We start from the raw sequence: 72,089 nt of genomic DNA, 5'->3' as shown, positions 1-72,089 counted from the left end.
CTTTAGGAGCGCAGAGGAAATCCCAGCAGGCCCTAAATGATACAAAATGGTTGCATCCAAGCGAGTGCGGTTTTGACAATAGACGGTTTTAATGGCAAATCAATAGACGCGTCGCATTTTATATATAATATATTCCCAGCAATTCAACCTAAAAGCTGTTAGTGATGCAAAAAAGAAATAAAAAAATCTACAGAAGAAAAAAAAAAATACGTAAAAAAAGAAAAATACATTTAGCTGGGAGGGGCTCCGGCCGGCGCACAGATCGGAGATGGTGGAAGCCCCTCGATACGAAGGCTGCGGTCGGGGAGAGAGTGGTCCCGGATTCCTGCGCCGCGCTGCGGATGGCGTTTCCGTTACTAAATGGATGAAATGTACTTTCAGCTCTTCATCCCAATTTGATTACAGAGCAATTTAGACTTTGTTCTTCCACTCAGCGAGAGGGGGAGGGGGGGGGACACTGAGCCAAACACATTACAAATTAACCATCAGCCCATTAAGAGCAGACAGCGAGCGGGCCCCGCCCCTCCTCCGCGCCGATCTTCTACGCTGAGAGCCGCCTGGAGGACTGCGAAACTATTAACCCCGATCGGGAAAAAACCTTCCCATACAGCCTGAACCGTGAGAACCGCGACAGACCTCAACACTCCGACTCACCCCTTCACACAAATACCGCGCCTGGAAAAAGTATTCACACCCCTCTATATACAGCGCCTGGAAAAAGTATTCACACCCCTCTATATACCGTGCCTGGAAAAAGTATTCACACCCCTCTATATACAGTGGCCCAGATTCAGAAAGAATCTGCGCCTTTCTTACGCAGGCACAGGGCAGCGTTTTTGCCCTGCGCCCGCGCAAATTTTCTGCGCTGCCCGCGATTCACAAAGCAGAAGCTCCGTAAATTGCGGGGGCGCTGTGTTAACTTGCCCGGCGTAAGGGCGCCTAATGTAAATGATCCCGCCGGGGGCGGGAATAATTTAAATTAGGCGCGCACCCGCGCCGAGCGTAGAGCGCATGCTCCGTCGGGAAACTTTCCCGACGTGCATTGCGGCAAATGACGTCGCAAGGACGTCATTTGCTTCAAAGTGAACGTGAATGGCGTCCAGCGCCATTCACGATCCACTTACACAAACGACGTAAAATTTGAACGTCGCGACGCGGGAACGTGGCCATCCTATAGCATTGGCTGCGCCTGCTATTAGGATGTGTAACATTACGCGAAACCCGACGTACGCAAATTACGTAATTTGCGTACGCAGGGCCCGCGCAAGTTTGTGAATCGGTGTTAGTATGCAATTTGCATACTATACACAGATCACAATGGGAGCGCCCCCTAGCGGTCATCGCTAGAATGCAGCCTAAGATATGCGGGCATAAGAGCCTCATGGCGCGCAGATTTTAGGCTGCCGTCGGCGTAGCGATGTTCCTGAATCAGGAGCATTCGCTACGCCGGAGCAAGTCAGCAATTGCGCCGTATAACCTATGGTTACACGGGCGCAATTGCTTCTTGAATCTGGCCCAGCGTCTGGAAAAAGTATTCACACCCCTCTATATATACAGTGCCTGGAAAAAGTATTCACACCCCTCTATATACAGTGCCTGGAAAAAGTATTCACACCCCTCTATATACAGGGCCTGGAAAAAGTATTCACACCCCTCTATATACAGTGCCTGGAAAAAGTATTCACACCCCTCTATATACAGGGCCTGGAAAAAGTATTCACACCCCTCTATATACAGTGTCTGGAAAAAGTATTCATACCCCTCTATATACAGGTCCTGGAAAAAGTATTCACACCCCTCTATATACAGTGTCTGGAAAAAGTATTCACACCCCTCTATATACAGTGTCTGGAAAAAGTATTCACACCCCTCTACATACAGTGCCTGGATAAAGTATTCACACCCCTCTACATACAGTGCCTGGATAAAGTATTCACACCCCTCTACATACAGTGCCTGGATAAAGTATTCACACCCCTTGAAAATGTTTCCCCATTTTGTCATGTCACAACCTAAAACATAAAGCCTCATACACAAGATCGGATTTCCATCGGACAAAGCGTTATGCCACGTACACACGGTCAGAAATTCGGCCAGCAAAAGTCCGATGTGAGCGTTTGGTCGGGAAATTCCGAACCGCGTGTACGCTCCATCGGACTTTTGCTGTCGGAATTTCCCCCCCAGCAAAAGACTGAGAGCAGGTTCTCTGTTTTTCCCCGACGGGAAAAAAATCAGATCTGAAATTTCCGATCATCTGTAGCAATTCCGACGTGCGAAATTCCGACGCATGCTCAGAAACAATTCGACGCATTCTCGGAAGCATTGAACTTAATTTTCTGGGCTCGTCGTGGCGTTGTACGTCACCGGCGTTCGTGACGGTCGAGAACTTTTGTGTGACCGTGTGTATGCGAGACAAGCTTGGGTGGAATTCCGATGGAAAATTCGATCGCGTCTATGGGGCATAAGACTTTTATCCGAAGGGCGTTGGCCAGGAACTTGTATTGCATCCAAAACGGCAAAGAATTGTCGGCCAACAAACCCGGTGCCCCCCACCTCTGGCCACATGCGGTATTGCATGCCATAGAAATTCGGAACAAGTTATCTTTGTTTCCATTGACTTCTATAGGGAAACTCGCTTTGATATAAGAGCGCTTTGGATTACACGCGTTCTCGTAATCCGAGGTTCCGCTGTATACTGCTGGAGTGAAAAATCGATTATGTTATTCATGGTATTGAGGTATGAACATGCGCTACAGACCCGTGTTCATTTACATTTGAAACCCTCGTACACGCGATCGGATCTCCATCGCACAAAGCGTAGGACTTTCGTTGTCCCGAAGGGCGTTGGCCGTGAACTTGCACTGCATAGAAAAGAATTGTCGGCCAACAAACACAAAACGACGTGGTTTTCCAGCTCTTTAGCGCCACCCTTTTCCGCAACTTCTGCTAATGTTGTCTTATGGTGAGCTGAGCATGCGCGTTTGTACTTTGGATTTTTCTCCGGAAGGATTTGTGTACACACGATCGGATAATCCGAGCAACACACATTTGTTATGGGAACATTTTAAAGCGTCCCATCCAACATTTGTAGGCGGAAATTCCGACAACAATTGTCCGATGTCAGATTTTCCAGTGCTTCCTCATCAGTGTTGCCCATCAGTGCCCCCTCATCAGTGTTGCCCATCAGTGCCCCCTCATCAGTGTTGCCCATCAGTGCCCCCTCATCAGTGTTGCCCATCAGTGCCCCCTCATCAGTGTTGCCCATCAGTGCCCCCTCATCAGTGTTGCCCATCAGTGCCTCTTCATCAGTGTTGCCCATCAGTGCCTCCTCATTAGTGTTGCCCATCAGTGCCTCCTCATTAGTGTTGCCCATCAGTGCCTCCTCATCAGTGTTGCCCATCAGTGCCTCCTCATCAGTGTTGCCCATCAGTGCCTCCTCATTAGTGTTGCCCATCAGTGCCCCCTCATCAGTGTTGCCCATCAGTGCCTCCTCATCAGTGCCTCATCAGTTTTGCCCATCAGTGCCTCCTCATCAGTGCTTCCCATCAGTGCCTCATCAGTTTTGCCCATCAGTGCCTCCTCATCAGTGCCCCCTCATCAGTGTTACCCATCAGTGCCCCCTCATCAGTGTTACCCATCAGTGCCTCCTCAGAAGTGCCCCCTCATCAGTGTTACCCATCAGTGCCCCCTCATCAGTGCCTCCTCAGCAGTGCCCCCTCATCAGTGTTACCCATCAGTGCCCCCTAATCAGTGCCCCCTCATCAGTGTTGCCCATCAGTGCCTCCTCATCAGTGTTGCCCATCAGTGCCCCCCTCATCAGTGTTGCCCATCAGTGTTGCCCATCAGTGCCCCCTCATCAGTGTTGCCCATCAGTGCCTCCTCAACAGTGTTGCTCATCAGTGCCTCCTCATCAGTGTTGCCCACTAGTGCCTCCTTATCAGCGTTGCTTATCAGTGCCTCCTCTTCAGTGCCCCCTCATCAGTGTTGCCTATTATTGCCTCCTTATCAGTGTTGCCCATCAGTGCCTCCTCATCAGTGCTTCCCATCAGTGTTGCCCATCAGTGGCTCCTCATCAGTGTTGCCCATCAGTGCCTCCTCATCAGTGTTTCCCATCAGTGCCCCCTCATCAGTGTTACCCATCAGTGCCTCCTCATCAGTGCCTCCTTATCAGTGTTGCCCATCAGTGCCTCCTCATCAGTGCTTCCCATCAGTGCCCCCTCATCAGTGCCCCCTCATTAGTGCCTCCTCATCAGTGCCTCCTCATCAGTGTTGCCCATCAGTGCCTCCTCATCAGTGTTGCCCATCAGTGCCCCCTCATCAGTGTTGCCCATCAGTGCCCCCTCATCAGTGCCTCCTCATCAGTGCCTCCTCATCAGTGTTGCCCATCAGTGCCCCCTCATCAGTGTTGCCCATCAGTGTTGCCCATCAGTGCCCCCTCATCAGTGTTGTCCATCAGTGCCCCCTCATCAGTGTTGTCCATCAGTGCCCCCTCATCAGTGTTACCCATCAGTGCCTCCTCATCAGTAAAGGAGAAAAACTACCGGATTGTTCAAAATTTCATAACAAAATATAAAACCTTTTGTTTCCCCATAATGTTGGTAAAAAAAAAAATATTCTTTTGTTTATTTAGTAAAAAATAACCCCTCCCCCCCCCAGTGTAATTGTCATTCAAAGTGTAGCAGGTTTGGTTGCACTAACACACTGAAGCTCCGGCTCACGCAGCAGTCAGTCTTTTGGATAAATAAATAAATAAAAGCTGTCAGGGGTGAATGTACAAAGGGGGGAAAACACGCACATGCATAGATTGTTATCCAGTGAAACGCGTTCATTCTCTCTCTGGGTGAATGTGGGAAAATACCATGTTATGGCCACTAGATGGCGCTAGCAAGAAATAAAGATCGATCCTCGGCTCCCCCTAGTGGCTATAATGTAACATTTCTCCCCATAAAAGCCTCCCAGCCGCCTCTCACCCACCCTCTGAAAAGCGATTCATGGTCTGAATGAAAGGGATAGAAAGAGCTCCTCCCACAGGACTCCAGGACACGCCTTCCTATCTTCCGTCCTGATCCTCTGCCAAAAATCTTCCCCCACATACAGATAATTGCCAGTTACACTTCTTGTGTGCCAGCCGGCGGGGTCACACCGGGACACGGAGTTCCACCACTCAACTGGGGTGCAATACTCTGCAGAAAAAAAAACGCTAAGCAGAGGGTCACCGCTGAAGCAACGCTCTGCAGTCATTTCTCTTTCGATGCAATACTCTGCAGAAAAAAACGCTAAGCAGAGGGTCACCGCTGAAGCAACGCTCTGCAGTCATTTCTCTTTCGATGCAATGCTCTGCAGAAAAAAACGCTAAGCAGAGGGTCACCGCTGAAGCAACGCTCTGCAGTCATTTCTCTTTCGATGCAATACTCTGCAGAAAAAAAAACGCTAAGCAGAGGGTCACCGCTGAAGCAACGCTCTGCAGTCATTTCTCTTTCGATGCAATACTCTGCAGAAAAAAACGCTAAGCAGAGGGTCACCGCTGAAGCAACGCTCTGCAGTCATTTCTCTTTCGATGCAATGCTCTGCAGAAAAAAACGCTAAGCAGAGGGTCACCGCTGAAGCAACGCTCTGCAGTCATTTTTCTTTCGATGCAATGCTCTGCAGAAAAAAACGCTAAGCAGAGGGTCACCGCTGAAGCTACGCTCTGCAGTCATTTTTCTTTCTATGCAATACTCTGCAGAAAAAACGCTAATAACAGAGGGTCACCGCTGAAGCAACGCTCTGCAGTCATTTTTCTTTCGATGCAATGCTCTGCAGATGCATGCGGTTAGATATAACATTAGTGTGGGAGCGCCGTTCTCACCGCTGCGACTTTGGACACGATAAGCCTACGGAGGTCAATGGCCGCCGTCCCAATCGATGCGACTTGAGCGCCGGATCGTGTAAAGTCGCATCAGCGTCGCACTGGTGGGAACAGAGCCTTGGACGCGATGCCCTGCAGTGATTTTTTTTTCTTTGGCTGTAATGCTCTGCAGAGGCTTGGGGTTATATACACTATTAGCTGGATTCAGGTAGGCGGGCGCAACCTTGCGGCGGCGTCGCGTATCGTATTTACGCTACGCCGCCGTAAGTTTGCAAGGCAAGTACTGTACTCACAAAGTACTTGCCTGCTAAGTTACGGCGGCGTAGCGTAAAAGCGGCGGGCCTAAGCGCGCCTAATTCAAATTAGGCTGAGGGGGCGTGTTTTATGGTAATGGGGGGTGACCTGACGTGATTGACGTTTTTTAGGAACGGCGCATGCGCCGTCCGTGGACATATCCCAGTGTGCATTGCGGCAAAGTACGCCGCAAGGACCTATTGGTTTCAACGTGGACACAAATTACGTCCAGCCCTATTCACGGACGACTTACGCAAACGGCGTAACATTTTCGAATTTCGAAGCTGGAACGGCGGCCATACTTAACATTACTAGTCCAGCTATTTGATGGAATAACTTTACGCCTGATAATGCGTTACGTAAACGGCATATCTGTACTGCGTCGGCCGGGCGTACGTTCGTGAATAGGCGTATCTAGTGATTTACATATTCTAAGCCGACCGCAATGGAAGCGCCACCTAGCGGCCAGCCTAAAAATTACACTTTAAGATACGACGGTGTAGGAGACTTACGCCGCTCGTATCAGAGCCCAATTTAAGCGTATCTGGTTTCCAGAATACGCTTAAATTTGCGTCGGCGCAGATTCAGACTTAGGCTGGCGTATCTACTGATAATCTACTGATACGCCGGCCTAAATCTTTCTGAATCTGCCTATATGCAAACAAATGGATTATTTTTAGTCGCAATGCTCTGCAGAAATGTTCCTTTGGACAAAATGCTCTGCGCTTTTTAATATTCTCTAGCTGCAACACTCTGCAGCAGCTGGTTATATACAGTGCTAAGCCGCATAGAAACAATGCTCTGCAGAACTTTTTTCATTAGATGCAACGCTCTGCAGCGATTTCTCTTTAGATGCAACACTCTGCAGCAGCTGGTTATATACAGTGCTAAGCCGCATAGAAACAATGCTCTGCAGAACTTTTTTCATTAGATGCAATGCTCTGCAGCGATTTCTCTTTAGCAGCAGCTTGTACTATACAGTGCTGAGCCGCATATTACCTTTAGAAACAATGCTCTGCAGAATTTTCTTCTTTAGATGCAATGCTCTGCAGCGGCTTGTTATATGTTGTGCTAAGCAGCAGAATACTTCTAGATACAACGCTCTGCAATCATTTTTTAACTTGCATGTAATACTCTGCAGCAGCTTGTTTTTATACAATGCTAAACATTTTAACCTTAGACGCAATGCTCTGCAGAGATTTATCTTTACATAAAATGCGCTGCAATTATTTGTCCTGTAGATGCAATGCTCTGCAGCAGCTGATTATATTCAATGCTAAGAAGTGGATTACCTTCAGACGCAATGCTCTGTAGAAAATGTTTCTTTAGATGCAATGCTCTGCAGAGATTTTTTTATATATAAAATGCGCTGCAATTATTTGTCCTGTAGATGCAATGCTCTGCAGCAGCTGATTATATTCAATGCTAAGAAGTGGATTACCTTCAGATGCTCTGCAGAAAAGGTTTCTTTGGATGCGATGCTCTGCAGTGATTTCTCTTTAGATGCAATGCTCGGCAGCGATTTCTCTTTAGATGCGATGCTCTGCAGAGATTTCTCTTTAGATGCGATGCTCTGCAGTGATTTCTCTTTAGATGCGATGCTCTGCAGTGATTTCTCTTTAGATGCGATGCTCTGCAGAGATTTCTCTTTGGATGCGATGCTCTGCAGAGATTTCTCTTTGGATGCGATGCTCTGCAGAGATTTCTCTTTGGATGCGATGCTCTGTAGAGATTTCTCTTTGGATGCGATGCTCTGCAGAGATTTCTCTTTAGATGCGATGCTCTGCAGAGATTTCTCTTTAGGTGCGATGTTCTTCAGAGATTTCTCTTTGGATGCGATGCTCTGCAGTGATTTCTTTTTAGATGCGATGCTCTGCAGAGATTTCTCTTTAGATGCGATGCTCTGCAGAGATTTCTCTTTAGATGCGATGCTCTGCAGAGATTTCTCTTTGGATGCGATGCTCTGCAGAGATTTCTCTTTGGATGCGATGCTCTGCAGAGATTTCTCTTTGGATGCGATGCTCTGCAGAGATTTCTCTTTGGATGCGATGCTCTGCAGAGATTTCTCTTTAGATGCGATGCTCTGCAGAGATTTCTCTTTAGATGCGATGCTCTGCAGAGATTTCTCTTTAGATGCGATGCTCTGCAGTGATTTCTCTTTAGATGCGATGCTCTGCAGTGATTTCTCTTTAGATGCGATGCTCTGCAGAGATTTCTCTTTGGATGCGATGCTCTGCAGAGATTTCTCTTTGGATGCGATGCTCTGCAGAGATTTCTCTTTGGATGCGATGCTCTGTAGAGATTTCTCTTTGGATGCGATGCTCTGCAGTGATTTCTCTTTAGATGCGATGCTCTGCAGAGATTTCTCTTTAGGTGCGATGTTCTTCAGAGATTTCTCTTTGGATGCGATGCTCTGCAGTGATTTCTCTTTGGATGCGATGCTCTGCAGAGATTTCTCTTTAGATGCGATGCTCTGCAGAGATTTCTCTTTGGATGCGATGCTCTGCAGAGATTTCTCTTTGGATGCGATGCTCTGCAGAGATTTCTCTTTGGATGCGATGCTCTGCAGGGATTTCTCTTTAGATGCGATGCTCTGCAGGGATTTCTTTTTAGATGCGATGCTCTGCAGGGATTTCTCTTTAGATGCGATGCTCTGCAGGGATTTCTCTTTGGATGCAATGCTCTGCAGGGATTTCTTTTTAGATGCGATGCTCTGCGGGGATTTCTCTTTGGGTGCGATGCTCTGCAGAGACTTGTCTTTGGATGCGATGCTCTGCAGTGATTTCTCTTTGGATGCGATGCTCTGCAGAGACTTGTCTTTAGATGCAATGCTCTGCAGAGACTTGTCTTTGGATGCGATGCTCTGCAGAGATTTCTCTTTAGATGCGATGCTCTGCAGAGATTTCTCTTGGGATGCGATGCTCTGCAGAGATTTCTCTTTAGATACGATGCTCTGCAGAGATTTCTCTTGGGATGCGATGCTCTGCAGAGATTTCTCTTTGGATGCGATGCTCTGCAGAGATTTCTCTTTAGATGCGATGCTCTGCAGAGATTCCTCCTTAGATGCGATGCTCTGCAGAGATTTATTTTTAGTTGCGATGCTCTGCAGAGAATTCTCTTTAGTTGTGATGCTCTGCAGAGACTTGTCTTTGGATGCGATGCTCTGCAGAGATTTATTTTTGGATGCGATGCTCTGCAGAGACTTGTCTTTAGATGCGATGCTCTGCAGAGATTTCTCTTTAGTTGTGATGCTCTGCTGAGATTTATTTTTAGATGCGATGCTCTGCAGAGACGTGTCTTCGGACGCTCTGGGTTGAACGTTACGCCAGCAGCACGGGCCGGTTTATCACGAAGTTATAAATAAAGTTCTCCCTGGAAAGGTGTCGTGGCCCCGCCCTCTTACACAACCTGAGCTGGGTGTGGCTCCCAATTTATGGAAATGAGGGGGGCGGGGCCTCAGGTAACACTCACAGGTGAGCCGTCCAGGTGAATGGCTGCCGAGGTTCCCTGAGCCCAGAGATGTCTTGGTGGAAGCCCAGGCGCTTGGTTGGCCGATGCCCGGTCTTCTTCCTCTTGGCCCTGGGCTTTGACCTGCTGGGGGTCGCCCTCATCCTCACCGGGGTCTTTGCCCACCTGAAGCTGGACGGGCGCAGCTTCGGGGAGTTCATCATCTACAGCGGCGCCATCCTGATCTTCTTCAGCCTCATGTGGTGGATGATCTGGTATTCCTTCAACCTGGAGGTCTCCATGGAGGACCTGCTGAAGGAGAACCTTCCGTCCCCCAAGAGGAGCAACCTGAGGCAGCTGGCCCGCAAATTCTCCGAGAGACTCTCCAAAAGGACCAGGAGGAAAATGGTGAAGGTCAGAGGTGGGCTACCCTTTGGGGTTTCCTCCTCCCCAAGTCCCCCCGGTGGGCCGGCGCACCTCACCCCGACCATCCTCATCAATCATGGCTTCAATGCCCACCCGGACTCCCCCTCCCCCCAGCAGAAGAACCTGGAGCTCAGCACCATGAGTAGCCTGTGTGGGCAGCTGGAGGCGGCCGGGGTCCAGGTGGTGGGGGACAGGCTGGTGTGACCCCCCCATGGAGGAGAGAAGGTAAGGAGACCCTTAGTGTAGAACCAAAGGGGAGTTTCTGTTTATCGAATCCCACCCCCCGCATCAGAATCCCCGGCATTCCCCATTACATCAGGGTTCCCAAAGCCCCCCCCCCATAGCAGCATTCCCCATTAAATCAGGGTTCCCAAAACATGCCCCCCCCTTACATCAGTATTCCCCATTAAATCAGGGTTCCCAAAGCCCCCCCCACATCAGCATTCCCCATTAAATCAGGGTTCCCAAAACACGCCCCCCCCCCCTTACATCAGCATTCCTCATTAAATCAGGGTTCCCAAAGCCCCCCCCCCCCCCCATAGCAGCATTCCCCATTAAATCAGGGTTCCCAAAGCCCCCCCCACATCAGCATTCCCCATTAAATCAGGGTTCCCAAAACACGCCCCCCCCCTTACATCAGCATTCCTCATTAAATCAGGGTTCCCAAAGCCCCCCCCACATCAGCATTCCCCATTAAATCAGGGTTCCCGAAACACGCCCCCCCCCCACATCAGCATTCCTCAATAAATCCGGGTTCCCAAAGCCCCCCCCCCTTACATCAGCATTCCCCATTAAATCAGGGTTCCCAAAGCCCCCCCCTCCTTGCATCAGAGTCCATTTTATCATAGTGTACTCACTTGCTTGGGGGGGGGGGGGCTATACACTGAGTGGTTGTGGTACTTGGTTAATGGGGAGCATAGGTGGGTACAACCCAGGGGCCCTGGCATGCCTAAGTTGGAGGAGGGGGGGGGGGGGGTTGCAGTTCAGTCTGAATATGGTGTCTGGGTTTCAGATAAACTGAAACCTGGACACATAATTCAAAACCCGGACTGGTGACAACCCTAGTTGGTGTGCTTCCATCAACTCTGGCCAGACTGGTAAAGACTGGGCAGCGGTGGAAGACAGCAGTTGCCTAGGTGATATTGGGTGACAACCTGATGTCTATGGGGGTAGATTGGCTAATGGTGGTAGATGTGATAATGGGTGACAACCCAGGTGCCCTATTGGCTGGGGAAACAATCCAAGGTGTTGGAAGCGGGGTCACCCGGACCCGTTGGGTTGTATCAACTTTTAGATGCAGATCTTTCACACTGGTGAGTCGTCTGCCTGATCTTCAAATCTCCATTTTCCTGGGACCTCCTACATACATTCACACACGGGCACATTGGGGGAGCACACATGTGGGTGCCCTCCCTCCTGGGTACATTGGGGGAGCACACGCTTTAACACGACTGGGATGTGGGGGGATGGAGCGTTGTCACCCTTTTTTTGAACTGGAAGTACCTGAACAATGACCTACATGGCAGGATCATCAGACATTACTTTTAATGGAAGCTTCAGTTTACAAACCTTGACAATGACTTTTGTCATGGGGGGGGGGCAACAGAGCAAGCGCGTGCGTGCGTTTCCACACATCGCGTTGTAGGTGGTTCATTAATTTCCCAGGCTTTCCCTATAGGTGAGAAATGCACAAAAAAAAGTCTCTGACCCAGTGGCGGCTGGTGCCCAAAATGTTTGGGGGGCAGAAGCAAACAAAAAAAAAAACAATTGTAGCCTCACTGTGCCCATCAATTGTCGCCACTGTGCCCATCAATTGTCGCCACTGTGCCCATCAATTGTCGCCACTGTGCCATGCCAAATGCAGCCACTGTGCCATCATTTGTCGCCACTGTGCCATGCCAAATGCAGCCATTGTGCCCATCAATTGTCATCACTGTGCCATGCCAAATGCAGCCACTGTGCCATCAATTGTTACCCCTGTGCCCATCAATTTTCACCACTGTGCCATGCCAAATGCAGCCCCTGTGCCCATCAATTGTCGCCACTGTGCCCATCAATTGTCGCCACTGTGCCCATCAATTGTCGCCACTGTGCCCATCAATTGTCGCCACTGTGCCCATCAATTGTCGCCACTGTGCCCATCAATTGTCGCCACTGTGCCCATCAATTGTCGCCACTGTGCCATGCCAAATGCAGCCATTGTGCCCATCAATTGTTGCCACTGTGCCATGCCAAACGCAGCCACTGTGCCATCAATTGTCACCCCTGTGCCCATCAATTTTCACCACTGTGCCATGCCAAACGCAGCCACTGTGCCATCATCCTTCTTGCAAAATTGCACCATAATGCTGTGGTGCCATGCGTTTTGGCACAAGGAAAAACGCACGTGTTGGATGCTTGGAGGTGCCATTTAAAAATAAAAAATAAAATCAATGGCACTGCTGTGAGGCTGCTCGGGGGGACGGGGGGGCGTGTTTCTGTTCATGTCGGGAAAGAGCGTGTTTTTTTTTTTTTTTTTATTTACATCGACTTTAATGCTTAAAATGCAACATAATTGCAGGAAAAATTGTGTTTTTTGTTTTTTTTTGTCTTCTATCTTGTTTGTGTGTCTCCTGATCCCCTTTTCATTTTGTTTGCGTTGCACATTGTTGTGACTTGTCCCACCGACCTGCGATCGCCCCTCCTCCGCTGCGGAATGTTGGGGGGGTTTCTTGCAACGTTTGCACGCGTTTAGCTCTTTATTTGCTCTGGAAGCACCAAAGAGACATTTTTACTAGAATTGTCTTTTATATTCCTGTAATTGAAAAACTGCCCACCGACCTTCATCGGCGATTGGATTGGACCGGCTGCTGCAGAACGCCCCCTTGGCACGTCGCAGATGGGCCTCCTCTGTAATATGTAGATCATAGCTCTGATACCATTATAAAAATATCATTTTGCTTGCCCATGTCCCTTTAACATCCCGCCCCTGACAACCATCAAATAGACAGGAAGTGGGGAGAAACCTTTCAAAAGAGGACATAAAATTGTATCTTTTTTTTCCTGGGGCCAATCCATGGCGGCAAACCTGTGGTAGTATGCCGCCATGATGGCGCCAGGGAATAAAATCTGACATAGACTTTAAAATGTTGCCACTCTTTAACCCCTCCAATACCGGGCACTTTCACCCCCTTCCTGCCCAGACCAATTTTCAGCTTTTAGCGCTCTCACTCTTTGACAATTGCGCGGTCATACAACTTTGTACACATTTTTGGGAGAATGGGGGGGGGGGGGGAGTGTCCCCCCCCCCTCCTCAGGCAAATGTACCCCGGGGGGGGGGGGGGGATGTGTGCTCCTCCCCTTCTTGGGCAAATGTTCCCTGGAGGGGGGGAGGGAAGGAACAGGGCAGCCATCACAAATTTTGGGGGCCCCTTACACAACTTTAGGCAGGGCCCCCCTGGAGCAGAGAACTGGGGGTGCTGATGGGGGGGGGGGGGGGAGAAACAAGTGTAATCTCTTCTCTCCAGATGCAAGATAATAAGATAAGTGGGGGGGGGCTGGAGACCATGGGGCCCCTTACAAGTGTAATGCCTGTACCCCCTGATGTTGGCCCTGGGGGGGGGGGAATGTGTGGTCCACCCCTTCTTGGCCAAATGTACCCGGGGGGGGGGGAGAGTGTGTACCCCCCAGGGGGAAATGTGTGTTCCCTTTCTGGGTAAATGTACGCTGTCATCAGAAATCTGCTCCGGGGTACAGAGAGTGACAGAGTGTAAGTATAGGATGGCTGATTATACAATAGTACAATGTAATTACACCGAATAATGAAGGTGATTAGGGGGCCGTGTAAGTGGTAGGGGTATATAAGGGTCTGTAGGGGTAATTGGTAGGGGTATTTATGGGGCTGTAGGGGTAATTGGTAGAGGTGTGTATAAGGGTCTGTAGGGGTAATTGGTAGAGATATATATGGGGCTGTAGAGGTGTATATATGGGACTGTAGGGGTGTATAAGGGTCTGTAGGGGTAATTGGTAGAGGTATATATGGGGCTGTAGGGGTAATTGGTAGAGGTATATATGGAGCTGTAGGGGTGATTGGTAGAGGTATATATGGGGCTGTAGGGGTGTAGAAGGGTCTGTAGGGGTAATTGGTAGAGGTATATATGGGGCTGTAGGGGTAATTGGTAGAGGTATATATGGGGCTGTAGGGGTAATTGGTAGAGGTATATATGGGGCTGTAGGGGTAATTGGTAGAGGTATATATGGGGCTGTAGGGGTAATTGGTAGAGGTATATATGGGGCTGTAGGGGTAATTGGTAGAGGTGTATATTTAGGGGTGTATAAGGGTCTGTAGGGGTAATTGGTAGAGGTGTGTATATATAGGGGTGTATAAGGGTCTGTAGGGGTAATTGGTAGAGGTGTGTGTGTGTATATATGGGGCTGTAGGGGTAATTGGTAGAGGTGTGTATAAGGGTCTGTAGGGGTAATTGGTAGAGGTATATATGGGGCTGTAGAGGTGTATATATGGGGCTGTAGGGGTGTATTAGGGTCTGTAGGGGTGTATTAGGGTCTGTAGGGGTAATTGGTAGAGGTATATAATGGGGCTGTAGGGGTAATTGTTAGAAGTATATATGGGGCTGTAGGGGTAATTGGTAGAGGTATATATGGGGCTGTAGGTGTAATTGGTAGAGGTGTGTGTGTATAAGGGTCTGTAGGGGTAATTGGGTAGAGGTATTTATGGGGCTGTAGGGGTATTTATGGGGTTGTAGGGGTAGGTGGTAGGGGTATTTATGGGTCTGTAGGGGTATTTATGGGTCTGTAGGGGTATTTATGGGGCTGTAGGGGTATATAAGGGTCTGTAGGGGTAATTGGTAGAGGTATTTATGGGGCTGTAGGGGTATATAAGGGTCTGTAGGGGTAATTGGTAGAGGTGCATATGGGGCTGTAGGGGTATTTATGGGGTTGTAGGGGTAGGTGGTAGGGGTATTTATGGGTCTGTAGGGGTATTTATGGGGCTGTAGGGGTATATAAGGGTCTGTAGGGGTATTTATGGGGCTGTAGGGGTATTTATGGGTCTGTAGTCACATCTTGTATTGTGTGTCCTGTGATGTTCCCCGGGTGGTTGTGCGGGGAGTTCTCCTGTCCGGGACGCTCTGTACTTGTCGGGGAGAAGAATTGCGCCTCCATACATTGTGTGCGATTTTCCATACCGCAGCCAATTAACATTCCAGAGGCCTCATTAATATTCACCAATTAGAGCGGCCGGCCTGATTTGTCGGCTAATGGGCCATGAAATGAGTCGGGTAACCTGACAATCTCACTCCCTGATCCCCACCGACCAATCCGGAAGCGGGTGGAAATTCTGCTCTGTAATTATCACTCAGACTCCATTTACTGCCATAGAGAATCTTCTACAGAAGAGCTTTCCCCCCCCCCCCTCCTCCGATCTATTATTCATCGCTGAAGATTAATCTGCTTACACTTTGCTTTTCATGATTCCCCCCCCCCCCCCCGCCCTCCTCGTCAACATGCTAACTTTATAAATCTTCTTTGCCTTTTATTTTTAATTACATACTTTTATTTTAGACTCAAGGATGTCATCACTGGGTCCATGTGCTTGTCTATGTATTGTAGGCAGATCATGGCTGGTGGGAGAGGCCAGCAGGGGGTTGTGTATAGCTTAAAATACCCCCCCCCCCCCCATGACCTGGTGATCTACTTCCCAGTAGAAACCCCAAATCGGCAGATCTCCAGCTCAGTAGTACCCTTGTTTGTCCCCCCCCCCCCCACTCCAGTTGTAGCAGTACCCTCCCTCTCCCCCGCCCCTCAGAAGCTCATCATAGACTTCTATGGAGGCTTTGGAGAAGCACCAAGAAAGTGACGGGGGGGGGGGGGGGGAAAAAAAAGAAAATCTTTATTATTAAGTGTGCTTTTGTTTTGTTTTTGTCTTTTCTTTCTAGGTCTACAGGACCTCCAGTACCCCCGTCGCCCTGCTCGGACCTCCAGTACCCCCGTCGCCCTGCTCGGACCTCCAGTACCCCCCATCGCCCTGCTCGGACCTCCAGTACCCCCGTCGCCCTGCTCGGACCTCCAGTACCCCCGTCGCCCTGCTCGGACCTCCAGTACCCCCCATCGCCCTGCTCGGACCTCCAGTACCCCCGTCGCCCTGCTCGGACCTCCAGTACCCCCGTCGCCCTGCTCGGACCTCCAGTACCCCCGTCGCCCTGCTCGGACCTCCAGTACCCCCCATCGCCCTGCTCGGACCTCCAGTACCCCCCATCGCCCTGCTCGGACCTCCAGTACCCCCCATCGCCCTGCTCGGACCTCCAGTACCCCCGTCGCCCTGCTCGGACCTCCAGTACCCCCGTCGCCCTGCTCGGACCTCCAGTACCCCCGTCGCCCTGCTCGGACCTCCAGTACCCCCGTCGCCCTGCTCGGACCTCCAGTACCCCCGTCGCCCTGCTCGGACCTCCAGAATATAGAAGATGGGACCACAGAAGGAAATAACTTTTTTTTTTTTTTTTTTTTTTTTTTTTTTTTTTTACATTCAGACCGTAACAGTTTCTGAGAGACCGCCCTACCTCAGCTGAGGCTCCGCCCCCCCACTAGGTGGAACGACAGCCGGACTTTCAATATTTTTTTGTTTTATACTATGTACAGACGCTATTTATACGTGAACATGCACAGGATATCCCGTTTTTATATATGAAGTGTTAACAAGGTTTCATTTTGCCAATTTTTTTCTATTTATTTTTCATTTTTTTTGCCTTTTTTTATATATAATTCCCTTTTTTTTTTATTTTATTTTTTGTGATGTATTTTAAATCTAGTGAAGAAAACTTGAAGGAACTCTGGCAATCAAAAAAAAAAATTAATAAAAAAATTCCAACCTTTTTCCATATTTATATAGGAATTTGGGGTGTTTTTTTGTCTATTCTATTACTATTCTGAAGGGAACAGTTACTTTTTTTTTTCTGCATTTTTAAGTCAAAAAGGATAATAGACTCACAAGAAAGAAGACAACTTTTCCATTCTCTCGGGATTTTCCTTCCTCACACTTACATTGCAATAAATATTGATTTACTAGACGTTGTAGCCTTTTAGTACATTTAAAATCGGAGGGGTTGAAGTTGAAAATGCTCTACTTACTAGCTTGAATTGTGTGGGGGGGGGGGGTTTTATTTTTTTTTTTTTTTTTTTTTTTCTATTTGTTTTATTGCCATCTGTGTCCCTAGTGGGGAGATTTCCCTTCACTTCCTGTCCCATATTCACAACAGGAAGTGAGAGAAAATCCCTAGTTGTCACCAGATCAGGTGTCTCCATTACAAGATCTCCCATCTATTGCTGTTTTGGTGACAACTTAGAGTATGTTACCCCAAATATTTATTCTTCTTGTGTGTTAACACATCTGCTATTTAATTGCTGACCGTCTCTATCATTTTCATGTACTTCTTCCATCTGAAGTCCCTGGCTGATCCTTTCTTCCTTGTCCTAGACTGATCACATATGCAGACACACAGCTTGCATGTGTTGAGTAGTGTGTTCCACCATGCCCTACCCCCCCCCACTTAATCACAGCCTGCCTTTGGGACATGGGGGGGCCCCCCCCACTTAAGCACAGCCTGCCTTTGGGACATGGGGGGGCCCCCCCACTTAAGCACAGCCTGCCTTTGGGACATGGGGGGGCCCCCCCACTTAGCACAGCCTGCCTTTGGGACATGGGGGGCCCCCCCACTTAGCACAGCCTGCCTTTGGGACATGGGGGGGGGGCCCCCACTTAGCACAGCCTGCCTTTGGGACATGGGGGGGCCCCCCCACTTAGCACAGCCTGCCTTTGGGACATGGCCACCACGCCCTACCTCCCCCCCCACTTAGCACAGCCTGCCTTTGGGACATGGGGGGGCCCCCCCACTTAGCACAGCCTGCCTTTGGGACATGGGGGGCCCCCCCACTTAGCACAGCCTGCCTTTGGGACATGGGGGGGCCCCCTCCACTTAGCACAGCCTGCCTTTGGGACATGGGGGCCCCCCCCACTTAGCACAGCCTGCCTTTGGGACATGGGGGCCCCCCCCACTTAGCACAGCCTGCCTTTGGGACATGGGGGCCCCCCCACTTAGCACAGCCTGCCTTTGGGACATGGGGCCCCCCCCCCCACTTAAGCACAGCCTGCCTTTGGGGGACATGACAGAACTTTTCAACATTGTAACCGTTTTGTTTTTTTCGGGTTATTTGTTATGATACTATTTTGTAGTTTTGTAAAAATTAGAATTTTGAAAATCCAAAATAATAAACTATTAAATTCTAGGTATTGGACTTTCCTTTCAAATCTGGCTGTTGGTGAACGTAACAAATACGAATTTATCGGAAGTTATGAATTATCAAAACAACAAATGCCGCCTCTAAACAAATGGAACGGAGCAAATTAATAATAACGTGTCTTTTTTTTTTTTTTTTTATTATTATTATTAATTCGTTTGGATGCGGCATTTGTTATTATTGGATAATTAATAACTTTGCATGTATTCGTTGCGTTCACCAACGGACACATTTTAAAGGAAATTCCAATTCCTATCATTTAATAGTTATTATTATTTTAGATTTTTGTCCTTATTTTTCAGAGTTCTGGATTTTCGTTGTTTTAGAATTTGTGAGGTTTTTTTTTTTTTTTTTTGAAAAATGTTGTTTACATGGGTTTAATTTTTTTTTAAAGTCAGCAGCTCCAAACACTGCAGCTGCTGATGTTTAATATAAGGACACTTACCTGTCCAGGGCGCCCCCGATGTTGGCACCCGAAGCCAATCCGTCAGTCGGCTCTCGGCCGCTACCGCCGCCATCTTCGGCAAGGGAATTGGGAAGTAAAGCCTTGCGGCTTCACTCCCTGGTTCCCTACTGCGCATGTGCGTCCTCACTGGTCCCTGCTGTCTTCTGGGACCTGTGTGTCTCCCAGAAGACAGCCTGGGGGGAGGAGGCGCTGGACGTGGTGTAGGTCACTGCAATCACTGAGGTGATCTATGCCCGGAAGTGGGAGCAAAATACCTGGGTTAGAATGGTATCTGCTCCCCCTCCCGCCCCCCCTGAAAGGTGCCAGATGTGACACCGGAGGAGTCCAAAAAGTGGAAGTTCCAATTTAGGGTGAAAGTCCGCTTTAAGAGCAAAACGGTGCATTTTTGGTTCAATAGACTTTGTCGCTAGGATTGCCCTGCATCCTAGCAACCAATCCGCACCTAGCTAACACGGAAAAATGAATCCCATCCAGTGTGTCTGTGCTTCCCGTTAGAATGACAGCAGCGGAGGGCAAGGGGCAAAGAAGCGCCCCCCTAAACCAGTTTTTCTCAACTCCTGTCCTCAAGGCGCCCCAACAGGTCATGTTTTCCTTTATTTCACTGCCTTAGTAATTACTACAGCCGTTTCATCTGAGGGAAATCCTGAAAACATGACCTGTTGGGGATCCTTGAGGACAGGAGTAAAGGAACACTGCCCTAAACGGTGTGACCGGGGGTCTGGATAGGACAGTGACTTGGGCCGGATCCGGACCACGGTCTGCAGTTTAGTGCTGCCTGATCTACATAGAGGAATCGGGACCCCCTTCCTCCTGCTGGTGACCCCTCTAGTGATATAAAGATCTATATAGAGGAATCAGGACCTCCTTCCTCCTGATGAAGACCCCTCTAGTGATATAAAGATCTATATAGAGGAATCAGGACCTCCTTTTGCCGCTGGTGACCCCTCTAGTGATATAAAGATCTATAGAGAGGAATCAGGACCTCCTTCCTCCTGATGAAGACCCCTCTAGTGATATAAAGATCTATATAGAGGAATCAGGACCTCCTTCCTCCCGCTGGTGATCCCTCTAGTAATATAAAGATCTATATAGAAGAATCAGGACCTCCTTCCTCCTGCTGATGACCCCTCTAGTGATATAAAGATCTATATAGGGGAATCAGGACCTCCTTCCTCCTGATGAAGACCCCTCTAGTGATATAAAGATCTATATAGAGGAATCAGGACCTCCTTCCTCCTGCTGGTGACCCCTCTAGTGATATGAAGATCTATATAGAGGAATCAGGACCTCCTTCCTCCTGCTGGGGACCCCTCTAGTGATATGAAGATCTATATAGAGGAATCAGGACCTCCTTCCTCCTGCTGGTGACCCCTCTAGTGATATAAAGATCTATATAGAGGAATCAGGACCTCCTTCCTCCTGATGAAGACCCCTCTAGTGATATAAAGATCTATATAGAGGAATCAGGACCTCCTTCCTCCTGCTGGTGACCCCTCTAGTGATATGAAGATCTATATAGAGGAATCAGGACCTCCTTCCTCCTGCTGGGGACCCCTCTAGTGATATGAAGATCTATATAGAGGAATCAGGACCTCCTTCCTCCTGCTGGTGACCCCTCTAGTGATATAAAGATCTATATAGAGGAATCAGGACCTTCTTCCTCCTGCTGGTGACCCCTCTAGTGATATGAAGATCTATATAGAGGAATCAGGACCTCCTTCCTCCTGCTGGTGACCCCTCTAGTGATATGAAGATCTATATAGAGGAATCAGGACCTCCTTCCTCCTGCTGGTGACCCCTCTAGTGATATAAAGTTGCAGAATAGGGGGGAAAAGGAGTAACTTAAAAAAATATGATATGGATTACTTCTACCGTAATTAAGGCCTTCTTACTTATTGCACAGTTTTATTATACATTTCTATCTGTAGCATTAGTTTCTCTCCTGAGACGGGCAATACGAGGGCCTGGAAATGCACAACCCTGAGAGTCTATAAATACATTATGAAGGTAGTCGCTGATAATGTAATGCAGCTAAAACGTCTTGTGTATTCAGATTTTATACAGTGACTGATGAGATTGCTGAGCAGATCCTTTTGATTTAGGAATGGTCTCATCGACGTGCATTGTGGATTTTGGTGCGCATAAACTTCATTCATAATTTCTTGGCATTATTTTTTATTGTTGGGGTGTAGTTAAAGTAGACCTAAGGTCACATAATAGACGTTCGGTTCGTCTCGTTAGAAAATGTTTGTTATTCAGCCATTTCGATTTTATTTTTTGCCACAAGTTTTTAAAAATTACTTTTTATTTACACAAAGCTGTCATTTTATTAGATATTTCAAACACAAGTCATGTGTACATGTGGGATTGCACCTCAAAATACATTCTGCTGCTTCTCCCGAGTATGGGGCTACCACATGTGTGAGATTTTTTGGGAGCCTAGCCGCATACGGGGACCCAAAACCAATGACCACCTTCAAGCTTTCAAATTACTTTTTTTTGTGTCACTTTTATTAGATATTTCACACACGTCATGTGTAAATGTGGAATTGCACCTCAAAATACATTCTGCTGCTTCTCCCGAGTATAGGGATACCACATGTGTGAGACTTTTTGGGAGCCTAGCCGCATACGGGGACCAAAAACCAATGACCACCTTCAAAGGACTTAAAGAGGAAGCAAACCCTGATGAGCAAACAAAGCCTGGGATGTCCGCGATGTCCCCGTGGAAAGAAACGGCACGGAGGGCCGCATTGGCGCACTACAAGGTAAATTTATCCTAAATGCCACATGTTTAGAAGATCTTTTCAGTACATATAAGTAAGCCTTATAGGCTTGCCTATATGTAAAAATGTCTTGGGGTTTACAGACACTTTAATTTCCTATTTCTGACTACCACGGTTTCAGAGGCCCTGAAATGGCAGGAAAGCAGAACACACCCCCCCCCCCCCCCCCAAATTATCTCTTTTTGGAAAGTAGACACCCAAAGGTATTTGATAAGAGGCACGGTGAGTATTTTGCAGATCTCATTTGTTGCCACACGTTTTTGGAAAATGAAGAAGAAAAATCATTTGGGGGGGGGGGGTGTTTGTATTATCCATCCATTTCATGGCCTCTGAAACTGTGATAGGTAGCGAGGAAGCGACGTGAGGAAATACATCCTGAAGGTGGTCATTGGATTTTGGGCTCGACTGACAAAAAGTCTCTTACATGTGGTATCCTCATCAGCGCAGCCATCACAAATGTTGGGGCCCCCTACACAGCTTTAGGCAGGGTCCCCCTGGAACAGAGAACCGGGGGGTGCTGATGGAAAAAAACAAGTGTAATCTCTTCTCTCCTGATGCAAGATAATTAGGAAGGGGGGGGGGTTGGAGACCATTGGGCTCCTTACAGGTGTAATGCAAAAAAAAATAAAACTGCATGGGGGCCAGCCAGGCCTGTAAGGAGCCCTGGGGACCATCGCCCCCCCCTTACAGGTGTAATGCAAAAAAAAAAACGGGAGGGGAGCCAGCTGGAGCCCTCGGGCCGGCCCCTTACAGGTGTAATGCAAAAAAAAAAAACGACAAATACCTCAGGGTGTCTACTTTCCAAAAAGGGGTCGTTTCAGGGGGGTCTGAACTGTACTGGCATTTTAGGGCCCCTAAAAATATTATATGTATGCCCAACATTAGAAGCTTCCGCCACACATCCACCCACTCTTTTAATATTGGGCTGCAGCGACTTCCCGCTACCGGCGTGCGTTTCACCGTCCCGCAACTAACATCACCAGAAGTGATGCTAATACAGTAGGTTACGTAGAACCCGCTTCACGTGTTTCGCTATCCTCAGCGTATTCAGGAAGCTAGGGAACGTAAACCAATCAGGGCCCTTTTGTGTCCTCTTCCCATCTAGGCCTGGAATAGTTTAACCCATCACGTGCCAATCAGGTTCAATCTACTCCACATTGCTGGATGCTTTACAACAAAAGTCAAAGTACATAGATCTTAAAGCGGGAGTTCACCCTAAAAAAAATGTTTACTCTTAGATTGAGGCTCATTTTGTGAAGGGGAATCGGGTAGTTTTTTTAAAATCGAAGCCGTACTTACCGTTTTAGAGAGCGATCTTCTCCGCCGCTTCCGGGTATGGTCTTCGGGACTGGGCGTTCCTATTTGATTGACAGGCTTCCGACGGTCGCATACATCGCATCACGAGTAGTCGAAAGAAGCCGAACGTCGGTGCGGCTCTATACTGCGCCTGCGCACCGACGTTCGGCTACTTTCGGAAAATCGTGACGCGATAGATGCGACTGTCGGAAGACTGTCGGAAGCCTGTCAATCAAGTAGGAACGCCCAGTCCCGCAGCCCATACCCGGAAGCGGCGGAGAAGATCGCTTTCTAAAACGGTAAGTACGGCTTCGATTTTAAAAAAACACCCGATTCCCCTTCACAAAATGAGCCTCAATCTAATGTTAAAAATGTACATTTCCGGGTGAACCTCCACTTTAAATAAAAAAAAAAACTTTTCCCAGTATAAAAAAACAACAATGACTTAACATAAACTCTAATATCTTATAAAGCACTTATAAGATCCTATCACCAGGCGAAGGACACCCCTTCTAAATTCTTTGAGACATGGGCTTGTTGGATCCACTTTATTATGACTGACGAATACAAATCCCTTATGGCCTAAGGGTGTTAGGTAAAACCTCCCAGTGGTCGGGATTACTAGAGCTGCGATGGGACCCCCGACCATACCCGGAATCTTCCCTTCCTTTTACCTCTTTTTCGTTTGCTCGAAGTTACATGTGCACGAAACACATGGTTTTTTATAGATGTTCCTACCTAGTAAAGTTGTGGGCTTTTAAGGATGACAACCCACGTAGAGTTCGACATTTAGGTTACTGTTGTTTCTTAAGTTTCTCAGTCATCCTGATATTTTCATTTATTCGAAGATGGGCGACCTGCTCACTCTACAACCCCGTTTGTCACTGATGCTTTGCCCCATCCGGGTAAATTTTTTGATTAATGATATGTTCTACATAACGGCTGCGCCCGAAATTTTCAGGGGCGGTGGTTGATGGCTTCTATGGTATACCATATACCTTTGTTGTATGTTATTGAATATTCTTCTCTTTACGGCTGCGTCCGTTTGAATTGCTACGTATTGGAAATATTTGACATATATGTATCTGTTAAGTTTCAAATAAAAGCTTTTGGAAAAAAAAAAAAAAAAAAGATCCTAAATATTAAAAACGATATATTATAAAAAGTACATTTTACATTAAATTCTCACTTAGCGCCATCTTGTGGCGATATGGTGGATCACATGGATGGCAACATTTTAGGAAACTGCAGTGCTGCCATATGAGCATTCGCATTGCCTATACAGTAAAACCTTGGATTGAGAGTAACTTGGTTTGAGAGCGTTTTGCAAGACAAGCAAAATGTTTTAATAAATTTTGCCTTGATATACAAGCGATGTCTTGATATAAGAGTAGCGTCATGTCACAACTGAGTATAAAAGAGAAGAGAGGCGCCTCTAAGTGTAGCAATATGGTTACATGTAATGAAGGGACAACATTTAGCAACTTATTGCTACACTTAGAGGCGCCTCTCTTCTCTTTTATACCCTGTAAAATAAATGCTTTGATATACAAGTGCTTTGGATTACAAGCATGTTTCTGGAACGAGTTATTCTCGCAAACCGAGGTTTTACTGTATTGAGCTATCTATTAGTAAAACCCCAAAATACCATAAAATATTTTTCCTTTCTTTCTTCCTTGCTTTTAAAAGCCCCAAAAAAACAATAAATATACTTCTTTTGTCATATTTTTACCATGAAATGAATCACTGTACGTTAAACATAAAATTATTGAATCATGTTACTGTTGCGGCTCGTGCGTGAGCCAATTTCCCTGACATAAATAAAAAAAAAAAATTATTGAATCAAATCCTCAGTAAATTGCGATGAAGCCATCCGGAGCAAGATCTACATTTAATCCGCGGGGAGTTAACGTTTGTAAATCAAAAATCCACTGCGTTTCATTTTTGGAAATCGTGGCACATTATGAAATACTTACCTTAGAACGAAGCCCTCCTGTGGCGCGATGTCACCGCTGAGAGGGCTTCCATCTTCCACCCGGTCTTTCTTCCGTGTTCGCTGGCTCCTGGCTATAGGAGTGGCAGAAGCCGCGATGACGTCACTCCCGCCTTCGGCTTCGGGCATGAAGCTCTGAAGGTCCGTCCGGCACGGTATGATGCGTTTGTCAGCAGATTTCAGAATCATTTTGGCTGAAACCTGCTGATCGGCTGTGGCCAATCAGAGCACAGAGCTCTGTGTAGACAAAAAACATAGAACACTGTACACAGCTAACGATCTGTCTGTTTCTTCTCTGAATCTGCGCCGTCGTAAATTTAAGCGTATTCTGGAAACCAGATACGCTTAAATTAGGCTAAGATACGAGCGGCGTAAGTCTCCTACGCCGTCGTATCTTAGGGTGCAATTTTTCCGCTGGCCGCTAGGTTGGCGCTTCCGTTGAGTTCGGCGTAGAATATGTAAATGACTAGATACGCCGATTCACGAACGTACGTGCGCCCGTCGCAGTAAAGATACCCCGTTTTCGTAAGAGGTACGCCGGCGTAAAGATAAAGCTGCCCCTAGTTGGCCTAGTCAATGTTAAGTATGGCCGTCGTTCCCGCGCCGAAATTTGAAAATTTTACGTCCTTTGCGTAAGTCGTCCGTGAATGGGGCTGGACGTAATTTACGTTCACGTCGAAACCAATACGTCCTTGCGGCGTACTTTGGAGCAATGCACACTGGGATATGTACACGGACGGCGCATGCGCCGTTCGTAAAAAAATGTCAATCACGTCAGGTCACCAATAATTTACATAAAACACGCCCCCCCATCCTCATTTGAATTAGGCGTGCTTACGCCGGCCCCATTTACGCTACGCCGCCGTAAGTTAGGAGGCAAGTGCTTTGTGAATACAGCACTTGCCTCTCTGACTTACGGCGGCGCAGCGTAAATACGATACGCTACGCCGCCGGAAAGATATGCGACTCCGTACCTGAATCTAGGTAAAAACCTGGACGGCGCAAGTTTCTCTGCTGCTTGACTTGTCACTAGAGGGCGCTGTTGTCTGGCTCATTATTGGCCAACGCGGCATCTTATAATTGATTGCAGCCGCCTCGAAAATGTCAAGGTTGGACTTTTGGCGCATTTTAACCACTTGACCTCTGAAAGATTTACCCCCCCTTTATGCCCTTTTTTTTTTTTTGCAACACGCCACTGCGTTAACTTTCCTGACAGTTACGCGGTCATGCGACGTTGTACCCGAATAAAATGTATGTATTTTTTTCCCAAATAGAGCTTTCTTTAGGTGGTATTTAAACACCTCTGCGGTTTTTTTTTTTGCGCTATAAGCAAAAAAAAGAGCGGCGACAATTTTGCGGGGAAAAAAACAATATTTTCTCATTTTTGCTGTAAAACATCCAATAAAAAAATGTAAAAAAAAAAAATAGATTTTTTTTTCATAAATTTAGGTCAATATATATTCTGCTACATATTTTTGGTAAGAAGAAATCCCAATGACCCCATGTAAATGCATGGCCGTACGAACGGCTCTTGCGCGCGCATGCTCAGAATCACATTGCATATACTCCCTAAGATACGACGGCTCAATGCGTACGACATGAACGTAACTTACGCCCAGCCCCATTCACGTACGACTTACGTGAACGACGTAAAATACGACGGCTGTTCCGACGTTTCCCGCGCCCATACCTTAACATGACTTACCCATGCTTTATGAGGGGTAAACTTACGCCGGACGTACGTCTTACGTAAACGGCGTAGATTACTGTGATGGGCGTAAGTACGTACGTGAATCGGCGTATCTTGCTCATTTACATTTTCGCCGCGTAAATCAATGGAATCGCCCCTAGCGGCCAGCGTAAATATTCACCCAAGATACAACGGCGTAAGGAGACTTACGTCGGTCGTAGGATGTCAAAATTCAGGCGTATCTTGTACTGTGAATACGGCGCATAGATACGACGGCGCATCCGTGGACTTACGCTGGCGTATCATTAGATACGTCGGCGTAAGTCTTTGTGAATCCGGGCCATTGCGTCTACAAACTATGGGATATATACTGGAATTTTGATTTATTTATTATTAGGTAGATTCACAAAGAGTTAGGCCGGCTTATCAGTAGATTATCAGTAGATAAGCCGGCCTAACTCAGAATCTACGCCGACGTATGTTTAAGTGTATGCTCAAACAGAGATACGCTTAAACATATCTAAGATACGTCGGCTTGCGCCGTCCTATCTTAGATTGCAATATTTTGGATGGCCGCTAGGTGGCGCTTCCATTGCGGTCGGCGTAGAATATGTAAATGAGTAGATATGCTGATTCACGAACGTACGCCCGCCGACGCAGTACTTTTACGCAGTTTACGTAAGAGATAGGCCGCGTAAAGTTAGAGCTAGGCCCCATTGGAATAGTAATGTCAAGTATGGCCGCCGTTCCCGCGTCGAAATTCAAATTTTCTACGTCGTTTGCGTGAGTCGTCCGCGAATAGCGATTTACATCGTTTACGTCCACGTCAAAATCAATAGGCCCGTGCGGCGTACTTAGCCGCAATGCACACTGGGAAATGTAGGCGCCCGGCGCATGCGCAGTTCGCAAAAAACGTGAAAAACGTAAGGTCAAGCACAATTAGCATACAACACGCCCCCCTAACACACATTTGAATTCGGCACCCTTACGCCTGCCCGCTTTAGGCTACGCCGCCGTAACATAGCAGGCAAGTACATTGAGAATCATGTACTTGCCTCGCTAACTTACGGCGGCGTAGCCTAAACACGCTAAGCTACGCCGCCGCAAGTTTAGGCTTTTTACTAGTAATGGCGGCGATCAGCGACTTACAGCAGATTTGATGCGATTCGAACATTTTCGAATCGATTCGAAAACGAATAAACAAAACAAATTCTAAAAAACGAATGAAACGAATTGAACGAAATGAATTGATGTAAATAACGAATCCAAACGAAACACGTTTTTTCATTCTGCGCACGTCTTCTATGTTTTGTGGTCGGCAAGCGATTAAACGACATTGCAGCAATACACCGCATTGGAGAAGAGTGAACGGACCTCCGAGAATAACTGAACAAAACACGCCCCCCAGGCATTATATTCAGGTGATAAAAAGGATGGAAAATAAGAATCTGTTGTCGTTTGGCGATTCGCCCCCCCTGGCCCCCCCCCCGACAGACTCCACTGCCTCGCATTAAAGAAAATGCACCAGACGGGTCCACAAGATGAATGAAGAGAATCCGGGAAGTAGAAGTTTGGCGACGTGCAATCAGCAGCACCCGGGATGTGGTGACAGGTTCAGCACTAAAGAATTTAATCCTCAGGATTAGGTTCTCTGGCACGAAACGCGTTGAAGTGCATTCTGACCATTGTGTGTGCCAAAATATTCCTCCTGTGTACTTCACCCATCACATGGACTCCGGTTTTCTCCGCTGGCACAGAGTGTGATTGGAGCCTGTAGTGGCTGACTGCGTTACTTTAACCACTTCAATACCGGGCACTTTTACCCCCCTTCCTGCCCAGGCCAATTTTCAGCTTTCAGCGCTGTTGCACTTTGAATGACAATTGCTCAGTCACGTAACATTGTACACAGATCACATTTTTATCATTTATTTCACAGAAGTGGAGCTTTCTTTTGGTGGTATTCAATCACTACTGAGATTTTTATTTTTTCATAGTTTGTTATAAAATTTTGCAAATGGCTAATGTTTCTCCTTCACTGATGTGCGCTCATGAAGCGGCACTGATGGGCACTGTTGAGGCAGCACTGAGGGGCACTGATGAGGCTGCACTGAGAGGTGGCACTGATGAAGCAGCACTGATGAAGTGGCACTGTTGAGGCTGCACTAATAGGTGACACTGATGGGCACTGATAGGCAGCACTGAAGGGCACTTAGAGGTGGCACTGATGAGCACTGATAGGCAGCACTGATGGGCACTGATAGGCAGCACTGATGGGCACTGATAGGCACTGGTAGGTGGCACAGATCGGTGACACTGATGATGAGGCGCTGATGGGTGACACTGATGATGAGGCACTGATGGGCACTGCTTGGCAGCACTGGTGGGCACTGATTTATGGCAACTGGTGGGCACTGATTGGCAGCACCGGTGGGCACTGATAGGTGACACTGGTTGGCACTGATGGGCACCCATAGGTGGCACTGGTGGGCACTGATTGGCAGCACCGGTAGGCACTGATAGGTGACACTGGTTGGTACTGATGGGCACACATAGGTGGCACTGGTTGGCACAGATTGGGACCGATGTCCCTGGCCGGCTTTCTTCTATTCTCCTCCCGCTGATCGTCATTGAAGACCCAAACCATGCTGCTAAGTAAAGCGAAATATCCTGACTGATAATACTCGGCTTTCCATCACTGAGATGCATTAATCGCTCTGCTTGTTCGGCGCGTCTCGTGGCCTTTTGTTTTCTATACGCCGGGCTGACCGCGAGCGTGACGACTCGGCAACCCGACTCTGACAAAAATACTTGAATTGTTTGCTGATATTTGATCTCTGAACAGCTGATTATTTGTTGCACCGATGTGAGAAGTCACAACGCATTGTCTACACTGAGATTAACTCCAGGAGCCAAACCTCCGCAGGGAGTCCTTTCCCCTGTAATTATTAAGAGGGCTACATGTATACCTGTATACGCAGAGTCCTCCAGCAGAGCAGAGCATATCAGGAGAGGAGAGTTATAGAGGAAGGAGCAGAGTCCTCCAGCAGAGTATTTCAGGAGAGGAGAGTTATAGAGGAAGGAGCAGAGTCCTCCAGCAGAGTATATCAGGAGAGGAGAGTTATAGAGGAAGGAGCAGAGACCTCCAGCAGAGCAGAGTATATCAGGAGAGGAGAGTTATAGAGGAAGGGGCAGAGTCCTCCAGCAGAGTATATCAGGAGAGGAGAGTTATAGAGGAAGGAGCAGAGTCCTCCAGCAGAGTATCTCAGGAGAGGAGAGGTATAGAGGAAGGAGCAGAGTCCTCCAGCAGAGTATATCAGGAGAGGAGAGTTATAGAGGAAGGAGCAGAGTCCTCCAGCAGAGTATCTCAGGAGAGGAGAGTTATAGAGGAAGGAGCAGAGTCCTCCAGCAGAGTATATCAGGAGAGGAGAGTTATAGAGGAAGGAGCAGAGTCCTCCAAGCAGAGTATATCAGGAGAGGAGAGTTATAGAGGAAGGAGCAGAGTCCTCCAGCAGAGTATATCAGGAGAGGAGAGTTATAGAGGAAGGAGCAGAGTCCTCCAGCAGAGTATATCAGGAGAGGAGAGTTATAGAGGAAGGAGCAGAGTCCTCCAGCAGAGTATATCAGGAGAGGAGAGTCATAGAGGAGGGGGCAGAGTCCTCCAGCAGAGTATTTCAGGAGAGGAGAGTTATAGAGGAAGGAGCAGAGTCCTCCAGCAGAGTATTTCAGGAGAGGAGAGTTATAGAGGAAGGAGCAGAGTCCTCCAGCAGAGTATATCAGGAGAGGAGAGATATAGAGGAAGGAGCAGAGTCCTCCAGCAGAGTATATCAGGAGAGGAGAGTTATAGAGGAAGGAGCAGAGTCCTCCAGCAGAGTATATCAGGAGAGGAGAGATATAGAGGAAGGAGCAGAGTCCTCCAGCAGAGTATATCAGGAGAGGAGAGTTATAGAGGAAGGAGCAGAGTCCTCCAGCAGAGTATATCAGGAGAGGAGAGTTATAGAGGAAGGAGCAGAGTCCTCCAGCAGAGTATATCAGGAGAGGAGAGATATAGAGGAAGGAGCAGAGTCCTCCAGCAGAGTATATCAGGAGAGGAGAGTTATAGAGGAAGGAGCAGAGTCCTCCAGCAGAGTATATCAGGAGAGGAGAGATATAGAGGAAGGAGCAGAGTCCTCCAGCAGAGTATATCAGGAGAGGAGAGTTAGAGAGGAAGGAGCAGAGTCCTCCAGCAGAGTATATCAGGAGATGAGAGTTATAGAGGAAGGAGCAGAGTCCTCCAGCAGAGTATATCAGGAGAGGAGAGTTATAGAGGAAGGGGCAGAGTCCTCCAGCAGAGTATATCAGGAGAGGAGAGTTATAGAGGAAGGAGCAGAGTCCTCCAGCAGAGTATCTCAGGAGAGGAGAGTTATAGAGGAAGGAGCAGAGTCCTCCAGCAGAGTATATCAGGAGAGGAGAGTTATAGAGGAAGGAGCAGAGTCCTCCAGCAGAGTATATCAGGAGAGGAGAGTTATAGAGGAAGGAGCAGAGTCCTCCAGCAGAGTATATCAGGAGAGGAGAGTTATAGAGGAAGGAGCAGAGTCCTCCAGCAGAGTATATCAGGAGAGGAGTTATAGAGGAAGGAGCAGAGGCCTCCAGCAGAGTATATCGGGAGAGGAGAGTTATAGAGGAAGAAGCAGAGTCCTCCAGCAGTGCAGAGTATATCAGGAGCGGAGAGTTATAGAGGAAGGAGCAGAGTCCTCCAGCAGAGTATATCAGGAGAGGAGAGTTATAGAGGAAGGAGCAGAGACCTCCAGCAGAGCAGAGTATATCAGGAGAGGAGAGTTATAGAGGAAGGGGCAGAGTCCTCCAGCAGAGTATATCAGGAGAGGAGAGTTATAGAGGAAGGAGCAGAGTCCTCCAGCAGAGTATATCGGGAGAGGAGAGTTATAGAGGAAGGAGCAGAGTCCTCCAGCAGAGTATATCAGGAGAGGAGAGTTATAGAGGAAGGAGCAGAGTCCTCCAGCAGAGTATATCAGGAGAGTAGAGTTATAGAGGAAGGAGCAGATTCCTCCAGCAGAGTATATCAGGAGAGGAGGGTTATAGAGGAAGGAGCAGAGTCCTCCAGCAGAGTATATCAGGAGAGGAGAGTTATAGAGGAAGGAGCAGAGACCTCCAGCAGAGCAGAGTATATCAGGAGAGGAGAGTTATAGAGGAAGGGGCAGAGTCCTCCAGCAGAGTATATCAGGAGAGGAGAGTTATAGAGGAAGGAGCAGAGTCCTCCAGCAGAGTATATCGGGAGAGGAGAGTTATAGAGGAAGGAGCAGAGTCCTCCAGCAGAGTATATCAGGAGAGGAGAGTTATAGAGGAAGGAGCAGAGTCCTCCAGCAGAGTATATCAGGAGAGTAGAGTTATAGAGGAAGGAGCAGAGTCCTCCAGCAGAGTATATCAGGAGAGGAGGGTTATAGAGGAAGGAGCAGAGTCCTCCAGCAGAGTATATCAGGAGAGGAGAGTTATAGAGGAAGGGGCAGAGTCCTCCAGCAGAGCAGAGTATATCAGGAGAGGAGGGTTATAGAGGAAGGAGCAGAGTCCTCCAGCAGTGTATTTCAGGAGAGGAGAGTTATAGAGGAAGGAGCAGAGTCCTCCAGCAGAGTATATCAGGAGAGGAGAGTTATAGAGGAAGGAGCAGAGTCCTCCAGCAGAGTATCTCAGGAGAGGAGAGTTATAGAGGAAGGAGCAGAGTCCTCCAGCAGAGTATATCAGGAGAGGAGAGTTATAGAGGAAGGAGCAGAGTCCTCCAGCAGAGTATATCAGGAGAGGAGAGTTATAGAGGAAGGAGCAGAGTCCTCCAGCAGAGTATATCAGGAGAGGAGTTATAGAGGAAGGAGCAGAGGCCTCCAGCAGAGTATATCGGGAGAGGAGAGTTATAGAGGAAGGAGCAGAGTCCTCCAGCAGTGCAGAGTATATCAGGAGAGGAGAGTTATGGAGGAAGGAGCAGAGTCCTCCAGCAGAGTATATCAGGAGAGGAGAGTTATAGAGGAAGGAGCAGAGTCCTCCAGCAGAGTATCTCAGGAGAGGAGAGTTATAGAGGAAGGAGCAGAGTCCTCCAGCAGAGTATATCAGGAGAGGAGAGTTATAGAGGAAGGAGCAGAGTCCTCCAGCAGAGTATATCAGGAGAGGAGAGTTATAGAGGAAGGAGCAGAGTCCTCCAGCAGAGTATCTCAGGAGAGGAGAGTTATAGAGGAAGGAGCAGAGTCCTCCAGCAGAGTATATCAGGAGAGGAGAGTTATAGAGGAAGGAGCAGAGTCCTCCAGCAGAGTATATCAGGAGAGGAGAGTTATAGAGGAAGGAGCAGAATCCTCCAGCAGAGTATATCAGGAGAGGAGAGTTATAGAGGAAGGAGCAGAGTCCTCCAGCAGAGTATATCAGGAGAGGAGAGTTATAGAGGAAGAAGCAGAGTCCTCCAGCAGTGCAGAGTATATCAGGAGCGGAGAGTTATAGAGGAAGGAGCAGAGTCCTCCAGCAGAGTATATCAGGAGAGGAGAGTTATAGAGGAAGGAGCAGAGACCTCCAGCAGAGCAGAGTATATCAGGAGAGGAGAGTTATAGAGGAAGGGGCAGAGTCCTCCAGCAGAGTATATCAGGAGAGGAGAGTTATAGAGGAAGGAGCAGAGTCCTCCAGCAGAGTATCTCAGGAGAGGAGAGGTATAGAGGAAGGAGCAGAGTCCTCCAGCAGAGTATATCAGGAGAGGAGAGTTATAGAGGAAGGAGCAGAGTCCTCCAGCAGAGTATCTCAGGAGAGGAGAGTTATAGAGGAAGGAGCAGAGTCCTCCAGCAGAGTATATCAGGAGAGGAGAGTTATAGAGGAAGGAGCAGAGTCCTCCAGCAGAGTATATCAGGAGAGGAGAGTTATAGAGGAAGGAGCAGAATCCTCCAGCAGAGTATATCAGGAGAGGAGAGTTATAGAGGAAGGAGCAGAGTCCTCCAGCAGAGTATATCAGGAGAGGAGAGTTATAGAGGAAGAAGCAGAGTCCTCCAGCAGTGCAGAGTATATCAGGAGCGGAGAGTTATAGAGGAAGGAGCAGAGTCCTCCAGCAGAGTATATCAGGAGAGGAGAGTTATAGAGGAAGGAGCAGAGACCTCCAGCAGAGCAGAGTATATCAGGAGAGGAGAGTTATAGAGGAAGGGGCAGAGTCCTCCAGCAGAGTATATCAGGAGAGGAGAGTTATAGAGGAAGGAGCAGAGTCCTCCAGCAGAGTATATCGGGAGAGGAGAGTTATAGAGGAAGGAGCAGAGTCCTCCAGCAGAGTATATCAGGAGAGGAGAGTTATAGAGGAAGGAGCAGAGTCCTCCAGCAGAGTATATCAGGAGAGGAGAGTTATAGAGGAAGGAGCAGAGTCCTCCAGCAGAGTATATCAGGAGAGGAGAGTTATAGAGGAAGGAGCAGAGTCCTCCAGCAGAGTATATCAGGAGAGGAGAGTTCTGGAGGAAGGAGCAGAGTCCTCCAGCAGAGTATATCAGGAGAGGAGAGTTATAGAGGAAGGAGCAGAGTCCTCCAAGCAGAGTATATCAGGAGAGGAGAGTTATAGAGGAAGGAGCAGAGTCCTCCAGCAGAGTATATCAGGAGAGGAGAGTTATAGAGGAAGGAGCAGAGTCCTCCAGTAGAGTATATCAGGAGAGGAGAGTTATAGAGGAAGGAGCAGAGTCCTCCAGCAGAGTATATCAGGAGAGGAGAGTTATAGAGGAAGGAGCAGAGTCCTCCAGCAGAGTATATCAGGAGAGGAGAGTTATAGAGGAAGGAGCAGAGTCCTCCAGCAGAGTATATCAGGAGAGGAGAGTTATAGAGGAAGGGGCAGAGTCCTCCAGCAGAGCAGAGTATATCAGGAGAGGAGGGTTATAGAGGAAGGAGCAGAGTCCTCCAGCAGTGTATTTCAGGAGAGGAGAGTTATAGAGGAAGGAGCAGAGTCCTCCAGCAGAGTATATCAGGAGAGGAGAGTTATAGAGGAAGGAGCAGAGTCCTCCAGCAGAGTATATCAGGAGAGGAGAGTTATAGAGGAAGGAGCAGAGTCCTCCAGCAGAGTATATCAGGAGAGGAGTTATAGAGGAAGGAGCAGAGTCCTCCAGCAGAGTATATCAGGAGAGGAGAGTTATAGAGGAAGGAGCAGAGTCCTCCAGCAGAGTATATCAGGAGAGGAGGGTTATAGAGGAAGGAGCAGAGTCCTCCAGCAGAGTATATCAGGAGAGGAGAGTTATAGAGGAAGGAGCAGAGTCCTCCAGCAGAGTATATCAGGAAAGGAGAGTTATAGAGGAAGGAGCAGAGTCCTCCAGCAGAGTATATCAGGAAAGGAGAGTTATAGAGGAAGGAGCAGAGTCCTCCAGCAGAGTATATCAGGAGAGGAGAGTTATAGAGGAAGGAGCAGAGTCCTCCAGCAGAGTATATCAGGAGAGGAGAGTTATAGAGGAAGGAGCAGAGTCCTCCAGCAGAGTATATAAGGAGAGGAGAGTTATAGAGGAAGGAGCAGAGTCCTCCAGCAGAGTATATCAGGAGAGGAGAGTTCTAGAGGAAGGAGCAGAGTCCTCCAGCAGAGTATTATATCAGGAGAGGAGAGTTATAGAGGAAGGAGCAGAGTCCTCCAGCAGAGTATATCAGGAGAGGAGGGTTATAGAGGAAGGAGCAGAGTCCTCCAGCAGAGTATATCAGGAGAGGAGAGTTATAGAGGAAGGGGCAGAGTCCTCCAGCAGAGCAGAGTATATCAGGAGAGGAGGGTTATAGAGGAAGGAGCAGAGTCCTCCAGCAGTGTATTTCAGGAGAGGAGAGTTATAGAGGAAGGAGCAGAGTCCTCCAGCAGAGTATATCAGGAGAGGAGAGTTATAGAGGAAGGAGCAGAGTCCTCCAGCAGAGTATATCAGGAGAGGAGAGTTATAGAGGAAGGAGCAGAGTCCTCCAGCAGAGTATATCAGGAGAGGAGTTATAGAGGAAGGAGCAGAGTCCTCCAGCAGAGTATATCAGGAGAGGAGAGTTATAGAGGAAGGAGCAGAGTCCTCCAGCAGAGTATATCAGGAGAGGAGAGTTATAGAGGAAGGAGCAGAGTCCTCCAGCAGAGTATATCAGGAGAGGAGAGTTATAGAGGAAGGAGCAGAGTCCTCCAGCAGAGTATATCAGGAGAGGAGAGTTATAGAGGAAGGAGCAGAGTCCTCCAGCAGAGTATATCAGGAAAGGAGAGTTATAGAGGAAGGAGCAGAGTCCTCCAGCAGAGTATATCAGGAGAGGAGAGTTATAGAGGAAGGAGCAGAGTCCTCCAGCAGAGTATATCAGGAGAGGAGAGTTATAGAGGAAGGAGCAGAGTCCTCCAGCAGAGTATATCAGGAGAGGAGAGTTATAGAGGAAGGAGCAGAGTCCTCCAGCAGAGTATATCAGGAGAGGAGAGTTATAGAGGAAGGAGCAGAGTCCTCCAGCAGAGTATATCAGGAAAGGAGAGTTATAGAGGAAGGAGCAGAGTCCTCCAGCAGAGTATATCAGGAGAGGAGAGTTATAGAGGAAGGAGCAGAGTCCTCCAGCAGAGTATATCGGGAGAGTTATAGAGGAAGGAGCAGAGCCAATGGGTCTTGCTGGCCTGTAGGTCATGGCCAATGACCAGCAGGACCCACAGTTGACTTGCCACCGGGACCCACAGGGCCATGGCCAGCTCCCAGCAAGACCCATAGGCCATGGCCAGCTCCCAGCAGGACCCACAGGCCATGGGCACTGGAGCAGGGACAATAAGGTGTATGGGTGGGGGATAGATGAGGTGATCATGTGGGGGTGTCAGGGTCTCTCACCTTTCACCAGCATTGGGCCGATGGCAGCTGCCCATGGTGGCCGTCAAGTGACGTCAGTTATCCCCGACTTCTTTGAGGTTCCGAGACTGACAGACAAGTGACGAGTCAGACAGACAGCCGCGGCGCCAGACATTATATGAATGAGTTATACTTGGGGGGAACACTATAATATTGGGGGGGGGGGTCATGGCCCCCTTAGCCCCCCCCCCCCAATGACTCCACTTTACAGCCGTGCAGCCATTACTTTGACAGGCTTTCACTGAAACCAGCCCACTGAGCCATCTGCCCTCCGGGAAACTCCCGATAGTCCCGATGGCCAGTACATGCCTGCCCCAATGTGTTTAGTGACCCGAACTGTAGATAGTGGGCTAGATTCAGGTAGGGGCGCGCATTATTACAACGGCGCCGCGTATCATATTTACGCTACGCCACCGTAAGTTAGAGAGGCAAGTGCTGTATTCACAAAGCACTTCCCTCCTAAGTTACGGCGGCGTATTGTAAATGGGACTGGCGTAAGCGCGCGTAATTCAAATGAGGATGAGGGGGCGTGTGTTATGTTAATTCTTGGTGACCCGACGTGATTGACTTTTTTCCCGAACGGCGCATGCGCCGTCCGTGGAATTTTCCAGTGTGCATTGCTCCAAAGTACGCCGCAAGGACGTCATTGGTTTCGACGTGAACGTAAATTACGTCCAGCCCTATTCGCGAACGACCTACGCAAACGACGTAAAAAATTCAAAATTCGACGCGGGAACGACGTCCATACTTAACATTGCGTACGCCTCATAATAGCACGAGCCTAACGCCGAAAAAGCCTAACGTAAACAACGTAAAAAAATTGCGGCGGGCGCACGTAAATTTGTGAATCGGCGTATCTAGGTCATTTGCATATTCTACGGAAGCGCCACCTAGCGGCCAGCGTAAATATGCACCCTAAGATACAACGGTGTAAGAGACTTACGCCAGTCGGATCTTAGGCTACTGTCGGCGTATCTTGCTTTCTGAATACAGAAAGAAGATACGCCGGCGCAGCTTTGAATTTACGCGGCGTATCTATGGATACGCCGGCGTAATTCAATGCTGAATCTAGCCCAATATGTGTCGGTTACACCCCTTTGAAGTAGCTGCAGACCAGGCAAAGGCAAAGTTTCAAAAGCTTTACTGAAAGACCCTAAGGCTGTATTCACACCTCGGCGTACTGAATCGCGGCGTTTTGTCCCGCGAATTGCGGCGGCAAATAGCGGCGTTTTGTACCGCGATTCGCGGCGACAAAACGCCGCGATTGTGAATGCAGCCTCACCCCCTCTATGGAGATGGTTCACATCTCCTATGCCAAACGCCGAACGACGCCTGAAAAAAAGGTCCGGGACCTTTTTTCAGGCGGCAGGCGTCAAGCGTCCGGCGTGGAGATGTGAACCATCTCCATAGCCGACCATGTAAAATCACCCCTCCAGCGTATGAGGGGCGGCTGCGGCGTCGCGCTTCAGGCGTATATACGCCTAGGTGTGAATGCAGCCTTAGGGAAGACAAAAAAAGTGTAGGATTGAATTCTGGAGGCAGCAGCATTGAGATGTAAAAAGCATAAAAAAACAAATAAGAAATGATTAAAAGGAACAGCGTTTGATTTTGATACATTGTGCTTTGGCAAAGGAAATGCCATTCCCACACCTATTTGTCAGACAGGGAACAAAGTTCAGAATCCTGTAAGTGGAATCCCGCAGGTAATTGCCCGGGCACAATACACTTTCTATTAGCAATCTGTTCATTTTTATCACCGTCAACAAAGATATTTCTAAACCCATCGCCATCGCCCCGAGGCCAACAACTCTGCCTGTCTTTCAAGCTCCGGTAAGCCAGCCGTCAGGTTTTTCAAGGCTCGCTCCGTACAAAGGTGTCTAAACAGTTAATGCCTCCCTTGTGTTTAAATTGTTTTCAAAGGTGTGTTCTGTTTGAATAGCTATACCTGGAAAAAGAGAGAAAATCAGCACTGAAGCGGTGGACACCGCAAGATGTGGTCGCCATAGTCCCCCCTCTCATCCGAAAATTCACCATGAAGCTGAACCAATTCATCGGGCGTTGCCCAGGAATATTTTATATTGCGGCGATCTTTGACCTGGCGGGTATAATTCTGCTGCTTATCGGAATTTTCGCCAACTTGGCCATCTGGGATTTCCTCATCTACACGGGGGCGATCGTCATCGCCTTGAGCTTGATTTTTTGGGTCTTGTGGTACACCTTCAACGTTAAGGTCTCCTTCAAGGAGATGGAACTGGTTTTGTAGACTGAGAAGTCGTCTGGCTGGACTTAGATCTCGAGATACATCAGAAATAAATTTAAGTTTTTATTTTCACATTGAGTTCTACATTTCTCCGAGCTTCATGTGACAACTGCAATGAGGTGGTACCAGGTGGAAAGGCAAGAGACGGGACGCAACTGTGCACCCAGAACCCAAGGTATGGTATCTTTAACATATAGGGCCAGATTCACGTATCTGGGCGTACCTTTTTATGGGCGTAGCGTATCCTATTTACGCTACGCCGCCGCAACTTAGACAGGCACGTGCAGTATTCACAAAGCACTTGCTCCGTAAGTTGAGGCGGCGTAGCGTAAATTGGCCGGCGTAAGCCCGCGTAATTCAAAGTAGGCTGGTAGGGGGCGTGTTGTATGGAAATGAATCGTGACCCCCACGTAAATGACGCGCCTAACGAACGGCGCATGCGCGCGCATGCTCAGTATCACGTCAAATTTTCTCCCTAAATTACGCCAGATCAATGCTTAGTCGAGGTGAAGGTAACCTACGCCCATCCCCATTCACGTACGACTTACGCAAACGACGTAAAATACGACGCTGTTCCGACGTTTCCGACGTCCATACCTTAACATGACTTACCCCTGCTTTATGAGGGGTAAAGTTACGCCGGTCGTACGCCTTACGTAAACAGCGTATATTAATACGCCGGGCACAAGTACGTTCGTGAATCGGCGTATCTAGCTCATTTGCATATTCGACGCGGAAATATACGGAAGCACCCCTAGCGGGCAGCGTAAATATGCACCCAAGATACAACGGCGTAGGAGACTTACGTCGGTCGTATCTTGGCAACAGTGAGGCGTATCTGATTCTATGAATCAGTCACATAGATACGACGGCGTAGGAGACTTACGCCGCCCGTATCTTGGTAACAGTGAGGCGTATCTGATTCTATGAATCAGTCGCAAAGATGCCCTTACACCAGTAAAATCTCATCTGTTTGATCATCTAATGCCCTGTACACACGATCGGTTCGTCCGATGAAAACGGTCTGTTGGAATTCAGGTACTTGGGCACAGTGAGACTGCAATGGGCACAGTGAGGAATGGCACAGTGAGACTGCAATGGGCACAGTGAGGAATGGCACAGTGAGACTGCAATGGGCACAGTGAGGAATGGCACAGTGAGATGGTCAGAGACTACAGACATGATACAGGAGATGGTCAGAGACTACAGACATAGTACAGGAGATGGTCAGAGACTGCAGACATTATACAGGAGATGATCAGAGACTGCAGACATAGTACAGGAGATGATCAGAGACTGCAGACATAGTACAGGAGATGATCAGAGACTGCAGACATAGTACAGGAGATGGTCAGAGACTGCAGACATAGTACAGGAGATGATCAGAGACTGCAGACATAGTACAGGAGATGGTCAAAGACTGCAGACACGGTACAGGAGATGATCAGAGACTGCAGACATAATACAGAAGATGGTCAGAGACTGCAGACATAGTACAGGAGATGGTCAGAGACTGCAGACACAGTACAGGAGATGGGCAGGGGCTGTGTATCCTATGCAATCTATCATGCCATAAAACATCTAGAGCAGGGGCAGCCCAGAGCACGTGTAAAGGGTTGCTGGTGATGCCATCCCCCAGCACACAGCACACTGAACACTGTGACTCACCTCGGTTCTCTCTGGGCAGCCCAAGATAAGGATGGGGGGGGGGGCATTCCAACTGGAGTTGGTGGAGACAGTACAGGATCCAAGACATAGAGTGTGAGGATTCATTCCTGCACATCAGCACTCAGCAGCCACTGAAAACTAGAACCCTTGTGTCAGGAACAGGAGCGGCCTCTACCCCCGAGCCCTGCCAGGCTGGACGGGCTGCCCTTCTTCTAAGGCCCCTTACACACGTCCGAACATCTCTGCTGAAACTGGTCTGCGGACCAGTTTCAGCAGACATGTTCGGTCGTCAGTACAGCCGAGCGGACAGGATTCCAGCGTACATTTGCCCGCCGGGCCTTTTCCGAGCGGGCAAATATTTCCAAACATGTTTAGAAACATGCCCGCTGGAATCCTGTCCGTCGGACATGTTCAGTCGTCTGTACAGACCTACCGTACATGTCCGCATGTCCTCGCATGCGTTGAATGACTTCAACGCATGCGTGGAAGCATTGAACTGGCAGGGCCGCGCACGTCGCTGCGTCATCGTCGAGGCGACGGCGCGGCCTCGTTGCCGCGTATCGAGTATGCGCGGATTTCTGTATGATGGTGTGTACAGCCATCATACAGAAATCCCCGGGCAGACATGTACGCTGAAAACGGTCCGGCGGACCGTTTTCATCGTACATGTTTGCCCGTGTGTACAAGGCCTTACACATGCATTCTGGATGGACACACACCTATGCTCAGAACACTAGTTCTGGACAGACACAAACAAGGAGAGAAGGAGGGAGGGGAGAACTCTGGCACTTCGGCGCCCCCACCTCTGCAGGCGCCTGGGTGTAAAGCACCCTGTGCACCCTGCCTAGGATCGGCCCTGGTAAGGCAAGCATTAGGCAGTCATAACCCCCATTTTTTAAGTGTTGATTTTCTGAGGAGCCTCACCTTCTGCTATTGAGGAACTAGCACACCACTCCGAGGTACAGAAGGTGGATCTTGTTGCCCCTATCAATCTTGCCGATAATTAAACACCACAATAATAAAAGGGTTTTAAGTACAACCAGACTGCGGAGAACCTTTTATTGGTACATTACACTGCACAGGAAACGGTTTTTACAAGTTTCACGCTTACAATCACATTTGTGCGAAAAATCCGTCAATTTAAAAAAAAAAAGAGTTGGAGAGAGAAAGGAACAGGCCACACGTCACCATGACACAGCAATTCCCTGTCTGTGGTTATCAAAGTTCTATGGAGCACGTCAACCAAGTCTGAGATACTGTAGACAAGATATACGCCATTGCTTTAGTCCTACCCTGTAATAATCATAAATTATATCAATTTAAACACAATTTATGCAAACAAAATTTTCAACTGGTTTTATACTTAGAACATCACTATGAAGTACGGAGAGAAGTGATATTTGAATCCAGGCGGCGCAAACATTTTCATCTCCACCGTCATCGGATTTGCCTTGCTCGCGTTTTTTGTTTTGTTTTTGGCCGCAGTTCTAATTACTCTCTGCTGATTTTCTCTCATTTATATTTTACTGGTGCTTGCTTCAAAAAAGCTTGGCAACTCCTTTCCATATTTTTCCTGTTCTGGTACAATGTTTTTTTTTGTTGTATTTTTTCTTTTTGGGTATTATGATAAAAATAACAGGAGAACTGAAATCTATGAGGTACCGTATTTATCGGGGTATAACGCGCACCCCAAACCTAGAAAGGTAGTTTAAGGAAAAAAAGAAAAACTTACATTTTTGCCCTGCGTCCATCGGCGGCCTTGTCCGGCGTCCGTCTGCGGCCTTGCGCGGGGTCCGTCCAGCCTTGTGGGTGTCCGTCTGAGGCTTTGGAGGTGTCCGTCTGCGACTTTGGAGGTGTTCATCTGCGGCTTCCTCGTGGGGTCCGTCCAGCGTTGTGAGTGTCCGTTTTTGGATTTGGCGCCTTTGCCGAGAGGAGCCGGATTTCCTGTGTGTTCGGCTCCTCTCGGCTCCTCTCGCGTGGCTGCGGGCGGAGCCGAGCGTGGCCGAGCCTAGACGAGTGCGCAGTGGCTGCGGGCGGAGAGCAGTACACTCGGCTCAGCTCGATCTATTTTGGCGGCGCCCGGGAACAGCAGTATTGGCGTATATCACGCACCCACGATTTTCCCCTGATTTTAGGGGAAAAAAGTGCGCGGTATACGCCGATAAATACGGTATATCGATGTAGAAGGGCTGAGATAGTCTATGAAGTGTATAAATGTTTGGAAAGTGACCACCTTCTGTGGTGTAGTCACTGTCTTGGAATATGTATGATGTGATGGTTCTTTTTTATTTATTTTTTCTCCTCACGCCGACAGCATGAGGAGAAAAAAAAGCCGATCACCATCTTAGGTTGCAAGGGACATCGGTGCCGAATAGGAAGGAGGCACATCTGCCTCTATGTGCCAATCTAAACCCCCTGCTAGTGCCACCTGCCAATGCCACCTCCAGTGTCCACAGTGCCCACCAGTGCCACCAATTAATGCCCACCACCATTGGTGCCAATCAGTGCCTTATCAGTGCCACCTAGCAGTGCTGCCTATCAGTGCCCATTATTGCCACCCATCACTGCCCCATCACTGCCACCCATCACTGCCAGCTATCAGTGCCACCTATTAGTGCCCACCAGTGCCACCTATCAATGCCCTTCAGTGCCACCCACCAGTGCCGCCTATTAATGCCCGCCAGTGCCGCCTTATCGGTGCCTACCTGTGCAGCCCACCAGTGTCCATCAGTGCAGCCTCATCAGTGTACATCAATGAAGGAGAAAAATTACCCGTTTGCAAAATGTTATAACAAAATTTGAAAAAAAAAAATATATATATATATATATATATTTTTTTTTTTTAATTCAGGCTATTCATTTTTATTAACCAAAAATAAAAACCACAGAGTTGATCAAATACCACCAAAAGAAAGCTCTATTTCTGGGGGGAAAAAAATCTAAAAATGTTATTTGGGTCCAGCGTTGTATGACCGCGTAATTGTCATTCAAAGTGTGACAGCAATGAAAGCTGAAAATTGGTTTGGGCAGGAAGGGGGTTTAAGTGCCCAGTAAGCAAGTGGTTAATGTGCTTCATCTTTTTGCCCCCCCCCCCCCCCCATGTTTGTTGCCTTGGCGGTATGTTTTGGGTCATTGTCACTACATGATATATATCCGTCTTTAGAGTTGTATTGGCAAAATAGATTGTAGCAAAGTACAGGAGATAGTCTAGTAAATTCTCTGTGATCTGCAGGTGTCGGGTCACACCCAGCAGGTAATAATAACACGCAATGGCGCACTTTGACACTCTACTTTCGTGGAAAAAAAAGACCAGCAAATAAAATATAAAAACACTATAATGTATACAATTGCAACACAAGTAATAGATTGTAACGAAGTCCAGGAAGTCTAAAAATGTTCGAGGGAAATGTTTTGTGTGGTTCTTCTTGTTGGTGACATGAGGGAGGGGCAGGTGGAATGTTCTGCAGGAGGAGGAAGTGAGGAGGCGATAGAGGAATGTGTACCAGAGGTACAGATAACAATCTCCTCACTCACCCCGTGTCTGTGTTTGGAACTCCATGGTTGGCAATCAGATAAGCAGCTTTATGGGCGCTAAATAGTCATCCAATCTCTGTGATCTGCAGGTGTCGGGGTCACACCCAGCCCCTAATAACACCCAATAGTGCACTTTGACACCCTTAAAGGGTGACTCCACTTTCATGGAAAGAAAAAATACTATAGAGCAGGGGTCTCCAAACTTTCTAAACAAAGGGCCGGACTAATGTCCTCCAGACTTTAAGGGGGCCGGACTGTGGCCATCGAGAGTACAAAAACCCCCATCATTGGTCTCATTGGACCCCATTATTGGTGTCATTGGGAGAAAGTCTGCCCCATAACTGGGAGAAAGTCTGCCCCATCATTGGTGTGATTGGGAGAAAGTCTGCCCCATAACTGGGAGAAAGTCTGCCCCATAACTGGGAAAAAGTCTGCCCCATAACTGGGATAAAGTCTGCCCCATAACTGGGAGAAAGTCTGCCCCATAACTGGGAGAAAGTCTGCCCCATAACTGGGAGAAAGTCTGCCCCATAACTGGGAAAAAGTCTGCCCCATAACTGGGAGAAAGTCTGCCCCATCATTGGTGTGATTGGGAGAAAGTCTGCCCCATCATTGGTGTGATTGGGAGAAAGTCTGCCCCATAACTGGGAGAAAGTCTGCCCCATAACTGGGAGAAAGTCTGCCCCATAACTGGGAAAAAGTCTGCCCCATAACTGGGAGAAAGTCTGCCCCATCATTGGTGTGATTGGGAGAAAGTCTGCCCCATCATTGGTGTGATTGGGAGAAAGTCTGCCCCATAACTGGGAGAAAGTCTGCCCCATAACTGGGAAAAAGTCTGTCCCATAACTGGGAGAAAGTCTGCCCCATAACTGGGATAAAGTCTGCCCCATAACTGGGAAAAAGTCTGCCCCATAACTGGGAGAAAGTCTGCCCCATAACTGGGAAAAAGTCTGCCCCATAACTGGGAGAAAGTCTGCCCCATCATTGGTGTTATTGGGAGAAAGTCTGCCCCATCATTGGTGTGATTGGGAGAAAGTCTGCCCCATCATTGGTGTGATTGGGAGGAATTCTGCCCCATCATTGGGAGGAATTCTACCCCATCATTGGTGTTATTGGGAGAAAGTCTGCCCCATCATTGGTGTTATTGGGAGAAAGTCTGCCCCATCATTGGTGTTATTGGGAGAAAGTCTGCCCCATCATTGGTGTGATTGGGAGAAAGTCTGCCCCATCATTGGTGTGATTGGGAGGAATTCTGCCCCATCATTGGGAGGAATTCTGCCCCATCATTGGTGTTATTGGGAGAAAGTCTGCCCCATCATTGGTGTGATTGGGAGGAATTCTGCCCCATCATTGGGAGGAATTCTGCCCCATCATTGGTGTTATTGGGAGAAAGTCTGCCCCATCATTGGTGTTATTGGGAGAAAGTCTGCCCCATCATTGGTGTGATTGGGAGAAAGTCTGCCCCATAACTGGGAAAAAGTCTGCCCCATAACTGGGAGAAAGTCTGCCCCATAACTGGGAGAAAGTCTGCCCCATAACTAAGAGAAAGTCTGCCCCATCATTGGGAGGAATTCTGCCCCATCATTGGGAGGAATTCTGCCCCATCATTGGGAGGAATTTTGCCCCATCATTGGGAGGAGTTTTGACCCATCATTGGGAGGAATTTTGCCCCATCATTGGGAGGAATTCTGCCCCATCATTGGGAGGAATTCTGCCCCATCATTGGGAGGAATTTTGCCCCATCATTGGGAGGAATTCTGCCCCATCATTGGTGTCATTGGGAGGAATTCTGCCCCATCATTGGTGTCATTGGGAGGAATTCTGCCCCATCATTGGGAGGAATTTTGCCCCATCATTGGGAGGAATTTTGCCCCATCATTGGGAGGAATTCTGCCCCATCATTGGGAGGAATTTTGCCCCATCATTGGGAGGAATTCTGCCCCATCATTGGTGTCATTGGGAAAAATTCTGCCCTTCATTAGTACCAATAATTAAAAAAGCACCCCAAGGGCCAGATGAAACCAAGCAAAGGGCCACATCCGGCCCCAGGGCCGCAGTTTGGAGACCACTGCTATAGAGTATACAATTGCGACACAAGTCAGATTGTAATAAAAATCAGCCTTTTATTTTCAATCTGCAGCCGCTGTAAGGCCCCATACACACGAGAGGATCCATCCGCTGAAAAATCTCAGCGGATCGGTTTCAGCGGATAGATCCCCTGGTGTGTACGTTCCAGCGGATATTTATCCGCGGATATTTCCGAATTCCAGCAGATAAAAATTTGTAGACATGTCTACAAATCTATCCGCTGGAATCGGCACCAGCGGATCGATCCGGTGGTCTGTACAGACTCACCGGATCGATCCGTCCGAACCCATCCCTCGAATGCGTCGTAATGATTCGACGCTTGCGTGGATATCCTTATATGACAGCGTCGCGCACGTCGCCGCGTCATCATCGCGGCGACGGCGCGACACGTCACCGCGATGGGAATTCGGCGCGGATTACAATCCGATGGTGTGCACACTCCATCGAATTAAAATACGCAGAGGATTTATCCGCGGATACGGTCCGGCGGACCCTATCCACGGATAAATCCGATCGTGTGTATGGGGCCTGACTCTCTGAAAAGCATTTCACAGATGGTATACAGAACGCCCCCCCCCCCCATTGTCCTTTCCTGTGATTGGCTCGCTGATATTCCCAGATTCTGCAATAAAGGACTGAACCGCGAGGCCCATTCCAAGCTCATCAGGAAGCCCAGGCTCACGCCAGTGCGACTTCAAAGCCGCAGATCAGTGCGATTTGGATCGGCCGTTTCATTGCAGCTGGCGACTTTATTCTGACAGAAGTCAACGCAAGTCGCAATGAATTTGTAGAAAAGTAGTGCAGGGATCTTTTTTTTGAAAGTTTCTGCGACGATTTGAACCGATCCATTGCCGGAAATATACATGTATTGCGGCTTTGGCCTGGCTTTCCGGGCCCTTGTGGCACACGCAGGGGGGCCCACATACTGACCACCCCCACAAGCCCCATCTGAAGGCAATTTCTTTACGATTTTCTTAATCCTATGTAAGACCCCTTTCACACTGAGGGCGTTTTGCAGGCGCTATGACGTTAAAACTAGCGCCTGCAAGCCGCCCTTAAACAGCGGCTCCATTCACTCCACTGTGAAAGCCCCGAGGGCAGGGCGCTGGCGGGGCGTCCGAAAAAGTCCTGCCAGCAGTTTCTTTGGAGCGCATTAGCAGTGGTGAACTGATCGCCGCTAATGCGCTCCTGTCCATTGAAATCAACGGGCCGCGCTGCCGTACCGCCGGCAATATGCCGCTGTAGCAGTATTAACCCTTTCTCGGCCGCTAGCGGGGGTTAAAAGCGTCCCGCTAGCGGCCAAAATGCGGCGCAAATCCGACAGTAAAATAACGGCGTTTTACCGCTATTTTACTGCAGACGCTATGGGCAGCACCAGTGTGAAAGGGGTCTAAATGTAAGTTTATCCAGCTTTTGTATCACTAGCAGAAATAATGTATCCAATCGTTTACACAGACCGGTGCTAAACAATTGGGCACATGGACGTATATATACATCACCTTTAAGAGCCCAGCCGTGGGTCGCGACTGCGCCGCCGGCAGTTCGCTCGCAATCCGGTCTAAAGCTCCGTGACCGCGCCCTCGGGACCCACGGACCCGATCGCCGAGGGAGTCCCGCAATCGGGTCACAGGAGCTGAAGAACGGGGAGAGGTGAGTTCCTTCCGCGTTCTTCTCTGTGGCAGTGTCACTGATCGTGTGTTATAGGGAACGGCGATCACTGACGTCACACATCCAGCCCCGCCCCCCCTACAGTTAGAAACACACATGAGGTCACACTTAACCCCTACAGCGCCCCCTAGTGGTTAACCCCTTCACTGCCATTGTCATTTTCATCAGTGCATTTTTATAGCACTTTTCGCAGTGAAAATGACAATGGTCCCAAAAATGTGTCAAAAGTGTCCGCCATTTTATCACGAAAAAAATCGCAGATCGCCGCCATTAGTAGTAAAAAAATTAATTATTAATAAAAATGCCATAAAACTATCCCCTATTTTGTAAACGCTATAACTTTTGCACAAACCAATCGATAAAACGCTTATTGCGATTTTTCTTTACCAAAAATATGTAGAAGAATACGTATCGGACTAAACTGAGGAAAAAAACGTTTTTTTATATCTTTTTTGGGGGATATTTATTATAGCAAAAAGTAAAAAATATTGAATTTTTTTCAAAATAGTCTATTTTTGTTTAATAGCGCAAAAAATAAAAACCGCAGAGGTGATCAAATACCACCAAAAGAAAGCTCTATCTGTGGGGAAAATTTTCTTTACATGTTAATTTTTATTCATTGTATTGTAGCTTTTTCTGAACCACTAATCCCCCGAAGAAGGATTTACTCCAAAAAATGTCGGGACGCACTCTGAGACCCCGCCCCCCCCAGCTTGCTTACTAATCACAGGCAGCTACTGTGGGTTGTATCTCTAGGGTACCACACATATATGTCTTGTATCTTTGTATGTTACATTGTATTAGACACGTGCGGTTTGTTTTGTTTTTCGAATTAAAATTCAGACAAATTTTAGTTATTCTGGAAATTCGGATGTATCCAAATTTCCGAATTAGAATAGAGCAGAATTTAAACAAATCTGAAATAACGAAAAAAACTAATTCGGAGGAAATCCGAATTCAAATAGTTTTCTGATCGTTTTAGAGTACTTGTCGAATTTAAAACGGTTTACAAATTCGAATTATAAAACTTTTTGAATACAAATAGTTTTCACATTCGAATTCGAAAAGTTATCAAATTCAAACAGTTTTCATATTTCCAAAGAGAATAAAATATAATAGAAATAAAGGAATATAATAGAAAAAGAAAAAAATATATATTTTATTTTATTTTCTTTGGAAATTGAAAAAATATTCACATTTGAAAAAATTTCGAACTGGAAAACTTTTCGAATATTTTTTTTTTTTCAAATTAGAAAACTAATCGAAATTCATTCTAAAACTTTTCGAATCAATCCAAATTTGAATCGGTTCGGTAAGAAATAAACAAAACAAATTCAGAAAACAAATTAAACGAATGAAACAAATTCAACTGTAAAATAGGGTGCGACTTGTCATGCGATTAGGAACTGTCAGATCACGTGGCCTATGGCATTGGCGTGATCAAGCGCTAACTGTCAGAAATGCAGACTTCTAATATTACTGAAAGGCAATGGTGGCCCGTCCATTATGGGCACCGGAGCGCCGCCACCTCTTTCCACGGCCGCCACACCCCCCATGCTCTATCTACGGCCCCCACCCCCATGATCTATCCACGGCCGCCACCGCCATGCTCTATCCACAGGTGCCACCCCCATGCTCTATCCACGGCCCAAACCCCCATGCTCTATCCACAGCCGCCACCCCCATGCTCTATCCACGGCCCCCACCCCATGCTCTATCCACGGCCCCCACCCCTAAGCTCTATCCACGGCCGCCACCCCCACGCTCTATCCACGGCCCCACCCCCATGCTCTATCCACGGCCCCCACCCCCACGCTCTATCCACGGCCCCCACCCCCATGCTCTATCCACAGGCGCCATCCCCATGCTCTATCCACGGCCGCCACCCCCCTGCTCTATTTACGGCCGCCAAGCCCATGATCTATCCACCGTCGCCACCCCCATGCTCTATCCACGGCCCCCACCCTCATGCTCTATCCACAGGCGCCACCCCCATGCTCTATCCACAGGCGCCACCCCCATGCTCTATCCACGGCCGCCACCCCCATGCTCTATCCACAGGCGCCACCCCCATGCTTAATCTACAGCTACCACCCCTATGGTCTATCCACAGGTGCCACCCCCATGCTTTATCCACGGCCCAAACCCCCATGCTCTATCCACAGGCACCACCCCCATGCTTTATCCACGGCCCACACCCCCATGCTCTATCCACAGGCGCCACCCCCATGCTCTATCCACGGCCCAAACCCCCATGCTCTATCCACAGGCACCACCCCCATGCTTTATCCACGGCCCACACCCCCATGCTCTATCCACAGGCGCCACCCCCATGCTTTATCTACAGCTACCACCCCTATGGTCTATCCACAGGCGCCACCCCCATGCTTTATCCACGGACACTATTTTACAGGACACCGCCACCCCCTATTCATGTGGCTGGCCCCTTCCAGGACGCCGGGTGCCTGAATTACAGCACAGGGGATGTTTTCTTGAAGTACCTAATTAGAGCCAAAGGCTCAAATAGGCTTCAAATTAGGGAGGGCTCGGAGCGCAGAGCATTGCGCCACGAGCCCACCCAGGTGTTACAACAGCAAATGAATATTCCCTATTGAAACACTGATCCTCAATCCGGCCAACCAGAAGCAGGTTTGAGACCCGTTCTCCGATTGGCTGAAAGGAGAAGAGTCCCAATTGGCCGCCAAGGAGGAGGAAGGAGGAAACGGAAGCCGCTGTGATGCCCGTGGAATGGAGGGGAAGGGAAAGCCACTGCCGAGCAAGGGAAGCCACCGGTGAAGCCAAGGAGAAGCTCTGCCCACCATAGATGGAGTAACTGCACCAGACCCACCCGGCGCCGACCAATCGGCTAGTACTGTGTACCGCCCCCCCCAAAAAAATGACCACCAGCCACTATTGCTGAAAGGTCCACTTTAAAAAGTGCCATTGGGGAGATTTTCAGATGTTGCGGACAGAGATGTTGTTTTGGCATCTTTTTTGTTTTGTTTTTTTGCATTTTATTTTTTACAACATTCCAATCCTACACTCCTCGTATTGCTATGTCGGGAAGGTACAAACGTCTTGTTTTCCCTTTGCAAAACACCGGATTGTGTTGACATGTTTTTTTGTTTTTTTATTTTCCTTTATTGTCTTTTTATTTTTCTACAAACTTTACAAGCTTACCTCCAGCTTCATCACCACCAATCACAGAGCTGCAACCAATGAATGCGGCGTGCATCTCTGTCACAAGATGTGATGTTCCTCGAGCACGGTGTCTCGGCTCGTGTCCAGGAATGTTGTTTTCGGGAAGCACGTTGAGGTGACTGTCAGGTTTTTCTAGGCTGACACGGCTCATCCATGTCCAGGCATGTGTTGTGTCACCGTTTATGAAGAACGTATAAATTGGCGGCGTGAGAATTCATAATATTAGATGAAGCAACAGCTGAGGCGACAACATCTATCCCGTCCCTCGCACCTCCGGAGATAATGGGAAGGACCATGAGATGTTCGGACCTGATCGGTCGCTGTTGGTTCCTTCTGGTTGTGGCGCTGTTGGCCGACCTTGCCGGCGTCATTTTAATCGCTGTGGGGATTTTCGCCAACTTGAGTTTTTGGGATTTCCTGATCTACACCGGGGCCACCGCCCTCGCACTCAGCGTGGTGTTCTGGATCTTCTGGTACACCTTCAATGTGGAGGTCTCTTACGAAGAGTTGGGGATCTCATCAATTATCTTGGACTGACCTGATGACCGGCGATTCATTGGGATGTTGGTTGTTGGTCTTCAACCTGGAGACATCCAAGACTTGACGTTTCCTTTTTTCGAAATCTGTTATCTGAAAACATTTCAAATCTCGTCAGAAAATGAAGTATTTTTTTGTTAAATTATTTTTTCCTATTTATTTATTTGGTGCCACATTTCAATTCTCTGGAGAAATCAGAACCTCAAAGAACAAGAATACAAATGTTTTCTTCATGAGAGAAAAGAGAAAAGAGAAGGTATTATAGACGTTTTATTCATTATTATAACGCTTTGTTGGAAATCTAGAACTACTTGTAATATTAGATGTGTATTTAAAGTATATTTCCACCTCGGAATGACTTTTCTGGAACCTCCAAGAACGTTTTTTTTAAAGCATTAGGCCCCGTACACACGACCGAGAAACTCGACGGGCAAAACACATCATTTTGCTCGTCGAGTTCCTTGTTCGGCTGTCAGAAAACTCGTCGAGCCAAATTTTCCCATTGCCCAACGAGGAAATAGAGAACATGCTCTCTATTTGGCTCGACGAGTTTCCCGACGGGTTTCTCGGCGAAAAGTGTACACACGACCGGTTTTCTCGGCAGAATACGTCTCCCATCGAGTTTCTTGCTGGATTCTGCCGAGAAAACCGGTCGTGTGTACGGGGCCTTAGAGTTCCGGCCTTTTTACCTTTATTAAAAGTCAGCGGCTACAAAAAGTGCATCTGCTGACTTTTAATAAACAGACACTCACCTGTTCCACGGTCCAGCGATGCGGCCGCAGGGAGCCCCGCCCCCTCTCCCTGCTCCTCTCCGCTTCACGGCCCGGGCACGCACTGCGCATGCGCGAGTCTCGCTGCGCTCCCAGAATGGACAGGCGATCTCCTGGGACCTGTCACATGTCCTAGGAGATCACCTAGAGCAGTGGTTCTCAACCTGGGGGTCGGGACCCCCTTGGGGGTCGAATGAGGATTTGCCAGGGGTCACTGAATCCTGGTCTTTTCCTGAAGCCCACACCGCTCTCCCAGCCTTTTTGCTATCCCTGGAGCCTGTGGCCACCCAGATGGGTTGTTCCTGGAACCCGCAGCCGCCCACTCAGCCTCTTTGCAGTTGCCCATTAAGTTCACGGCATGGCTGGGGGGCAAAGACTAGAGGTCAGCTGACTGGTGAGAAATGTGAAGTGGGAGGGGCTGGAAGAGACCCTATATCCTGATTCCGGCATCGGTGTCACTGCTACGAGACACCACGAAGTCGGAAACACAGTGAGTGACACTACCTGTTATTATAGTTGCCATTAAAAGGACTCAAGGAGCGCTAAATGTCCGTGGGTTAGGGGCGCAAATTACTTGTCTTGCCTTGGGTGCTGACAACCCACGCTACGAAAATAATTTTACTGTTAGGGGTCCCCACAACTTGGGAAATTTTATCAAGGGGTCACGGCACTAGAAGGTTGAGAACCACTGGCCTAGAGGGAGGGGCCGCCTAGGGGGGAGAGGAGGAGTCGCCTTGGCGGTCCCTAGGTGGAAGTAGGAAGTGGGACAGGAAGTCCCACTCCTAACGGAGTCTCCCATCATTGGTGTCAGTGGAGGAATAGTGTCCCATCATTGGTGTCAGTGGGGGGAAGAGTGTCCCATCATTGGTGTCAGTGGGGGGAATAGTGTCCCATCATTGGTGTCAGTGGGGGGAATAGTGTCCCATCATTAGTGTCAGTGGGAGGAATAGTGTCCCATCATTGGTGTCAGTGGGAGGAATAGTGTCCCATCATTGGTGTCAGTGGGGGAATAGTGTCCCATCATTGGTATCAGTGGGAGGAATAGTGTCCCATCATTGGTGTCAGTGGGGGGAATAGTGTCCCATCATTGGTGTCAGTGGGAGGAATAGTGTCCCATCATTGGTGTCAGTGGGGGGAATAATGTCCCATCATTGGTGTCAGTGGGAGGAATAGTGTCCCATCATTGGTGTCGGTGGGGGGAATAGTGTCCCATCATTGGTGTCAGTGGGAGGAATAGTGTCCCCATCATTGGTGTCAGTGGGAAGAATAGTGTCCCATCATTGGTGTCTGTGGGAGGAATAGTGTCCCATCATTGGTGTCAGTGGGGGGAATAGTGTCCCATCATTGGTGTCAGTGGGAGGAATAGTGTCCCATCATTGGTGTCAGTGGGAGGAATAGTGTCCCATCATTGGTGTCAGCGGGAGGAATAGTGTCCCATCATTGGTGTCAGTGGGAGGAATAGTGTCCCATCATTGGTGTCAGTGGGAGGAATAGTGTCCCCATCATTGGTGTCAGTGGGAAGAATAGTGTCCCATCATTGGTGTCTGTGGGAGGAATAGTGTCCCATCATTGGTGTCAGTGGGAGGAATAGTGTCCCATTATTGGTGTCTGTGGGAGGAATAGAGTTCCATCATTGGTGTCAGTGGGAGGAATAGTGTCCCATCATTGGTGTCAGTGGGAGGAATAGTGTCCCATCATTGGTGTCAGCGGGAGGAATAGTGTCCCATCATTGGTGTCAGTGGGAGGAATAGTGTCCCATCATTGGTGTCAGTGGGAGGAATAGTGTCCCATCATTGGTGTCAGTGGGAGCGCCCCCTCCTGTCTAGATGGCAGAGTGCATTGGAGATTGAGCACACACCCCCAGCTTTGCTCTGGGTCACTCAATTCCTACCCACGGTGCCCTCTGCCGCCCAACGCTGAGAGAGTGCAGACTGCACATGCGCAGGTTTTTAATGAGCCAGAGGATTAATTTCTACAAATCTAGGGATGTCCCTCAATGTCTGCACTGTCCTGCCATCTAGACAGGATGGGAAGAGGGGGGGTAGGGTTGCCACCTGTCTGGGATTCACTCGGGACAGTCCGAGTTTTGAATTGTGTGTCCGGGTTTCAGTAGACCTGAAACCCGGACACAATATTCAGAATGGACTGTGGTTCCCCAATGTAACCAAGTACCCCAACCGCCAAGTGCATAGGTGTGCTCATGGGCCCCACCCCCCATACGAGGAGAGGAGAGGAGAGGAGAGGAGCAAGGGCTTGATTTGCTCCTCCTCCCACCCCCTTCTCCTCTGTCTGCCCACCCACACTCCAATCCCCGGCGTTCTGTGCCTCAGGAAGGGGCGATGTGTGGGATGGAAGTTTGAAGCTCAGCAACCGGCTGATACATTGTGGATTAAAGGTGTTGATGCCTGAGCCTCCATGCTCGGGTGAGTGAGCTCACCATCCACTGTCGGTGGTCTGGTGTTTGGGTTTGGCTTGAAGAAAAGGTGGCAACCCTGGGGGGGGAGGGGGGGGGTCACTTATCTTGGAGTTTTTCAGACAGGCTTCGGAGAGGCTGTAGATGGCCTGCAGGTATGACATTTCAAAAGCTGAGCAGTGTTTATTATTGTATTGGGGACGCATGGCAAACGTGCGTTTTTCGGATTCTCGCATGACTGGTTCTCTTTACACCTGGAAAGCCCAAACACCTTGCTAAGCATATAAACACCTTGCTAAGCATAAACTGTAATTATCTGCAGCAGAAGTGGCAGCTCAGGCATTGCAACATGTTTCTAATCACAGACAAGGTGAGAAGATTAGACATCCGATCCGAGTTACAAAAGAAAGCTTATAAGGGAAAATTATTGGTTGTCACCTGAGGACATTTCCAGCTCCTGAATCTCCATACAGCAAAAAGATTTTCAAAGGAATTTGTGCATGCAAGTCTCTATCTATTGTCCTGTTGCCAGTGGCGTCACTAGGGGGTGGCTTCTGGGGCGATTCTCTGCAGGGATCCCCAACCATCGCATGACAGGGCCGGCAAGCAGAACCGGAGAACTGGCAGGCAGCACAGGAGAGCCGGAGAGAGGACGGGCATGGCGAGAAAGCAGAGAGATGTGATTTCCTATTGGGAGGATCTCACCAAAATAAAAAAAATTGTTGCAGGGGATCCCAAAAATCTGACTTGTATCTCAGTGCAGACTTCTGGGAAAATCAGTGAGCCAATCACACGAGCAGGAAATGACCATCTGGGGGCGTTGTGTATACCATCTGTCTATAGAGTGCCTCCAGGTGGCCATATTGTATTTCTGGGGGGGTTCTGTATACTATCTGTGTATAGAGAGCCCCCAGGTGGCCATATTGTATTTCTGGGGGGGTTCTGTATACTATCTGTGTATAGAGAGCCCCCAGGTGGCCATATTGTATTTCTGGGGGGGTTCTGTATACTATCTGTGTATAGAGCGCCTCCAGGTGGCCATATTTTATTTCTGGGGGGGTTCTGTATACTATCTGTGTATAGAGCGCCTCCAGGTGGCCATATTGTATTTCTGGGGGGTTCTGTATACTATCTGTGTATAGAGAGCCCCCAGGTGGACATATTGTATTTCTGGGGGGGTTCTGTATACTATCTGTGTATAGAGCGCCTCCAGGTGGCCATATTGTGTTTCTGGGGGGGGTTCTGTACACTATCTGTGTATAGAGCGCCTCCAGGTGGCCATATTGTATTTCTGGGGGGGGTTCTGTATACTATCTGTGTATAGAGCGCCTCCAGGTGGCCATATTGTGTTTCTGGGGGGCGTTCTGTATACCATCTATGTATAGAGCGCCTCCAGGTGGCCATATTGTATTTCTGGGGGGGGTTCTGTATACTATCTGTGTATAGAGAGCCCCCAGGTGGCCATATTGTATTTCTGGGGGGCGTTCTGTATACTATTTGTGTATAGAGCGCCTCCAGGTGGCCATATTGTATTTCTGGGGGGCGATCTGTATACTATCTGTGTATAGAGCGCCTCCAGGTGGCCATATTTTATTTTTGGGGGGTTCTGTATACTATCTGTGTATAGAGCGCCTCCAGGTGGCCATATTTTATTTTTGGGGGGTTCTGTATACTATCTGTGTATAGAGCACCTCCAGTTGGCCATATTGTGTTTCTGGGGGGCGATCTGTATACTATCTGTGTATAGAGCGCCTCCAGGTGGCCATATTGTATTTCTGGGGGGCGATCTGTATACTATCTGTGTATAGAGAGCCCCCAGGTGGCCATATTGTGTTTCTGGGGGGGCGATCTGTATACTATCTGTGTATAGAGCGCCTCCAGGTGGCCATATTGTATTTCTGGGGGGGGCGATCTGTATACCATCTGTGTATAGAGCGCCTCCAGGTGGCCATATTGTATTTCTGGGGGGGGGGGCGATCTGTATACTATCTGTGTATAGAGCGCCTCCAGGTGGCCATATTGTATTTCTGGGGGGGGCGATCTGTATACCATCTGTGTATAGAGCGCCTCCAGGTGGCCATATTGTATTTCTGGGGGGGGGGGCGATCTGTATACTATCTGTGTATAGAGCGCCTCCAGGTGGCCATATTGTGTTTCTGGGGGGGTTCTGTATACTATCTGTGTATAGAGCGCCTCCAGGTGGCCATATTGCATTTTACAGAAAATGGCAGAGCTGCAGATTGAAAAGAAAAGGTGATTTTTAATAACATTCAATTATATTATAAATTGTATCGCAATTGTATTTTTTAGTTGCTATTTTATTTCCCATGAAAAAGGAGTTACCCTTTAAGTTTGATTTAAAAAAAAAAATCCTGGAAGCTGATTGGTTACAATGCAGAGCCGCAGCAGATTTTGCACCGTACAGTCTTAGTAAATCATCCCCGATGTGTTTGTATGTGGGGGGGGGGGGGGTACGGAATGACAAATACCCCCGACAATGCAAAACCTACTTCATTCAATCAATTTTTTTATAAATTGTCACATTTTACATTTTTGTTTTGTAGAACCTTTTTTTTCTCCCTGAGAGATCTGGAAATACAAAGAGATCCAATCAGATCAGGTCTATTCTGAGCACAGATGTTGATAAATACGCCTCACAAATAGGAAACAATCGGCGTAATATTTATGTGTTTGTTTTTCTGCGCTGACACGCGACTATGGAAACTATTTATAAATAGGAGTTTGGTTTTGAATACTTTAGTTCCCCTTCTCGTGCTTCACAGAAACCGCATTCCCTTAAAGGGTAACTTCACTTTCCTAGATAAAAAAAAAAAATAGCAAATAAAAAAAGAAAGAAATATATTTACTAAAAATCTGCTTGATAATTACAAAACCACTCCCACACAGGGGAAGTCACATGATGGACACAGAGAAACAAACGGCGATCTCTTCAGGAATCTGCAACAAACTCTGGGGTAGATTCAGGTAGGGGCGCGCAAAACTGTGGCGGCGTAACGTATGACATTTACGTTACGCAGCCGCAAGTTTTATGATTATGATTATGATTTTTGATTCACAAAGCACTTGCCTATAAAGTTGCAGCGGCGTAGCGTAAAAGGGGCCGGCGTAAGCGCGCGTAATTCAAATGATCCCGTAGGGGGCGTGGATCATTTAAATTAGACGCGTTCCCGCGCCGAACGTACTGCGCATGCGCCGTTCATATATTTTCCCGACGTGTATTGCGGTAAAGACGTCGCAAGGACGTCATTGGTTTAGACGTGAACGTAAATGGCGTCCAGCGCCATTCACGGACGACTTACGCAAACAACGTAAAATTTTGAAATCGCGACGCGGGAACGACGTCCATACTTAATATTGGCTGCGCCTCCTAATAGCAGGAGCAGCCTTACGACGAAAACGACGTACGCAAACGACGTAGAAAACTACCGCCGGGCGCACGTACGTTCGTGAATCGGCGTAAGTATGTAATTTGCACATACTTACGCTGACATCTATGGGAGCGCCACCTAGCGGTCAGCGTCAGATTGCACCCTAAGATACGACGGTGTAAGAGACTTATGCCAGTCATATCTTAGGCTAAAGTCGGCGTATCTAGCTTTCTGAATACAGAAAGTAGATACACCAGCGCTACTTAGCAATTACGCTGCGTATCTATGGATACGCAGGCGTAATTGCTCTCTGAATCTACCCCAGTGTTAAAATCTCTGCAAAGTACAGAAATCATTCGGAGGGGAAAGTTTTTTTTTTGTTTTTTTCAACAATAACAAACATGTGCGGCTCCACTGTGCGGCTCGTTTTGCACAGAGTGGCCCCCGAACCTGGTCTTCTGGGGTCCCTCGGCGGCTCTCTCGGCTCCTCCCCGCAAGAACTAAACACCTTCATGGGAGCTCAGTCGCATGGGGGTTAGTTCTTGCGGGCCCCGCGCTCCTGTGATACAGCCAGCAGCTATAGCCGCTCACTGTATCACTCGGCCCCGCCCCCCGACGTGCAGCGTCATTAGATGTGATTGACAGCAGCGCGAGCCTATGGCAGCGCTGCTTTCAATCCATCCACTCTAGCCAATCAACGGCCAGGCTGAGCGGCGAAAATGACGTCGGGGGCGAACGCAGCAGGTGAATGGGCTCATGTAAGTAAAACAGGGGGGCTGGGGGGGGCCGGTACTGTCAGATGTTTTTTTATCCTAATGCATAGGATGCATTAACCACTTAGGGACCACCTCCTGCAGATATACGTTGGCAGAACGGCACGGCTGGGCACAAGCACGTACCTGTACGTCCTCTTTAAGTGCCCAGCCGCGGACCCAATCGCCGCCGGAGTCCCGCAATCGGTCCCCGGAGCTGAGGAACGGGGAGAGCCGTGTGTAAACACGGCTTCCCCGTTCTCCACAGTGGCAGCTTCATTGATCGTCTGTTCCCTGATATAGGGAAACACGATCAATGACGTCACACGTCCAGCCCCGCCCCCCTACAGTTAGAAAAACATATGAGGAAACACATAACCCCTTCAGCGCCCCCCTAGTGGTTAACTCCCAAACTGCAATTGTCATTTTCACAGTAATCAGTGCATTTTTTGCTGTGAAAATGACAACGGTCCCAAAAATGTGTCAGAATTGTCCGATGTGTCCGCCATAATGTCGCAGTCATGAAAAAAATCGCTGATCGCCGCCATTACTAGTAAAAAAAAAAATGCAATAAAAATGCAATAAAACTATCCCCTATTTTGTAAACGCTATAAATTTTGCGCAAACCAATCGATAAACGCTTATTGCGATTTTTTTTTTACCAAAAATAAGTAGAAGAATACGTATCGGCCTAAACTGAGGAAAAAAATCGTTTTTTTATATCTTTTTGGGGGATATTTATTACAGCAAAAAGTAAAAAAATATTGATTTTTTTTTTCAAAATTGTCGCTCTATTTTTGTTTATAGCGCAAAAAATAAAAACCGCAGAGGTGATCAAATACCACCAAAAGAAATCTCTATTTGTGGGGAAAAAAAGGACGCCAATTTTGTTTGGGAGCCACGTCGCACGACCGCGCAATTGTCAGTTAAAGCGGCGCAGTGCCGAATTCGCAAAAACTGGGCAGGTCCTTTACCTGCATAAAGGTCCGGGTCTTAAGTGGTTAAGGTGAAAAAACATGGACCTTTATAGGTAGATTCAGTAAGAGTTAGGCCGGCTTATCAGTAGATAAGCCGACCTAACTCAGAATCTACGCCGACTTATGTTTAAGTGTATTCTCAAACAGAGATACGCTTAAACATATCTAAGATACGACGGCTTGCGCCGTCCTATCTTAGGTTGCAATATTTCGGATGGCCGCTAGGTGGCGCTTCCATTGCGGTCGGCGTAGAATATGTAAATTAGTAGATACGCCGATTCGGCGTACTTAGCCGCAATGCACACTGGGAAATGTAGGCGCCCGCGCAGTTAAGGAAAAACGTTAAAAACGTAAGGTCAAGCCCCATTAACATAAAACACGCCCCCTTACACACATTTGAATTAGGCACCTTACGCCCGCCCGCTTTAGGCTACGCCGCCGCAAAGTTGGGCCATCTTACTGAATCTAGCTATTAGTGTCCCTTTAACTTGCACTGATGGGCTCTAGTAAGCTTGAAAACAGCTGCTTTTTATTTTGCTATATCTTAGCTATCCAGCTGTCCGGGTGCGTTGGGTGCGTAATGACCCCCAGCCATGAAAGGGTTAATAAGAGAACACCCCCCTCCCCCCACCTCACATACACACACACACACTGTCAACAACACTGACTATTATACAATATTTGAACAACCCCGGTGATGTACACACCATGAGAGATGCTCACCAGAGTGCCATGGAGAGGCCGCCTGACAGGTGCGGCTGGGAGGTGGAAAAATAAACCCATCAATCAATACAGACAGTGACACCCAATGTGAGCTCATTGAATAAAACTCACCTGCAGATTCATTTTATTGATTTTTTTTATACCACCTGAGCAATCTTACTGTTGTAAGACGAATAGTGTATTAAATTTTTTTTATAAAAAAAAAGCCTTAAATAAATATCCCAGAAACCTGTAGACACGGGGGATGCCTATAATTGGGGTTCCAGCTCTGAGCAGGCTTTGGGAAAGCGGCGAAGACAGTAGAGCTGATGGTCTCAAGCAATGCTGGAATGTGTCGCAATCTTTATTGGGCTGTTGTGAGTCTTCATGTAATTGGCCACGTCGTGGTCCCCAGTTAAAGGGTATCTTAGACCCCTTTCACACTGGAGGCGTTTTTCAGGCGCTTTAGCGCTAAAAACAGCGCCTGAAAAAAGCCTCAGCTGCAAACCCAGTGTGAAAGCCCGAGTGCTTTCACACTGGGATGCTGCGCTGGCAGGGCGTCAAGAAAAGTCTTGCCAGCAGCTTCTTTGCAGCGATTTAGGAGCGGTGAACTCATTGAAATCAATGGGCAGCGCCGCCGAACCCCCGGCAAAGCGCCGCTGCAGTGGCGCTTTGCGGTCGCTTTTAACCCTTTTTCGGCCACTAGCGGGGGTTAAAAGAGCCCTGCTAGCGGCCGAAAAGCACTGCAAAAACGACGACGCCCGGGTTCTGCGACTGTGGAAGCACTCTTAAAGCGCAGTTCCATTTAAAAGTCAGCAGTTACAAAAAGTGTATCTGTTGACTTTTAATAATTGGACCCTCACATGTCCCACGGCCAGTGCCGATCCTGACCTGCCTGGGGCCCTAAGCAAAATGACATGTCACATTGAAGTTGAGAAGCAGGGGGGGGGGCGCTCTGCTGTCAGAAATGACATCTTACATTAAAGTGAGACGCGGGGGGTGCTGACTTCTTACCTCTTCATCTCTTCTTCCATGCAGCCAGCGAGTTGAGAAGCGGGGTGAGGGGCCTAAAATGACTTCTCACCAGTCGGGGCCTCTAGTAATTTGGGGGGGCCCTCCGCAGCTTTGCGGGGCCCTAAGCGGCTTGCATAGTGAGCCTATAGGGGAACCGAGTACAGGAAACAGCCTTGTTACAGTGTGTTCAGAACAAATAAAGTTGGCTTTGTTATGTTATAATAAGTGTATGAGTAACGGAAAGCAAATGTTTCTCCATATGATCTTATAATCTTACACGTGTCTGCAAACATCTGCGGACAGAAGGCTTCAAGTAGATCCAACACCTCTCGATTGTTTGCTCAGGATGTGGCGAATGCGGTTTTTCTTTTCAGTAACAGAAAAAAAATTAAGCGGAGTGTTGGCATGGTCTAGAGTTTCTGTTTCCTGGAACAAATCATAATGGTATCATTTAGGATGTTTCTTTCATTTAGTATTTCCGCTTTTAAGGGTGACGGCAAAATCCCGTATAGAAGAAACCTAAAGAAGCCATTTAGCTGAATCCCGATTAAAAAAAAAACGGCCTCATTATTACTCAGGAAATCCACCGATAGTCAAAGAGGCAAATTGTCCCACTTCTGTGTATCAATGAATGAATGTGTCCCTCCTTCTTCAGATGTTTTACCCCACTGGAACCCCTAGGCCCTGTTCACACAAACTGCAGTGACCTGCCATTTACTGCACTGGAATGAAGACGGTCACCGCAAGAAAACAATCGCTTTCTGTGTGTCCTGTCCACACCGCAACGCTCGGGTCATGTGCAATGTGTGTCCATGGTTCCCCTTCCTTGTGTTCAGTTTTACTTCCTCCCTTCTGTTCCCTTCCCTTCCTGTCCCCATTCCTTCCCTTTCTTCCTTCTGGTTTCCTTTATTTGTCCATTTTTCTTCCTCCCTTCTGTTCCCTTACCTTCCTTCCCTCCCTCCCTCCCTCCCTTCCCTTACTTCCTTCTGGTTTCCTTTCTTTGTCCATTTTTCTTCCTCCCTTCTCTTCCCTTACCTTCTTTCCCTCCCTCCCTCCCTCCCCTCCTCCCCTCCCTTTCTTCCTTTGGGTTTCCTTTCTTTGTCCATTTTTCTTTCTCCCTTTGCTCCTGTACCTTCTATTCTTCCTCCCTTCTAGTTGTTTCCTGGTTTCCTTTCCTTTTGTCCTTCCTCTTGTTCCTTTGTGCTTCCTCCCTACTGTTCTGTTCCACTCCTTCCTTCATCCTCTTCCCTCTCTTCCTTCTCTTTCCCTCCTTCCTTGCTGCCTTCATTTTTTCCTTTCCCTGATACTTCCTTCCTTTTTATCCCTTTTGTTTTGCTTTGTTTTGTTCTCCTTCCTCCCCCTCTGTCCCCTGACCTTCTTTCCTCCCTTTCTCCCTCCCTCCCTTCTGGTTTCCTTTCTTTGTGTCCTTCCTCCTGTTCCATTTTTTCCCTCCCTTTTGTTACCATAACTTCCTTTCTTCCTCCCTTGCTTAATTTCTTCTACTTTTTTTTCCTGGTTCCCTTTCCATTTGTCCTTCCTCCTGTTCTCTTTTCCTTCCTCCCTTCTGTTCTGATTCCTTTCTTCATCCTCTTCCCTTCCTTTCTTCTCCTTCCTCCTTTGCTTCTTCCATACATTCTTTTTCCTGATACCCTTTCCTTCCACCCTTTTGTTCTCCTTCCTCCCTTCTGTTCACTTATCTTTCTTTTTTTTTATTTCATTTTTATTAATGGTTAAAATAAAGTACAACAATTTTAACAAAATCGTAGTCAACCTTAGCCAATAGCATTACTTATATAAGGCTTCCCTTATCTTTATTTTCTTTCCTTCCTTCACCTTTTTATTCCTCCCTTTTGTCCCCCTGCATTCCTTCCTCCCCCTGTTCCCATATCTTTATTTTCCTTCCTTTCTTCTTTCCTCCCTTCCTCTCTTATGTCCCCCTACACTCCTTCCTTCCTTCCTTCCCCTGTTCCCTTATCTTTCTTTTCCTTCCTGTCTTCTTTCCTTCCTTCCTTCCTTCCTCCCATTTGTCCCCCTTCATTCCTTCCTTCCCCCTTTTCTTCCTTCCTTCCCCTTTTTCTTCCTCCCTATTGTCCCCCTACACTCCTTCCTTCCTTCCCCTGTTCCCTTATCTTTCTTTTCCTTCCTGTCTTCTTTCCTGCCTTCCTTCCTTCCTTCCTTCCTTCCTTCCTTCCTTCCCCTGTTCCCTTATCTTTCTTTTCCTTCCTGTCTTCTTTCCTTCCTCCCCTTTGTCCCCCTACATTCCTTCCTTCCCCCTTTTCTTCCTCCCTATTGTCCCCCTACATTCCTTCCTTCCTTCCCCTGTTCCCTTATCTTTCTTTTCCTTCCTGTCTTCTTTACTTCCTCCCCTTTGTCCCCCTACATTCCTTCCTTCCCCCTTTTCTTCCTTCCTTCCTTCCCCTTTTTCTTCCTTCCTTTTGTCCCCCTACATTCCTTCCTTCCCCTGTTCCCTTTTCTTTATTTTCCTTCCTGTTTTCTTTTCTTCCTTCCTTCTGTCCCCCTACATTCCTTCTATCCCCTGTTCCCTTATCTTTCTTTTTTTTTTTCATTCCTTCCTTCCCCCTTTTGTCCCCCTACATTCCTTTCTTCCCCCTTTTCTTCCCTTCTTCCCCTTTTTCTTTCTTCCTTCTGTCCCCCTACATTCCTTCCCTCCCCTGTTCCCTTTTTTCCTTCCTTAGGAGTAACTTTACTGAAAATATTCATATCTAATTATTTGCTTTGTATTTATTTTATGATTTTCTTCATCTCTTTTCCAGGAAGGAGCACACGCACTTTTTATACACCTGAACATCTTCTGCACCTCCCAGAGGTCAGGAAATTCCATGAATGAGGCTCGGAAGTTCTTCAAGCAAGAAAGGAAGGAAGACGTTGTGGAATTCTCGAGGCTCCCATAGATCTGCATTGATGGCTTCTGCGGGACTTTAAAAAAAAAAAAAAATAGAATGATAAAAAATAAAAAAAACTGCCGGGATATGAAGGAGGACCCAATAGAGGACTTTGCTGTGATTTAATGTTCAACTGGTTTTCAAGATTTCAAGATGGCCGAGGAATCTGCGGCCCGTGCGAAGGATTCCGCTGAGAGTGGATGTTTACAGTTCCAGATGGACTTTTCTACCTCCGCTTGTGAAATGTGAAGGACTTTCAGTGATATAAATAACGTGACTTAAAAAAAATATATATATATTTGAATGAAGTAGTGGGGGGGGGGAGGGGGGGTATAATAATAAAAAAATAAAAATAAAGTGTTACTAAACCCACAACAGTAACATCAGTCTGTATATACAGTAAAGCATGCTTATTATACTCACTGTGGAACCTAAGGGGTTAAGCCTCTGCATTGTGTATAAAGGCTGTTTGATCCTGTCTTCTCTGATCCCCCCTTCTTGCATTGTCCCCATAACATGTCCGGATAAGACAGAGGATTAGGGGTCAGGCTGCACATGCTCAGTTGGTGTGTATTGCTAGAGAGTTTTTTTTTATTTTCTTGGGAGAGTGCATGTGATCAGCACAGGGCCAATCAGCATTGTCCAGACAGAGAGTCAGGGGTCCTGCATCCTGATAGGACAGCCAGTGCAATATGAAAACTCTTCCTATAATTTTTAACCAGACACTGGTAGAAGTCTTCTATATACTGCTGATGAGAAAGGGTATTTAGCAATTCATATTTACTAAACTAATTGCATTTCAATGTTCTCTGTACTGTGGGAGCAGAGGCGGCTCTAGGCTTTGTGAGGCCTGAAGGAAAACTTCGACACAGGGGCCCCACTAATGGGTAAAAAAAAATCAAGCAAATAAAAATGGCTGCAGAAAGTTGCACGGATCTAGCACACAGTGATTGAGCAGAGGCAAATTAGGCGGCCGTGAGGCCTCTGTGAGTGTGAGGCCTTAGGCAACCACCTAATTCTTCTAATTAAAGAGCCGTCTCTGTGTGGGAGACCAGATATAGTGACTGCAGGCTCCTGGGGGGATCAGATATAGTGACTGCAGGCTCCTGGGGAGAGCAGATATAGTGACTGCAGGCTCCTGGGGGGAGCAGATATAGTGACTGCAGAGTCCTTGGGAGAGCAGATATAGTGACTGCAGGCTCCTGGGGAGAGCAGATATAGTGACTGCAGGCTCCTGGGGAGAGCAGATATAGTGACTACAGGCTCCTGGGGAGAGCAGATATAGTGACTGCAGGCTCCTGGGGAGACCAGATATAGTGACTGCAGAGTCCTGGGGAGAGCAGATATAGTGACTGCAGGCTCCTGGGGAGACCAGATATAGTGACTGCAGAGTCCTGGGGAGACCAGATATAGTGACTGCAGGCTCCTGGGGGGATCAGATATAGTGACTGCAGGCTCCTGGGGGTAGCAGATATAGTGACTGCAGGCTCCTGGGGAGAGCAGATATAGTGACTGCAGGCTCCTGGGGAGATCAGATATAGTGACTGCAGGCTCCTGGGGAGATCAGATATAGTGACTGCAGGCTCCTGGGGAGAAGAGATATAGTGACTGCAGGCTCCTGGGGAGACCAGATATAGTGACTGCAGGCTCCTGGGGGTAGCAGATATAGTGACTGCAGGCTCCTGGGGAGAGCAGATATAGTGACTGCAGGCTCCTGGGGAGAGCAGATATAGTGACTGCAGGCTCCTGGGGGGATCAGATATAGTGACTGCAGGCTCCTGGGGAGATCAGATATAGTGACTGCAGGCTCCTGGGGAGATCAGATATAGTGACTGCAGGCTCCTGGGGAGAAGAGATATAGTGACTGCAGGCTCCTGGGGAGATCAGATATAGTGACTGCAGACTCCTGGGGAGAAGAGATATAGTGACTGCAGGCTCCTGGGGAGACCAGATATAGTGAATGCAGGCTCCTGGAGAGATCAGATATAGTGACTGCAGGCTCCTGGGGAGAGCAGATATAGTGACTGCAGGCTCCTGGAGAGATCAGATATAGTGACTGCAGGCTCCTGGGGAGAGCAGATATAGTGACTGCAGGCTCCTGGGGGGAGCAGATATAGTGACTGCAGAGTCCTGGGGGGATCAGATATAGTGACTGCAGGCTCCTGGGGGGAGCAGATATAGTGACTGCAGAGTCCTGGGGAGATCAGATATAGTGACTGCAGGCTCCTGGGGAGATCAGATATAGTGACTGCAGGCTCCTGGGGAGAAGAGATATAGTGACTGCAGGCTCCTGGGGAGACCAGATATAGTGAATGCAGGCTCCTGGAGAGATCAGATATAGTGACTGCAGGCTCCTGGGGAGAGCAGATATAGTGACTGCAGGCTCCTGGAGAGATCAGATATAGTGACTGCAGGCTCCTGGGGAGAGCAGATATAGTGACTGCAGGCTCCTGGGGGGAGCAGATATAGTGACTGCAGAGTCCTGGGGGGATCAGATATAGTGACTGCAGGCTCCTGGGGGGAGCAGATATAGTGACTGCAGAGTCCTGGGGAGATCAGATATAGTGACTGCAGGCTCCTGGGGAGAGCAGATATAGTGACTGCAGAGTCCTGGGTTTAGTAACACTTTAAAAGGGAAATTCAAAATTCTACAGTTGTCACAAAAACAGAAAGTGAGGGGAAGGATTCCAATGAAGACGCCTGTTCTGGTAACAACTGTCTAAGAAGTGATTTCCCCTCATTGTCGGGAGATTTTATATTACTTCCTGTTGTGTTTCCATAGCAGGAAGTAGAGGGAAATATCCCCCAATCGGGCACAGATGGGGAAAAACAACCTAACAAATGGTTTTAATTATTAATTACCCAACCAGAAAAATAAAAATGAGATGCACTTAAATGTAGAACTAAATATTTATGAGAACCCCCAACACACCATCAATACCCCCAAGCAGCCATTCCTACATTGGCTTTTATGAAGAATGAATACAACTTGAAGTGCTGCACCTTTGTGTTCTTCATAAAGAGATCCCAAAGATTGGAAATCTAATAAATGTTACATTTTCTTCATGAAATTACACTTGTTTGTGTTCATTTAAAAAGTGTTGGGTGATGTGGGGGGGGGGGGGGGATTCAGATTTTGTTTGTGAATCAGTATAAATCTGAGTATTTGACCTCTGGGAACCCGCCTTCTGTCCTTTGACCTCTGGGAACCCGCCTTCTGTCCTTTGACCTCTGGGAACCCGCCTTCTGCCCTTTGACCTCTGGGGGAGGTACCTGTTCCAATTCCTGAGTCCTAGCCTTATTCTTCAAGGGGAAACCCCAACCCTAACTCCTAACTGCTAACCCCAACCCTAACCCTTACCCTAACCCTAACCCCAACCCTAACCCTAACCCCAACCCTAACCCCAACCCTAACTCCTAACTGCTAACCCCAACCCAAACCCTTACCCTAACCCCCAACCCTAACCCTAGCCCCAACCCTAACTCCTAACTGCTAACCCCAACCCAAACCCTTACCCTAACCCCAACCCTAACCCCAACCCTAACCCTTACCCTAACCCCAACCCATAACCCTAACCCCAAACCTAACCCCAACCCTAACCCTAACCCTTACCCTTACCCTAATCCTAATCCCAACCCTTACCCTAACCCCAACCCTGACCCTTACCCGAACCCCTAACCCTAACCCCAACCCTTACCCTAACCCCAACCCTAACCCCAACCCTAGCCCTTACCCTAACCCCAACCCTAACCCTTACCCTAACCCCAACCCCTAACCCCAACCCTTACCCTAACCCCAACCCTAACCCCAACCCCTAAACCTAACACCAACCCTTACCCTAACCCCAACCCTAACCCTAACCCCAACCCTAACCCCAACCATAACCCTTACCCTAACCCCAACCCTAACCCTAACCCTTATTCTAACCCCTAACCCCCAACCTCAAACCCAATCCCCTGCTATTGTGTTCTGACAGAGGTCTGACCCCCCCCCACGTCAGAACAGAGTGATCAACTCTTGCAGCCACCAGCTATATATATGTGGCCTTCAGCATTTTCAAAGATCAGTTCTCATTAGTATTTAATCGATATTTATTAGTATTAAATGAATATTAATTAGTATTAGATGAATATTAATTAGTATTAGATGAATATTAATTAGGATTAGATCAGCACTCATGAACGCTTCACACAGGGCTCTCTATGATGTTGCTGCTGAACTGAGAAGACGATCGTTACAAATCGCAGAGGGCGTCGTGAGAAATGGTGACGCCACTCATGCCGGAGACACGTCGCAGCAGAAATGGCTCCGGGGTGAAGCAGCATTCCGAAGATACCGCCGCAGTCATGTGACAAACACTAAAACTTGACAAACAAGTTATATAATATGTTGCTTCTCTACTCAGAGGTAACAAAGCCTAAAGTCATTGTCTTTGTCTTCGCTGTGTCACAACAATGGGATTAAAGCGGAGCTCCGGGCTCCTCACAGACCCATCATGAAAATGTGCTACACAGCATTGCTCTGGACCAACTTCCTGCGAGGGACAATGATGGACCGCGCCTGCGCATTGTGTGAGCACATAGGTCCTAAAAACAAAGCTGACTATTTAAATTTAGCCTAGGGACATTAACCACTTAAGCCCCGGACCTTTAGGCAGCTAAAGGACCCAGCCAGGTTTTGCGATTCGGCACTGCGTCGCTTTAACAGACAATTGCGCGGTCGTGCGACGTGGCTCCCAAACAAAATTGGCGTCCTTTTTTCCCCACAAATATAGCTTTCTTTTGGTGGTATTTGATCACCTCTGTGGTTTTTATTTTTTGCGCTATAAACAAAAATAGAGCGACAATTTTGAAAAAAATTCTATATTTTTTACTTTTTGCTATAATAAATATCCCCAAAAATATATAAAAAAAACATTTGTTTTCCTCAGTTTAGGCCGATACGTATTCTTCTACCTATTTTTGGTAAAAAAAATCTCAATAAGCGTTAATCGGTTGGTTTGCGCAAAATTTATAGCGTTTACAAAATAGGGGGTAGTTTTATTGCATTTTTATAAAAAAAAAATTTTTTACTACTCATGGCGGCGTTTAGCGTTTTTTTTTGGGACTGCGACATTATGGCAGACACTTCGGACAATTTTGACACATTTTTGGGACCATTGTCATTTTCACAGCAAAAAATGCATTTAAAATGCTCTGATTACTGTGAAAATGACAATTGCAGTTTGGGAGTTAACCACAAGGGGGCGTTGATGGGGTTATGTGTGACCTCATGTGTGTTTACAACTGTAGGGGGGTGTGGCTGTAGGTGTGACATCATCGATTGTGTATCCCTATAAAAGGGAACACACGATCGATGACGGCGCCACAGTGAAGAACGGGGAAGCCGTGTTTACACACACCTCTCCCCGTTCTTCAGCTGCGGGGACCAATCGCGGGACTCCAGCGGCGATCGGGTCCACGGGTCCCGCGGTCCCGGAGCTTCAGACAGGGTCGCGGGCGCGTGCCCACGACCCACAGCTGGGTACTAGCACACGACGTACCTATACATGCATGTGCCCAGCCGTGCCATTCTGCCGACGTAAATGTGCAGGAGGCGGTCCTTAAGTGGTTAAGCTTGTTTTTTTGGAGAGCTCAATGTGGCGCAACTTACAAAAAATAACTTAGTTACCAACGTAGACTGTGCAAAGTTTCAGGGCAATTGCTTAATCGCTTGCCGAGCGCCTCACGCAGATATACGTCGGCAGAATGTCACGGGAAGGCAAAGCAACGTACAGGTACGTTGCTTTGAATCTGCCGCCCAGCAGGCACATATGGTCTCCGTGGCCGTGCCCACAGGACCCGCGGACTTGATGTCCGCCGGTGCCCCGCGATACTGTCACGGAGCTGCAGAACAGGGGGGGGGGGGGTGCCTTTGTAAACAAGAATACGCATCGGACTAAACTGAGGAAAATAAATATTTTTTGGGGATATTTATTATAGCAAAAAGTAAAACATTTTGCTTTTTTTTTTTAAATTGTCGCTCTATTTTTTGTTTATAGCTCCCGTCACGTAGACCCTCACCCGGCCGCTCCGCTTGGCTCCCTTGCACTATGACATCACACCTCACCCTCAGGCACCGCCTCCTACAGACCCGTCCCCTACCCAGCCACAGCCATATTTTTTTGCTGGCAACCTTTTCCTGTCGCTGGCATTTACTGGCAGGAGAAAAGTGCCCATTTTTTTTTACTGGCTGCCAGTAAAATTACTGACAGTTGGCAACCCTGGAAAGAGGCAGAGGCGGCTCTTTAATTAGGAAAATTAAGGCCTCGCCCTCAGAGGGGCCTCGCGCTCACAGGGGCCTCGCGGCCGCCTACCTTACCCAATGCATTACCCCAATTTTGAGCGGCAGGGGGCCTTAACGCTGCTGTGCTGAGGCAACGCTAAGAGCCCTGACTCAGGAGCGGGGGGCCGCCAGCGTCCCTAACAACCAGTGAAGATCAGTGACACCACCCCTTGTGACGTCAATGACTCAGCATGCCCTCAGTCAATGGCGTCACAAGGAGGCGGGTTCACCAGGTGACAACACCAGGTAGCCCCCGCCCCTTGGTTATTGAAGAGCAGGATCTGGGGGGTCACCTTGTTAAAGAGGGCTTCCAGATTCCGATAAGACCCCTGCCCGCAGACCCCCCCCCAACCACCGGCCAGGGTTGTCGGAAAGAGGCTCTTGTCCTTGAATTATTTTTCCCATCATGGGAGTTAGTGGGGCCCCATGCCAAGTTTTGCCTCAGGCCTCACAAAGCCTAGAGCCGCAGTATAGCGACAGTCCTGCCCGTTCTGATACAGAAACGTTCGCATTCCACAGGAAACGCCTTATTTTTTTTATATTTGCGATTTCCTCTAATGCTTCATTCATTGGATCAATTCACTCCGCCTCTCTCTTCGCTCTGGCACGGGATCCAATGCAATGAATTATTGATATCCGAAGATATTAGGCATGACTTATCTGTGTCCAGCCAGCCAAGATTCTTAATGGCGGTGTCGTGCCTTTCGGGGGCCGGCAAAATGCGCAATTCCCAGCCCAACATCAAAACTACACAGACAATTAACACCGCCATCTTCCCTGCCATTACCGTCAATTAGCAGCAAAGTTGTCGCTCTCTGAATTATTGAAAAGCATCGGATGCGGCGCGGAGAGGCGGCTCGGGAAGCAGCGAGGGCGATCCTGATTGCTGCATGGTAAGGCGTGGCCGGGATCTATTTGTTTTTACATAAAGGAACGCTCCGCTTTTACCCCCGTTTTCCATAGCCCCTCGTCTATAAATTACGGAGTCTACAGATAAATACAGTATCTCACAAAAGTAAGTACACCCCTCATTCACATTCAGGCCCGGACTGTGACGAAAAATAGGCCCGGATATTTTAGACTGAGCAGCCTGGGGGGCGCCACGGGGGCGGTTAATGATGGAATGTGTGGTTCCAGCGCCTTGTACCTCTTTACATTACACAGCACCCTGCACCTCTAAACCCCTTTACATTACACAGCACCCTGCACCTCTGGACCCTTTACATTACACAGCACCCTGCACCTCTGGACCCTTTACATTACACAGCACCCTGCACCTCTGGACCCTTTACATTACACAGCACCCTGCACCTCTGGGCCCCTTTACATTACACAGCACCCTGCACCTCTGGACCCCTTTACATTACACAGCACCCTGCACCCCTGGACCCCTTTACATTACACAGCACCCTGCACCTCTAAACCCCTTTACATTACACAGCACCCTGCACCTCTGGACCCTTTACATTACACAGCACCCTGCACCTCTGGACCCTTTACATTACACAGCACCCTGCACCTCTGGACCCCTTTACATTACACAGCAC

The 72,089-nt window shown here is 48.1% G+C and overlaps 1 long non-coding RNA gene across 3 annotated transcripts; it reads left to right on the top strand.

Annotated features, from left to right (window-relative positions):
* Positions 1-38,048: 38,048 nt before the first annotated feature.
* Positions 38,049-64,543, top strand: LOC120919130. Of its 3 annotated transcripts, none has more exons than XR_005744516.1 (3): positions 38,049-38,171; positions 38,281-38,776; positions 64,089-64,543. It is a non-coding gene; the product is annotated as an uncharacterized LOC120919130 (long non-coding RNA). The 3 variants fall into 3 exon arrangements; XR_005744515.1 differs by having other exon boundaries at positions 38,262-38,776; XR_005744514.1 differs by having other exon boundaries at positions 38,059-38,776.
* Positions 64,544-72,089: the final 7,546 nt, after the last annotated feature.

The sequence above is a fragment of the Rana temporaria genome, chromosome 12, assembly GCF_905171775.1.
Source record: "Rana temporaria chromosome 12, aRanTem1.1, whole genome shotgun sequence".
Classification (NCBI taxonomy): Eukaryota; Metazoa; Chordata; class Amphibia; order Anura; family Ranidae; genus Rana; species Rana temporaria.
The sequence above is the reverse complement of the archived record's forward strand: the minus strand, read 5'-3'. Positions and strand labels throughout refer to the sequence as shown.